Genomic DNA, 72089 nt, shown 5'->3' with positions numbered 1-72089 from the left:
AAGACAAAAGATAGGACAGTTACTTGAAACGGTCTTAAGTGCAAAAACTTTTTCTCCTAAAGTTGGTCATAAGTCCTAGGATTTAGGATTAACTTAAGACTCTCTATGAAACGCAGCCCAGAACTCTATCACTACCGCACAAAAAGTACTATCACTTTGTAAAAAATTTATCCATTCTTGTACATTATTATAATAAAGGCATTATTAGCTGTAACGTCTTAGTAGTCGTTACAGGAATGCTGTGGTGTTTCACAATATCCTTTTTTTATTTTAGAAGTGAAATACCATATTTTTTTTTCATTTTTTGTTCATAACAATGTCATCGGATAAGATTTTTGGATTTTACATTTTGGCCTACAACAAACGCATATAGTATAGTCGTTATTAGAATATTAAAAATCCATCTAAAGTTTTTTATTATACAAATGCATTGTGGACACAAAGCAAACAGCGTGACATCTGACAGACATTAACATAAAAAGCTAAAATGTGATTATTCTTTATTATTAATACTGTTATACTGTTACTTTTGAATGTGATTACACACTAGGTATTAAGAAGACTTGCAGCATCTGCTACATTTTTTCTGCAAGTGTTGCAGTTTAACAACAATGTCAATAGCACTTGGTCTTTTTGTCATATCATACATTAAACATTTCTTGACAACTTCAATAACTGCATCTGGAAATTCTTCCCCTCCTTGTAGATAACTCAGGCCATGGGGCTGCATCCCCTTTTTCATGTTTTCTTCCAGTATTTTAGTACCCTCACTATCAGAGTCATCATTATCATCATCCCCTCCATCATCAATATTCCAGATTTCTTTTCCAGTATCACCCAGTCCAGGTTCAACATTCCCTTTAAAATGTTTTTCAACTTCACTCTTGATATATGCATAAGTAAATTCATTCTTTTTCAGTCTAATTTCGTGTACTCCACCTTTTTCTTTATTTGATAGTCTGCGAGTGCCCGACATTGATCTCACTTTGCAGGCAATTTTTATTGTCATTTCTTTATCTTGCTCAGGCTGAAAAATTAAAATATCAATACAATGCATCGTATATGAACATATTGGGTATTTCAGGAGCACACTGATATTTATAAGACAGCATTGATGGCTCAATATTGTTAACCTGAGTCCATCTGCAATATCTGCAACAAACTATGATAAACTATCAGTCTTAAAGAAAATTACGATCAATTGTATATTTCATATTTTTACTATCTGAAATGGTGATTTAGTTTTCACTATAGCGATCATTTGACCAAGACTTGTGAAATCCTGATGACAATGGCAGACTTTATGATAAATATAAGGTTATTTCTAAAATTTGACCTTGTGTCCTAGTTTTGGGTCTGACATGACCATATTCAAATTAATCCATTAGGCATGAATGGTAAATCATTTTGACAAAGTTTCATTGACATAACATAGAATTTTAGTCTCTTGATTGTAAACAATAAGATAAACAAGATCAACAAGGAAAGGCGGCATTCAAGGAACGTAATCCCCACATGACCCAGCAACAAGAACCACTGGCAAGGAGCCCAGGCGGTCCCCGACAAAAACAGGACAGGGCACAAGGCGGAGCACGGACAGGCTCATCACCAAAACGACAAACAACCTGTCACCGACAAGGAACACAAAGAAAACAAGCAATTGAGCGAACAATAGAAAATAATAAGGTTTATGTAAGATTTATCTTGTGTTGTTTCATCATACATAAATTCAGACTATTCTTTTTTCCTAGATCAGTGATCACATGTGTCACCTGCCGATAGCAATTTAATTATGGGCCAACTTGCTTTTTTCATTTAAGAGCCATAAATCAGCTTAACTTATTCACCAATTTAATGGGTTAGACATGCTCTTGTACTTAAGGTATCAATGCCATACCCACTCGTTTTAATTCAAACCTGACCCTATAAGCTTCAGATCAAAGAAAAAGATGAATACATAGTTTAGATGTAGGCAACACATTCTTTTTATACTCAAGGTAAAAGCACAACATTGCATCGTCCTAGATGACCATGACCTCTGACCCAGTGAACTAGCTCATGTGCATGACAATTCATGACATATGAAATTCCTCCATGAACAAAGAAGTTATGGCACGAACAAACAAATACTGAATAGCCACTTTGACAACTATCTCGAGCTCAGTGGAAAAAATCCTTTGATCACTATGCATAATAACTTAAAGTATAAGCAAGATACAGTACCAATAAACACAATATTTTTTTGCGAAACCCTCCGCCTCACTATGGAAATTATTTGTCCCCAGTAATATTAAAATCCCTCTATGCATGTAGGATTTACACTTGGGTCATGGGTTTGCGCTGACTCCCAAGTGTGACCTTGGCCTTTGAGCAGCAGATCTGGGTGTTGTATAAGATATACCACCACCATGGTGAAATTTGATAACAAAATTGTTATCCTTTCAAGAAAGACAAAATATAGACGGGACAAAGCAGCTGCAGGACAGACGCCAAGATGGACTTTCTTAAATTTTGGTTTCATGTGAGTGACTAATCTTTTGTTCTGAAAAGACACACAAACACCACAGCAAGAGGGCCATGATGTCCCTATATCGCTCACTTGTTTCATAACCGCCTCTGTGGTCGACGGGTTAGAGTCGATGACTTTTAATCCAGTTACCTCTCTGGCGTGGGATCGATCCCCGGGAGATGCTTTGGTAGTTGAGCGCGGAGGAAGGTAGTCTAGTACTGGTGTTACTCAGCAGGAAAGATGGTTAGGGAGCTACCCGCCAATATGACTGAAATACTGTTGGGGAAAAGGCGTAAAATGAAACAAACAAACAAACAAACCTGTTTCATCTGACATTTGGCTTTTGTCATGGCCAACATCCTACCAAGTTTACGATTGTCAAGGTTAATTTGACCCCGGGGTCATGATTTGAACAATTTTGGTAGAGGTCCACAAGTCAATGCTACAGGCAAAATATCTAAGCCCTAGGCCTTGTGATTCTTAAGAAAAAGATTTTTTTAAGATTTCCCTACGTAACTCTATGTAAAAATCAAGTGGCCCCTGTGTCATGGTCAATTTGATCCCGGAAGTCATGATTTCGACAAACTGGGTAGAGGTCCACTAGTCAATGTTACATGCAAAACATCTAAGCTCTGGGCCTTGGGATTCTTAAGAAGAAGATTTTTCTAAGATTTCCCCATATAACTCTATGTAAAATCAAGTGGCCCCTGTGTCAAGGTCGATTTGACCCCGGGGCTCATGATTTGAACAATCTTGGTAGAGATCCACTAGTTCATAGGGTGAAAAGTAGGTTGGGATTCTGAAAAATATGAGTAAACCCCCATCCCCCCTCCTAGAATAGACACTGAGGATGCAAGTTCGAGACGTAGATCTAGCTCCGATTACATTTTTTTCTTTCTTTTGTAAACCCCACAGATAACCACCCCCTCTTTTTATCGACCCAAAATAAAATAATCCCTTTTAAGATTTTAGAATATTGGTGAAACCCAAAAAGTGCTGGACTAACATAAAAAATGAGGATTCTCTGTGCGGACAGATTCTAAAACTGTATCGATACCTGAAAAAGCTTATGTACATTTATGCATGATTATGAAAAATATAGTGTCAAATAAACTTAAATCTAAAGGAAGAGTACTTACTTTAAAAAAAAATGAATTGGAACTCCTGTAACTCTCGCCATCTTTACTCTAAACGGAAAAGGCCCTAAGCGCATGCTCAAGCGTCGTGTCAGACTTGACATCGTGACGTCACAACTCTGCAGATGAAATTGTGAATTCGTAAATTCATGAATTCACGAATTCATAATTTCACGATTTCACTTTAAAAAAATGAAATCGTGAATTCATGAATTCACGATTTCATTATTTCATTTATTCAGTTTTTTTAAGAGAAATCGTGAAATTATGAAATCGCGAATTCATGAAATCGCTATTGCATTATTTCACGATTTCACTTTAAAAATGAAATCGTGAATTCGTGAATTCATGATTTCACGATTTCATTATTTCATTTATTCAAGTTTTTAAAAGAAATCGTGAAATTATGAAATTATGAATTCATGAATTCACGATTTAAAAATTCAACATTTCACTCTAAAAGTAATGAAATTTAAAATCTTGAAATCATGAATTCGTGAACGTGAAATGTCACCACCGGTCTTTCGTAGGAAGGGCCAATTCTCTTATGTTGTTAAAACTTGTGGCGTGACCCTTTTGCTTTTTAAAAATAACTATAACATCCGTGTAATAACTGTAAAGGTATTCGTTACTGTTTTGTAGTATGTTTACATGTGACAATGTATCTGTTTTTGTATAAAATGTAAAAGCAATAAAATATGATTAAACAAAACGAAATTTCTTAAATTTGTGATATTATAAATGTGTTATCTAAGTCACCTAACTTTTATTTTTATCAGAATAGAGCCTGGTTTTAATAATAAAACAAATTGATTTGACTGAATTTATATGTGATAAATATAACAAAACATTCATAAGATGTTTGCAAGTTCCAATAGACAGTCATACTATGAGACGTACTACTTCAGTATGCTGCATCAAATGAGCGGCTGAAAATCAGTCTGTTTGCAAATTGCTTCAATAATAAATTTTGGAAGGATTACATTTTACTTGCAAAATTTATAAGAGTGAAATTACTCATTTTTTAACAAATTGAAGAAAAAAAACTCCGAAAATTAGTAATAGTGGTCATACCCAAAATTACTGTACCATTTGTTTTGTCTCATTCCTTTACGTTGCTTATCAGTGACCTTTCTATCATAAAACGTAAGACAATAAAAAATCTCCTTCGAATTTTCTGCCAGGTAGCTGTTAAAAAGCTATATTTTCTGGAATCTGAATAAAATTACATACATATTTGTGATTTAAATATTTAAAAATGTTTGAATTCAATAGAACAAAGCGTGTTTTTTTTTACCCATTTCATTTTCCTTCCACTCGTTCAATCATCTCTTGCACAAAATATATACAAAGACCATCATACCTTGAACATGAACTACTTTTTTTATATTCATTTGATCTAACAATTATAAAGGGTGTGGCAAAGTGATATCGTTTATATTTCTTTAAAACTCGTTCAATCACTAAATGTACAAAATATAATTATGAAAATCTATAGGTACGTATGACGCGTAGTTATATGCATTTTCAATTTTCAAAAATAAAGATTGTGTTCCTTTGTTTTGTGTACATTTTGTTTTAAAATATTCGTCATTAGATTTTATTTTCCTAAAAGTTGTTCAAAACAGCTCTAACCTCGGTGATATAGTATAACCTTTCTTAGTATGATTTAAAGTGAGATTCAATTTCAACTTTTTCATAGATCGTATCGATTTATTCAGGGAATAGACATATACACATACAATTTTATCACAGATATCAACTTGCATATATATAAAAAATCACACATAAATGCAACAAAAATAATTATAAGATTAATTAATGAGTATGTTCTATGTAACCCTAGGATTGCCCATTAAGCTAAAAGCTTATTTCCAATGGGGTCCATTATATGGATATGGCTCGCAGTATCTTTCAATCTTGAACATCTTTATAACAAATCATGAATATACATGTAAAATAAAATAATTCTATCACTTCTCTTGATGTATCAAAATTAAACGTTGCATCTAAATAATTATGTACATTAATTTAATGGAAAACGCATTATTAAAGTCATCAACGGCATATTTTTGTTTTGCAAGGTTCGTATAAATTTCCAAAAATACATGTGGAAATACAGGATGTCATTTTTTGGCCATAAAAATGTTTCCATGCGTTCACGAAAAAAAATGGAAACTCCAGTTTTACTGTCACATGTTCCTGAGCAGGTATTTTCGCAAAAATGTTATTTTTTAAATGTTAAATATTCAATGTAAAGAGGAGAATCAAAGTTAATCAAATTTATACACTTCTTTTGTTTTAAGACGTTTTCGCAAACATTAAAATAGCACCTAGCTGTTTATGAAGTACTCTGGCATTAATGTTACACACCACCAAATCCCATTATCATGATGCTGAAAATCCCCTATATAGTGCCCAGTCTGACTGAGACACTTGGAACTAGTACCTCACCTATTATAGGTTTGACAGCTCTGTACTCGTACTACGTACATAATTCAGTATTGTCACAATCACACATCACAGACCCGTGTTTCGAATCCCAGCTGCGTTTGCCCGAGTATTCAAGTGATATTTCTATGTATACGTTTCCGCTCTTTTCAATCCTATATTGATAATCTAGAAGTTTCATGTCTACATACTTTATTCCACATGTCTCAACATCTTCTTTAACAAAAAATAACAGCATTTTAATAAGGACAGACTGTGCACTTATGAAATATTTCAACTATTACTACTTTAAATGGGCCATAACAGTCTTTTAGTAAAGATTATTTGTACATTTACTAAAATTGGCCTTGGTAGTTTTGTGACATTTTTTATGGTTCTCTGTTCATTATTGGTTAGAATTCCTTTCATTCGTTATATCTATTTTGCGCCTATTTCATATACCGTTACACTCGATTTGCTTGGAGGCCCGTCTTTGAGCTCGCTTTTGTATCATTAGAATATTTACATACATGTTGAAATTAGATTCCTTTTTTTATTGTAGAGTAGCCTGACATAGAAATTTGGATGAAAACATCACCTCTCTTAAGTGATCATTAGTAAATAGATTAAGAGACCGACAGCTACATTGTTAAATATCTCTATCCATGCTGCCCAGTTACTATAATATAGCGGATATTTCAGTCTGCATAATCCTGTTTTCGTTTATGCAGATATATAATATTTATTTAAGCATTTGACGAGTGTAATTTATCACTTTTATGCATTCTATATTCCACTGACAGAAACGCTGCATTTAGGGGTCACCGGTATGATCCTCAGTTTGAGGCGGGCAAAATTTCTTTGAAAACTTATCTCGTTCATTGAGTCTAATGGTCATTTGTCTCTCACGGCTGAGCCATAATCATGTAGGATTAAAAGATTAAAAATCAGTCACTTTCGGAGAAGTTGATAATTACTGATTAGTTGTCCGGGATGTCCGGCCTCCCGGACAAGACAAAAATGCTTAAGAAATGCTGTTTTTTTTTTTACAAAAGCATTTTTTGTGTATTTTTATAATTTTCAAACAGTTACTCATTGGCCAAATACCCGAATCATCTTTTTCACCCTCGATTATATATTATAGTTCAAGCAATAATACAAAGCAAATTTATTTATATTTTCAGGTCTTATAATGTTTTCTTTTCATACAATACCGAAATAATATCTCAGATACACTAACGCCACATATTTGATCCATATCAGTTAATAAATATTTTTAGAAAACGGCGCCAATCCGTAAGCAGCGTAATGACGACATCCTAAACACAATACAATCCATTCTAAAACGTTAGTTTTTATTGTTGAAAAGTTGATAAAATAACGTTTTTTTCTTTATTATTTCTTTTGTTTAATAATTTCTATATCTTAACAACAGTAGGCTGCGAAAATCGAACAGCGCTTTACGAAAATCGGCACCGGAAGTTATTTCCTCTTGAAAAAATAACATTAGTGGTCTTCCTTATTTTATCGTGTTTGAATCGAAATAATATCGGTCTTAGGGGTGTTTATCGGCTATTTAACACCGGTTTTGTCGTTTTGATGCAAAAATAAAATAACCACTCGGGGCTACGGCCTTCGTGGTCAATTCCTACGCATCAAAACTCCAAACCGGTGTTAAATAGCCGATAAACACCGCTAAGACCGATATTATATACCACATATACTTTTTATTTCCAATTTCTATACCAGTCTTAAATGTCTTTATATAGTAACTTTTTTGCGAAAGCAGGAATTAAGATGACTAGCTTATAAATTACACAATGAATTTCAAAATACTTTATGATGGCGTATGTCATTCAGTTTGATGAATTCCTCTCACGTACGGAAACTAATAGTCATTAAGTTTGATGAATTCCTCTCACGTGCGGAAACTAATAGCAAAGTCATGCCTCCATTGATGTTCAAAGTGATCGCCTGCACACTTGATGGCGACTTTTGTGAAAGAAATTGTTCGGAGCCCTTTGTAATGCCCACTGAAATTAACTACTGTTAATCAACTGATAACAAACACATGAACAAAACGAAACAAAACAGAAGAAAAGGATTTGAAAAAAAGAAATACGCGGACCCAGAGAACGTGTGCTGGTTAGGAATGATCCATCCCATCGGCTTTGACTGGTATACAGGAAAAACTTGTGAGATTTAAATGTTGAGTTGCGTATTTAAAAAGTGAAAATCTCGTAACGACTATTGCAAATCAAAGTCAATGACCCTCTGCAAAATGCCTTATTGAAATTTTGCGACTCCTGTTTTAAAAATCCTGTATACGCACCTGTTTGCAATCTATACAAAGATTGACCTCCTATTTTTTAATATCCTAGTGTTCTCAAAAAATATAACATATACGCTGAGATCAGCTGCTGATAGAAACATAATACATGTAAGCCCTAATACAAAATATGTTTAAAAAAAACTTAAAGTTATGCAAATGGGGAATAATTTACATGTATATTTAAAAGTATCTTCGTCTCTATATGTTTTAAAAGAAATAAAAAAAAACAATATTTCCTTGATATACATTTATATATCATAGTTGCTTCACGAATCTGGTGAATACAAGTGTCTGTCGATTTAAACGTTTGTTGTTTAATGTTTTTATATGTGTGTGCATATATGTAGGTTGCTTTAATACTTGCTTAATTAAAGTAAGGTATATATTTCTTAATATGTTGCCTTCTTGAAATAAAGTGTTTATTATGATTATTTTGATTGTTATTAGTACATGTAGTATACTGAATCTGATAAAAAACCTTTTGATGTTTAACTAAAAAAAAGCGTATGACTATAGCACGATAGCTGCGCCGATACCACAAAGGAAAAAACACAGCTACACCAGTGTAAAGTTTACCTTTATGGAAAACGAAACAAGAAGTCAATTAATAGGAGGGAATTATGGGACGTATAGTAAAGTAAACATTTATTGATTTATTGTTACTTAACAAAATCAGAAATCATGACAGATTGATTAGTGTAATAGATAAAGAGTTACGGTGTATAACGTTTTTGGAGGAGACATTATAACAAGGTTAAGACAGTACGTGTAGGATAAGGTAAATTACATATCTATATGCAAGATATAACCCTTCACGGTGACCTTAATTTCAGAAATTTACTTGTTCTACTTTCTGTTTTGAAACTGTTCATTATTAGAGATTTTTTAAGTAGGGCAGTCATCAGTTGAACTTTATGGAGGCAGAATATTGTTCTAAGGATAGAAATTGACTAATGTTCTAGGGAAAGAAATTTACCTTAAATTCCCCTCTTTATGAAATAATTACAAATACATGTATTGACATGTTGTGCAATTTTATGAAGATGAATAACATTTCACAACCCAAAAATATTTATATGAATGAAATCATTTTAAAACACAAGGTTGCCTTGTGAAACACTTTTTCTATAATTGATGTTATTTTCAATATGACCGGCTCCTGTTTTGTACTTTTTTACTGTCACACAATTTTATATCTTTTCTTAAATTCCTCTCTAAGTATATAAAACATTATAAAAAGTAGATTAGATTGTAGTCTACAAAATATTAGTAGAGAGTTTCACTTTAAAACAATGAGTGGGTAGTGGCGAAGCTAAACAGACAAACTATAAACTGATCGATGATGGTATCGTCATACTTTAACATCCTTTTTATCCATTTATAAGATCATGTGACCCATATCCCATTACTCTTATCATACTGTCATACGCTAAGCAGTTTTCCACTTAAAAATACACTGTGTAACATCTTGTATAGCTTCGAACTGTAAGATTTCAAAATGATATATTCATTGTCACAATTTTCTTCTGACTGTTTGCCAAGAGCCAATTATTTGCTTGTATTTATAATATTGAAAACAAATCAAGTGTTATTTTGCCCAGATAGAAACACGAGTAATCTTATACAGAAATCACTTTGATAAAATAGTACATTTTTGTAGTACAGTATGGCGGCTGATTTGTGTCATTTTGTGTGTTCGGCCCTCCCAGCGAAAAGTCGAGAATTAACAAGTCAATATGGCGGTTGCGAGTTGAAAACAAACTAATGAGCGGGATGCAGGGCGAAAACTCGATATAATTTCTTGATATAGGGCGCTGATTTCCGTGCTGTTCGCGCCCCGCCAAAATTATTAACCCTTTACCCCATATATACGCGAAACAACGCACTTTCGACCCCCCCCCCTTTTTTAGGCCTCAAAGAGTGAAAAAATGTCCTATTTGGGCCCCAAACACATGTTTTCGTTTGAGAAATGTTGCTAAAAAAATTGAGCACTTTTTCGGCGCGGCCCCCCATCCAAAAGATACATCAGGGGGTTGCCAGAAGGGGGATGTGCCCCCTTCTGTTAGGGGGGTTTGAAGGGGGGGGGCGGAGTCCCCCTCATCGCCAAGAAAATTTTGGACTTGTGAGAGGCTAAAAATGACCCCACGTCGATCATAATGTAACGTGTAACCAACGCTGAAAAGCCTTTGACTCTATCTCAATCCCTTGAGAAGTTGCAGCACTTTGAAATAAATTTTGATGGAAAAAATCGAGGCAAAATAGTGATTTTGGGCAATTTTGAGATGCCCCCTCGTTGCCATGGTAACAGGAAATTTAAGACTGAGCATGTCGTTACAAAGGCAATGGTCCAGTCAACATTTGTGCCAAGTTTGATTAGTATTGAAGCATTTTTCATAGTTTCATAGCAGTTTGAACTTGTAACAGGAGGCTTTTCAGTGAAAACGGCCATTTTCCACAAAATGCTCATGGGGGAAAGGGTTAACTAAAAAAATTATAAATGTTACAAAACAACAATTTTTCACCAAAATTAGGTGAAAGACCACATGTTAACATGGAAAAACTAGTTTTTAGGTGATTTCAAAGTTTTTCATTATTTTTTGTTAACCCTTTACCCCATAAATACGCGAAACAACGCACTTTCGACCCCCCCCCCCTTTTTTTAGGCCTCAAAGAGTGAAAAAATGTCGTATTTGGGCCCCAAACACATGTTTTCGTTTGAGAAATGTTGCTAAAAAAATTGAGCACTTTTTCGGCGCGGCCCGCCATCCAAAAGATACATCAGGGGGTTGCCAGAAGGGGGATGTGCCCCCTTCTGTTAGGGGGGTTTGAAGGGGGGCGGAGTCCCCCTCATCGCCAAGAAAATTTTGGACTTGTGAGAGGCTAAAAATGACCCCATGTCGATCATAATGTAACGTGTAACCAACGCTGAAAAGCCTTTGACTCTATCTCAATCCCTTGAGAAGTTGCAGCACTTTGAAATAAATTTTGATGGAAAAAATCGAGGCAAAATAGTGATTTTGGGCAATTTTGAGATGCCCCCTCGTTGCCATGGTAACAGGAAATTTAAGACTGAGCATGTCGTTACAAAGGCAATGGTCCAGTCAACATTTGTGCCAAGTTTGATTAGTATTGAAGCATTTTTCATAGTTTCATAGCAGTTTGAACTTGTAACAGGAGGCTTTTCAGTGAAAACGGCCATTTTCCACAAAATGCTCATGGGGGGAAAGGGTTAACTAAAAAAATTATAAATGTTACAAAACAACAATTTTTCACCCAAATTAGGTGAAAGACCACATGTTAACATGGAAAAACTAGTTTTTAGGTGATTTCAAAGTTTTTCATTATTTTTTGTTAAAAAGTTCGACTTTTCACTCGTTTTCGCTCTACGCCCTCGCCGTTTTAGTAGTTAAAATCTCGACTTTTTTCCCCGTGCTAAAGCCAATTAGCGTGTTTTCAACCCGTGACCCCGCTAAGCGAAAAGTCGAGAATTAACAAGTTAAAATAGCGGAGGCGCTGAGCGAAAACACGCTGATTTTCGGGGTCGAAATGTCGCAAACAATTATTGTCAAATTTTCGAAAAAGTTATTGCATCAGGGGCGACGTACTAAATACGTTTCAAAGAGTGTTTCAATATTCCCTGTGTTTCACTTTGCTCCGGTCTCCCCTAATAAATATCATTTAAATATCACAGATGAATTAAAATTGGATCACTGATAATCCGTACAAAATACGATATATATTAAGTGACATTGTGTCCATCAGAGCCTAAATGGTCAGTTAATAGGTTAAAAATCAAGGTTAACTGCCATTTCCAAAAATATGTTCAAAAATTACCAATAATCAAGGCAACAATACGAAATTGTCATAAATGTAGCTCGGCATGTATGAGAAATGTTCAATAGGACAGTCATTTCATAATTTAAGTCGTAGTTTTAATATTTATATAATTATATATACTTTTTCTTAAAGATTAACACCTAAAAACTAGTAATATGTAACAATTCCATATAATAATTGTATATGGTATAACGTAAAATTAAATGATTTTGAAACGTATAAATGTTATTTTATAACAGACTGAGCTGGTACGATGGCTGAAGTAGACGGTCGTTCGACTATAACTGACATTGACATTGTTTGTACCCCTTGTTTTGAGGGTGATATTCGAGAACAAGCTGTGAAATATTGTCCTGAATGTCAGGAATTTTTGTGCACCGGATGCACGAGACACCATGGAAGACAGAGGATGAGCCGTTCTCATAAGCTATTAGACAAGAACGAAGCAAAACAAGGGTCACATGTGATCGTGGCAGCAAAATGTTTATATCACCCAGATCGTGAGATAGAGATGTACTGTAAAGAGCATGATATGGTTTATTGTACAAAGTGTATTGCTACATACCATAGGTTTGTATTACTTTAGATTAAGTTCTCATTGTTAAGTATCTTTAAATTTACAGTTATCAATAATTACTAATAAAATATGTAATAAGTCTTAAAATCAATCTACATTTGGTAATAATACCATTGATATCATTTACACCATGTGAGTTTGTAGTAAAAAAAAGTCTGTGACAAAAGGGTGACATAAAACAGACGGGCATCGAAAACAGTAAATTTCGGAAGGAAAGATAAATGTGTTGTAAATCAGTATTTTTTATAATAAGCAACTTGAAAGCAAGTGTCACAATCATCTTAAAACATTATAACAGATAAGATAATTAAAAAGGTCATATGTTACCTAAACAGTTTATGCGATAATATCTTTCAATGTGATTTTAGTGATGAGCATGATAATTGGACATTGTAACACAATAAGATCACATTAATCAATGTATGTAGTTATACGTAAAGTAGAATGATCATAAAAATAATGGAATACTGTCCTTAATTTTGTTATCTGAAAAGTTGAAATTTCGTTTTACTAGGTCCTGTAGGGGAGTGACATGTTTAGACGACTTATCAGTTTCTACTGATCAGAAAAGAGAAACAGAGCGTTTAAAAGCTGACATTATGATTATCCAAGAACGTTTAAAAAATACTGATAAGAAAACGAAAACAAACCTGAAAAGCATTGAGGAACAAAGAAATGACGTCATTTTGCAAATAAAAGGACTTGCGCTCGATTTGGTAGAACATATCCAGAAGTTGGAACGGGAAGCTTTGGAAGGTCTAGATGCGGAATATTCTTTGGTCAAAGAGGAACTGGAGACAGATATTTCTAACATAAGTAAAGCTAAACAAGAAATTGAGCAGGTAAGAAGTCAGCTACAAGACGTAGACAGTCTTGATAAAATACCACAATTTGTTCAGACAAAACTGACACAACAAACTTTAAACGTTGCAGTAAAAGTGTTTGAACACAATGAAGCTAAAGGCAGTCAATCATTATATTTGAAGGAAAATACAGAATTAAAGTCATTAGTCACTTCATCATCGTTTTTAGGGTCTGTACTAAGGATAACAGAAGGCAAACGTTTGATGACTGCAAGAACTTATAAAGTAAGTTCGCAGAAGGAGAAAAATATCCGCATGAAAAACGACAAGATCCAGCCCTACATTTGCGATGTATGTCAGCTTCCAGACGGTACAATCATACTGGCAGATGATAATAATAAGCGGATAAAGAGGCTTGATGTGAATTATAACAATAAAGATTGTTTTGATCTAGAAACACATCCTAGAGGTATATGTTGTACTGGCAATAATGAGGTCGCTGTAAAACTGTACAACAGCAAAGTTTGGTTTATATCAGTAGGCAGCTCATTATCTAAGGTGAGAGATATAACTGTTACACATGGAAATTACCATGGAATGACATATTTTGCTGGACAGTTGTGGGTATCTGATGTAAATTGTGTAAATGTATACAGTACGTCTGGTTCATTATTATATTCTATCGGTAGTGATGTCAATGGACAACGCATATTTACATCTATAGAACAAATGACCGTCAGCGGAGAAAATGTTTTTGTAGCAGACTCAAGTCATGGTCTTGTCTGCTTGACAAGAGATGGAACGGTGAAAAGAGAACTGAGCGATAAACTGCTTACTGACACACGCGGTGTATGTGTATCCAATGATGGGATTGTGTTTATTGCTGGGTGTAGCTCACACAACATCATGATGTTTGATAGCGATGGAAAATGCCTTGGAGAATTAGTTTCTAAAGATTCCGGCCTAGTACAACCATTATCTTTATTGTTCGATGACAAGAGAAAATGTTTAGTTGCTGCATGTTTTTCTGGCAATATGATAGTATATTATATCTGACATTTTACAATATAGTGTGTGCATTGTTGTTATATTGCACATAGATTTTAAATGCTACATGTGGAGAGAAAAAGTTACAGTTATATGATTAAACATATCATATTCAACAGTCAGCCTCTACATACATTTACCTTCCCTGTTAAATGTATGATGATAACTCGATACATAATGTGTTAAATTACTGATATTCAATCAAATCATATGTACAGCTTTGCTATGCTGTCTAACTGTGGGTTTTGTAGTTCAGTTTATGTTATTTATGTATAGGTTATAAAGACACGGATAGTGTGTTTCTCTACATACATGTATGTTACAAAAAGCATGGTAGCTAGGTTGATAGTGTGTCCACATTTTTTATGTTGAATAAATCTATTTATCTCTTTTTATCAATATTTAGATTTATTTGCTTAGTGAACAGTAGCTTGATTACATTATAAGGAAGTCGTGTATAAAATGGTGTCACTTCTTTCCCGTTTTTTTTTTTTTGTTTTTTTTTTTTTGATAAAAGGGAAATAATGCTTTTCAAACTTTTGTTCTCAGAAATATTTGACATTGTAAAATATAGTGTGTGCCTTGTTGTTATGTTGCACTTAGATATTAAATGCTACATGTGGAAAGAAAGAGTTACAGCAAGTCATATTCAACAGTCTGTCCAAATATACATTTACCTTCCCTGTTCATTGTATGATGATAACTCAATACTTAATGTGTTAAATTACTGATATTCAATCAATACCATATGTACGTACAGCTTTGCTATGCTGTCTAGCTGTTGGTTTTGTAGTTCAGTTTATGTTATGTATAGGTTATAAAGACATGGGCAGTGTGTTTCTGTCCATACATGTATACCATAAAATCATTGTAGATTGTCAGTATGTCCACATACCTTTTGTTAAATAAATCTATTTATCTCTGTCAATATTTAGAATTATTTGTTGAATGATGAGTAGCATGTTTACATATTAGAAAGTCATGTATAAAATGGTATCATTGCTTTCCTGTTTTAATTGATAATAACACACACTTTTGGCCCTTCCATGTTCAATAGGGAAAAGTGCTGATCGTGTTAGAATATGCAACAAGCAAATTCGTTGAATTTATATCCCCCGCCGAGTACTGGTTATTATTAACACAACAACTGAAGGCAAAAGGCTTTATTTATATATTAATCATGGCATAAACAGTTATATTCCTTGAACTTGATAAATATTCAGGGCAATAACAGAGCCATAACTTTGTGTTAATTAGTAAAATCTGGAAATGCCAATGAGCTGTATGCATACTACATAACTAATCAAGGGCCATAAATCTGAGTTATAAGTATCTGACCGGAACAAGGCGACTATATGCACGTCTCCTCTTAGTATCCCATAAAGTTTCGTTGAATTCCAGCCAGTAGTAGCAGAGAAGTAGCGAGGAAACAAATATTTTTCTATATGGATACTACATAACTAATCAAGGGTCATAACTCTGAGTTAAAGTTTCTGACCGGAACAAGCCGACGATATGCGCATCTCCTCTTGGTATTGAAGATTCCCATAAAGTTTCGTTGAATTCCAGCCAGTAGTTGCAGAGAAGTAGTGCGGAAACGATTTTTACTCTATATGCATACTACATAACTAATCAAGGGCCATAACTCTGAGTTAAAGTGTCTGACCGGAACAAGCCGACGATATGCGCATCTCCTCTTGGTATTGAAGATTCCCATAAAGTTTCGTTGAATTCCAGCCAGTAGTTGCAGAGAAGTAGTGCGGAAACGATTTTTACTCTATATTCATACTACATAACTAATCAAGGGCCATAACTCTGAGTTAAAGTGTCTGACCGGAACAAGCCGACGATATGCGCATCTCCTCTTGGTATTGAAGGTTCCCTTAAAGTTTCGTTGAATTCTAGCCAGTAGTTGCAGAGAAGTAGTGCGGAAACGATTTTTACTCTATATGCATACTACATAACTAATCAAGGGCCATAACTCTGAGTTAAAGTGTCTGACCGAAACAAGCCGACGATATGCGCATCTCCTCTTGATATTGATGATTCCCATAAAGTTTCGTTGAATTCCAGCCAGTAGTTGCAGAGAACTACTCCGGAAACTATTTTTACTCTATATGCATACTACATAACTAATCAAGGGCCATAACTCTGAGTTAAAGGGTCGGACCGGAACAAGCCGACGATATGCGCATCTCCTCTTGATATTGCTGATTCCCATAAAGTTTCGTTGAATTCCAGCCAGTAGTTGCAGAGAACTACTCCGGAAACGAAATTCGGACGGACGGATGGACGGACGGACGGACAACGCCAAAACTATATACCCCTCCCGATTCCATCGGCGGGGGATAATAATTCATACTTGTTATCTGAACGTCTTCTAGTTGTTTTTGTTGAAGAGTTTTCTATTATTATGTAAAAGTAAAGACAAAAAGAATTCGTAAAGAAAGCCCAACACTCAAAATTGAAAATTTTGCAGCCTCGGTTTGATTGAACCGGTTCATGGACGGTTCTGGAAAGTAAAGGTTACCGTCCACACATCCTAGCACCGGCTAAAGCAGAACACGAAAATGGTGAAATTTTGAATTTAGAAACAGACGCAGATGTGTTCATACGGCCGTAATCATAGAACCTTCAATTTGACACAGTAGTGCCATTCCATAAAAAGCGGCGTATGGTCCCCATGCAGGTAAAATAATGCGTGTGCCCTACACGAGAAAACAGTGAGCGGAACTAAATAAAATAGAATTTTAAAAGGGGATCTGTGGTTATGAAGCCTGCATATAACAGACAAGGCAACGTATCCTGTTGACGTTCTATATTTAGACATAAACACTAAAAATGCAACGGCTGAAAATAAGTACGGAAACAAATCAGACGCAATTTAGCTTAATATCGGGTATGACCGCATATAAAATGTGTTGATGTCGTGTTAGAATCATAATAATATACATGTATCCAAATCGGTGATTTTATCGCTTGAAAAATCACTGTCCTTCGGATGCGAATCATTATATCACTCGGACTGAGGTCTCGTGATATAATTCCTCGCATGGGAGCTCCAATCTGTAATTTTATTTAGCGGTAAAATCACTGTTTGGGATATAGATCTATTCTTTCACAATTTACGATTTTTCTAAATACATTTGTATTTGAACAACATGACATCGCTCAAGGAAACGTACACAAAATGTGGGGAAAGGTGATGCATCGGAACTATTAATCACAACAAAATTAAATGAAAATTGCAGTCTCTGTGTGATTGAGTATGATAATTGTAACACCAGCTTGAGGGGTATTCAATTTTCAACACTTAAAGTACTAAAATTAATGATCCCGAGGGGATGGAAAAATATAGCAACACTAAAGTAAAAAGTGAGGTACGGGGCAACTCTTTACAGCTGCCATACGGCACTTGTAACCTGCTTTAAAGAAGAAAAATATAAAAATCTGGAAATGGGTGATCTTTCGGAAGCATTATTCTCAACAAAGTCAAAAATTAATGAATTTTTAGAAGAAAAAAGCTTGTAAAACAGTTTACATTTATACGGAATGGCCATGGTCACTCGATCAGTAAATGCCCTTTTGGTTGCCATCTCGGAAAAAAAACTGTCGTTTTGAAATCTGAATGCTTTTTATGTTTGCCAGATATCAATTATATTATTTCAAGAAAGCACGGGTTTATATTACAAGTGTTAATTTAGATCCGTGATGAAAATAACTGCTGCTGTTAGAAAAATATAAAGTACATGTATTCTTAAATGTACATTAATGTGTCGAAAAAACCTACTATTGGACGCCATCTTCTTACTAACAAGAGCCACCGCCGGGCGAGGGCAACGCTCGACTTTTAACTTTATCTGAAAGTAAACAAACGATTTAAACAAATCGTAAAGAAAAAAGTAAAGTTTTCCGGGCTGTATAGTCATACTAGATTTGACCTAGAAATTCAGATGGAACTAAACCTAAAGATTTAATACAGATCAAATTGTATATCTTTTGTCCACTAACACTTAAGTTAACGTGCAACATTATCAGCTGATCTGGTCACAAAAACACTAACAATTAGCAAACAAAAATACTTATATCTGCTTTTCGTATATTCAGTCAATGTACTTTTCTAAGAAAAAAGAAGACAGGATTATGAAATGATAAAAAAATCTTAAACTGTCTAATCATACAGAAAAAAAGGATCAAAGACAGAAAAGGTCGGGTTGCATTTGTTATACCAAACATCATGAGGCTGTGCTGTTACTAAAATTTTCTACTAATGACCATTGATGTCGAAAATTTAACTAAGTTTGTAAACAGGAAGTGGATGAGCAACAGACCAAGTGTAAATGCTGTATATTAAATAACAAGAAGTTGTAATAAGATGTTGCTGAGAAAACTGTTACGAAAATGTTTCCCCGCCCGCCGCAAGACATTCACCATACTATAACCTGGGTTTGCACCAGTGCAACCCGGCCAAAAAAACAAGAACTGTTTGAACCGGTTGATGCTCACCGAGAAGGTTTGGGACACACGAAAGTATAAAAAAAATGAAAAAAGGGCAAAAACTTCAAAATTACGTAAGGCAGAGTTATGGTTTTCTTGCACTTCTATTCAATGAGATTTATCTATCTATAAAGTTTCGTGATGATATCTCTTATAGTTTCAGAGTTATGTCCCAGGTAAGATTCAAAGTGTAAAAATGAACAAAGGGCAATTACTCCAAAATTAGACAAGGCTGTGTTTAGGTTCTTTAGCATTGCATTTATATTCAATAAGATCTATCTACCTACAAAGTTTCATGTTGATATATTTAATAGTTTTAGAGTTATGTTCGGACAAAAGTCAAAAAGTAAAAATAAACAAAGGGCAATAACTTCAAAATAAGACAAGGCATAGTTATGGTTCTTTAGCACTGCACTTCTACCCAATGAGACTTATCTACCTACAAAGTTTCATGTTTATACAACTTATAAATTTTAGAGTAAGTCCCGGAAAAGTTCAAAGTGTCCAAACTATGTAGCAAGCAACATAAGGCCAAAATTACTCCCACAGAAATTAGAGCAAGACATTTAGTTATATCTCTTTAGCATCTGCACTTCATCTTACTATCAATTTGGAGATCTATCACCTACAAAGTTTCATGTTTGATAACTCGTTTAGCAGTTATGTCCCCGCGACACCAAAATGTGTTAAAAGTTGAAAGAAAAATAAAACAACCGACGGCCATAATAAGTAGTATAAAATATTAACAAAGGCAGAAGATTCTCGCCGTTCATTTGTGCACTCATGGCTACACTCACTCTCTCGAGGATGCGAACTATCTATATATCTATTCCCAAAGTTTCATTGCGATCGAAACCTCTTGTTTGGATTTTATCTCTTAGTGTTACGTGCATCTGGACATAGAAAAGCGCGAGAGAGGCACACGTGTACACACGAAAGAAGTGGCAAGCTTGTGCTCAATATGCATTTAAATGTGTGGGAATAATTTCTCGATGTCGTTTCGGCCCCAAAACGTATCGCCCATAAAACTACTCAACATATAGACGTTCGACCCCAACCACTGATTTACGAGTCCTCCTCTTTACTATCGAATCCACCAAATTATATATTATATGGTACAGTATAATAAGTTTTAAAAACCCATAATATAATTAGGTATTTCAACATCTGAATTAAAATGTATAATCAAAAGTGTAAAGTAGTTATAGATAAATTAATCAATTTGCTATAAAATAACTTAGTTAGATATTTATAATAGTTACGTCAGAGAGAAAAGGTTTTCAATAATAACGAGATAGCAGAAAATTAAGACCTTATATCATATACTTTATATATATATAAGGAAGAGCATACACAACGAAAAAAGTTATCTAACTTAGCGCAACAAATATAGAGCGTAAGTAATAAAACAGAGAACACAGACATATATATCTTATTCTGCGTGATCAAAAAAATAATAAAAACCACTAACAAACAATTTAGAGTGTTATTACAAAATGCATACAAGTGATAAGATTTATTTTAAATTAATATAAAAACAGAAACACGAACCACATACATCTATATTCAAAAAAATAATACACATAATAACCATTATTTACAAACATATGATGATAGATGAACTATATTCGACAAGATTAAGGAAGCAAGAAGCACAAATTAACCATGAGATAGAGAAAGATGAAATCTTAATCATCTCATTCTCTCAACTCTAGACTATATTAAACCATGTATGGAATCCTGAGTTAGAAATTAAGGTTTACACATAAAAGTACAAGTATCATCAACAGAGTGTTAATCATTCTTATGTATAAAAAACCAAAGTATGTCTAATAGAGCCTCACTATGGAGTTATTGTAACGACCATCTATAGGTTCATTTTATAAGAACTATTTGGCTTCACAAAATTCAAAAATAACTTGCTAAAAGAATGAAAAACCGTAAACTTGAAAAAAATATGTCGTAACCCTTCAGTAGAACTGTGTCTTGCGCAAAAGATGAGCTGTACACATCTTCTGATAAGATTTAATATATAATACTGACTATTCGTTTCCATTTACAAGAGAGAGAAACAAATATACGTAGCGTAGAGCACTGACAGTGGATCACTTCAGTAATATAAGTAATCATGACCACTCATTCTCTAGATATGTTTATTATAGAGATAGCACTCTGTGCGCTGTACAACACTTTAAAATTTATTAGAATGGTTGATTTGTACATAGATATTAAAGGTAACTATAGGTGATGTTGTAAGAAATATATATGGAAATGTATACACACTAACTATGAAAGAGAGGTGATGCCATTTACGCTAGCTGCTATTGTATATCTTCCAGTGACCGAGTACAGTTATTCGAGTGAATTAGCACCAGAGAACAATAATATAGCTGTAGCATTTTAACTCTGCTATTGAATGCTCTTGCATATCGAGCGGCCTAACCTATATACTGGCCCGCAAGTGCTTGATGACACTGACGTGTCATAGGATCGTGACACCACGAAAGATGAGAATCCCTGTTGAGGAAATCTATACTTAACAGAGCGAATTTGAGGTGTATCTCCTCACAATAAAAGTGAAACTGTCCCATATCGTGACATTAGTACGTTCCTTGTAATTTCAACTCCTATTATTTGCAATAGAACTCCGTTAAGAATTACCCTTTCAGGGACAAACCTTTATCAGAAGCGCTCTCTGCTGTAATGTGAGACATGGCGGTAAATGAGGTTTTTACCTGTAATATTACCGGGGGATCTACTAGAGTAGAAATTTAACCTGGTATGGAAAATAAAGTCTATTTTAATAATTAACCAGGTCCATATCATGTCTAAGTTACAGACATCCTTTGACCAGAGTACGTAAAAGTACCAACATGGACCGCGGTTACGCCAGGAAGTCACATGTATATCGCTTTAACACTAATGCGTGATCAGACTAAATACTAATGGATAGATCAATGAGTGCGGGTATATTATAGACCGGTGTATAGAGAGACTGAATACGAGTGAGAACCTCACACAGTAGCGCATGCGACACGCCTGCTGTCTCTCTATCGTATTGAATGTCTCTTGTGTGAATCTAGGTATAGCTCCTACCTGAGAGAATATATCTCGCATGACTAGAAGTTATATGACATGAGATAGTAATAGCCAACTGATTACTCACACAAGTGTTCACTCTTAGATCCTCCTCTAGATATCACCGCGCCGGTCATGTTTTTCGCACTCTCATAACAACGTTATCTCCACATCAATTAATTGTCATCGATTGCTTCGTCCGTTGTTCTATGCAAATGACCTTAACTCCAGGTAAACACCTCCGTCACCGTCTCGAGGTGTTACCTACACAATCTCTAGATCCGAGAATCTCTCTAAAACCCCAAAGTTATCGGTATTGAGCGTGGGTCGACATACTCAGTGTAAGTATTATTAAAACTTAATAAATACACTCCCTAGATCAGTCCCATCCATTATAAGTATTTAGCTTAGTGCCTCAATCAATCATATGCACCAAAAAAATGAGATATATCTTATCGTATATAAAAATAGGAACACTAAAATATTAGATTGAAATATAATCTAAAACATGTCAATCTCATTATGACCAGCCTCGTCTAAACATCCATTTTTAGACTTTAGTTATGTCACCTCCCACACTTGAGAGTTACTTTGCGTGTATAAAGGCCGAAAATTTTCCGTCCTGCTCTCGAGCCGCTTATAGTAGAGTTCAAATATACAGTTAATCATGTAAATTATATTTGCATCCCTCGAGTCTTGCGCGGTATACTATCGACTAGTGGCGCAACTCTGCCCTTGAACAAATACAATATGTGGCATACTAACCTTCGTTCTGGCACAGCAAGTCTATCCGTATGATAATAGCGCGAGGTAACATCCGAGCCAAATCTATACAGGCTTGATAGCTCTATTATGAGGCGTATACACTCTGGTCGAGCTCATGCTCTGAGATGTGGAAAAACCATGGGCACCCAATTGGAGCTAATTATCGAGAAACAATCCGTGGATGTATAAGTGAGGAAGTTTGGAAATCAAAACATACCGTAGTCAAGATCTTTGACTAGGAGAATTAAATACAGGTATGGTGAGACCGACAATCAGCAAAACATATTTCAGCTCACACTGAGTATTCAATACCGGTCTTAAGCTCGCAGTAACCATTACAATATCTTGAGAATTGGTTTGTGCTTGTACCTAGAACTCATAGCTAAGGAAGTTAGGAAAATATAGTGTTAAGCTCGACAGCCTCTTACCGTTATGACAAATAACTCCTCCAATGATTAGATCTGAGTTACTTTGTGTAAAGTAGAGATTAACATGACACGGTATGTAAGTAAGTGTGAGACCTTTAATAAACGTAGATGGGTATAACAGCTATTATTCTGATATTCGAGATAAGATTCAGTATACGCACCTCCTATGTGTCTATGTGATAACACCGATAAGATGGAAACTTCAGAGAAAATGACTCTGTCAGTGATATAAAAACAATTACTGAGGAGAATCTATCTGTAAGTATCATATATAATAGCACTACATAATTAATCAGACATGCGAGTTTTGCAATATATTAGCACATTTGAAATTCTAGCCATTGAATGCTGACATATAACAATTTAGTGAGCTTGCAAAGCACAAGCATCGAACAACTGTGTATCACTGATAATCTCCCTATAATGTGATTGGAGCATCATGAAATATGTATATACTACATCTAATCATTATTATATGTGATAGTACCTTAGCAGAATCAATACTGACAGTACGAATCAAAACTGTCACCCGTTAGATTTACCAGCTATTGCTCTCAGACTGTCTGTATGTTTATGGACAGAACATAATAGCGCTACTAAAAAAATAGTTATGGTATCGGGTAAAAAGTTCGATATTGAGCCATCTATTCATAAAAGTTCTCAAACTAACACTTAGAAGATGTTCAACGAGCTCTATATCGGGTAGCATTCTGTTGTATCAAATTAGAGCGTCGGATTTAGAACTTAACTCACTGTCTGGCTTCAGAGAAGACAATACGATACCATTAAGAAACTAGACTTAAAAATGTTTGATTAAATCTAAATGTGTTGAAGAACTTTTTATCTTCTTGCGTATAAATTATGTATTAGCAACCAACCAATGTAATACATGATTAGTAATTAGGTATGGAGCTATGATAAATTTTGTTTGTATTTATGCGCGCACAACACAACTATATATTTGCTGTTGCTGTTCTGTTTTGATAGCATTTATAGATCAAAGATAAATAGTGATCATAAAGTATTAATTGTTAGATTAACTTCCGTATCCAGAAGTTGTAGTGTGTTCGTTTTATTATTATGATTTAAAGCTAACTCAGCGCCCTTTATTGTTTTGTTACATATATTAAAAAACATTAACGCATACATCTAACTACTGATTCCACATGATGATCTCAAAATGATTAATAATATGAATCATTTTTAGAGAAGACTACTTAAAGTGTCATAATTGTTTAATTGTTATTAAATAAATGTTGTTACATCAATAAGCAATACTAATACGTAGAGGGGGCGCGAAACGTCTCATGGAAAAGGGACCGAAACTCCAGGGGCACCGATTTTTCGACTGGGCCGATTTGTTTGGGCCGGAGAGACGTCCTGTTCCAATGTGGGGTATGCCATAATTAACAATAAGTGTGTATACATAATTTTTAGGTTTGACCAAACCCCGAGTTATGTATTAATAGTTAATAAAAAAAATGTTGCAAGTAAACAGACTCCTATTAGTGATCAGGATGAGATGCACATAACAAGTTCTCGCTAACATAAGTTTAGTCATCTTGGCGCAATCCAAGCTCGTCGTGCACTTTTTGTTATTCATTGTTTCTACCCTTAAACCCAAAACAGTCCAGAATCTTAGTTGAAAACTGTTTGTATCAGGATCCAATTGCCCGTACTTAAGATCCCTTGTTTATTTTGCTTGTAAATGCACAATTTATGATATGATATTTATTTATTTCTATAGTGATATCTGAGGAGTATACCTAATAAAATGAAATGTTTCTATCTGAGTTATGGCTACAAATACCAGGTCCTTACAGACCTATTATGCAGTTATAAAGTCATTGATATTTCAAATTAAGTTTACGATTTTCAAACTTTCTTCAATATTCACAGGATGCTCATGCACATACCAGGTAAGGATACGTATCCAGTGAACACATTAATTACCAAAAATAAATACATATATATAGTCTAAGACATGTGGCTGCGATCAGAGAATGTGTCAATCCTACTACCTATAATATCTAATTAAAATATGCAAACCTACAAGGCCAACACACACTAAAATATACCTTAAACATACAGCCAAATGACTAGCAAAATGCAATTTTAAATTTGTGAGGTTTCCAAGCTCAGTATTATAATTGCGCTGTTCATCTGTTTTTATGACACCATTACTCTCACTATTTTTTATTATGATATACAGACTGCAGTGCATAACAGTGTCAGTTTTGCACAACTGCTAGGAGCTGTAGTGATAAGAGATGGGCGTATATCTTCTACACGAGTAGAAGACACTCCTATTAGAGCCGTGAACTAAGGACTCGTTGAACTTAATAATTAATCAAGCCTGGTTCAAACACCATAAATAGCCATGCTAGTATCAACGTGATGTCTAATATGATTACTATGCAATAGGTTGTTGTGTGAGAATGAGAAAGATTGAACAATTAGACTTTTAACTCACTACGGTGTATGAATAAATTTATCTTGAGTTTTGTACTATAACTGAAGAAGTAAATCATTCCCTTCGAGTATAATGAAAAACACTATGACGAAATAGCGAACATGTTATTAGTGTGCACTGCCCGAAATAGTTAATACAATACCATCCGACAGGAAATTACACAGACTCACAACAAGAGAGCTGTGTCTCTACCAGAAGAAGAACAGCGCTGCAAGCTCGCTACTATCAAATAACTGGATGCAGACATATAAAGAAAAATCAATTATGATATTAATTACTATGGATAGATAAACCTGTATTCAGATGTTATAATCAGAATTAAGAGCAGTGTCAAATAGATTCATGAATATATATTGACATACATCCACATAACATTATTTTCTTGTCCAATAAAAAAGCTAAATTTTAGTAATACGTTTAAGGTGAGATTAACGACAGTAACGATTAAAAATCTGTATATAAAGAAATACAATCTCCGTTCACGACGAGAACAAAATATAAATGATAAAAAGTCATACAATGCAGAAGTTATATAATGTAATAATTTAAATTATATGTTCAAAAAGTGGAAAACTAACTCTTGTAAAAAAATATATAAACCGAAAGAGTTTAATATTGAATAATAACGATCTGTGTCAATTGCATAAGATATGTTAATATTGAACATAAATGGGGACTATTAAGAATATACTTTCAATTAATCATTTATCTTAAGATCACAATGTACAGACGTCAGATTATACTTTCTTCAAGATTGCTTACTGCTATTTTGAATATAACAAACAAATATAATCTGTATTATAATATAATATGCAAAATGTGGTTCGTAAACAAATGTGATATATTTATTACTTAACAACAATAGAGGAAAAGCAAATAATTCATCAGTAAAGTATAATCTTCTCAAAATTGCTTTGAAATTACTAATGGCAGTGATTGGTTGTATATCATAAAACTATAATATTTAAATGTGTTTACAATACACCCGTTACAATTGACACTGGCGCTAAAAACAAGAGACGTGTGTGAAACATTTAACCCCCGCCCCCCCACCCGGCAGTAGACATTATGGGCAGTGTATTTATTTTTCAATTTAAAATCAATAGGGGTCATCTACCAGTGGTATCCGAGATGCATCAACCTGTATGAATCAAGTGTGATGTGTCTAAGCTTATAAGTTTTTTTAACTATAGGTTGCACAAACCTTGGTTGACATATAGACCATTAGAAAGTTTTTGACTTATTATCAAGTCTAATGATAGCTATAAACATGATCTAAACATGAGCCCTGGATATGCATCTTAATTATTGGAATTTTTCTAAATCCAAGGGGCATAACTCTGTCAAAAATTGCTCGATCATACCCAAGACATTCTGAAGATAAATCTGTATACCAAATTTCATTTCAGTATGTGTTACCTCTGCGAAGAAATTAAAGGAAACTGTTTGTGAACTGATAGACCTGATAGACAGACAGACTGACCGACAGATAGCAGCAAAGCAGTATGCCCTCTCTTTTTTCTTTAAAATGGGGACATAATAAAAAAAAACTTTGACTGAAAGACATATCTCAGCTTACACAACCAAAATCGACTTTCATATGCTCATTAAGGACTTACATGGTTTTAAATGTTATATCTGCTGAAACTTCCAATGAATAAAGATATAAGTTACTCTTCTGCATTTGGATAGTTCATTAGAAGTGATACAATGTTTTGATAATTTCACTTCTAACAATATCCTGATCTATTTCACTGTGATATTTCAAAAACATTAGGGAATTCATGTAATAAATTGTTTTATCACATACCTGTGCCACTTTACATACCTGTGCTCCATAAATATGATATTGCACAGCCGTGCATATATTATGAAATGACATCATTTGCGTTATACAACAAACATAATGCTGTAAAGACGCGCTAAAAGTGAGCCTTACACAAAAGGCACGTGATGGAAAAAGATTCTTTTCCACTTTATACAGTCTTTATTTCGGGTATGTGATAAATAGACTATTATTTTCGTGTAGGTTCATTACTGAATTTACTTAACTTGTTGAATAAAATAATATGCTATGAAGAGGCTCGCATAATACAATTTTATTCAACTTGTTCAATAAAGTCAGTATTGAACTTGCACTCATTTGATACCGTCTTTATTACCTACATTTTGTAGTGAAAAATACATTGTACCCACAGATTTAAAATAAAAGAACTCCTATTCCAAAATGAAAGTCCATTCTCATAGAAAAACTGTTAGTTTTATTATTGAAAGTTTTTCATGTGATAATTGTTCTAAGATTTATATATATTATAAATTGTAAAGAATATCAAATATTGTCTAATGCAATTGCCGTACCAATTTGCTGTATGCATTCTGACCTTTGATCAAATGGATTTTAAATCAATATGGCACTGCTCAAAGTCTGTAAGGCCACTTTACAAGCTTTACTCTTTACTGATTTAGAAAAACACAAAAGCCTCTTCATGAATTATTCACACACAAAATCTCTAATATAATCACAGAATTCACTTCAGCCAGCTGATAGCCTGAATTTAAGAAGATAAAAACAAAATCTTTGGCCTCAACAATTTTACACATTAATTCTCACACTTTCCCTGTTAATCATTTGACCTTCTCTTGTGGTGTAGAAGCAGCAACTCTTTGTTGGTAGTCTATAGCATTTTGTTGCTCTGATGTATTGACATATTGATTACCTATTTCTATATAGCCATATTTCTCTGCATAGTGAATACATTCAAATATAACCTGAAAATAACAAAAATATGAACAGTATTTGTTACATTTGATGTTGTTTTTTGTTGTTTCGTTTTTTGTTGTTGTTTTTTAATTTAAGTTAAACCTCATTCACCCTGAGTTTATTTTGTGCAATGGACTTATCATGTTATAAACTCAGACTTGACTATAAAAAAGATCTCTCTTCTGAAGTTGTTTTTTTTGGGGGGGTGGGGGGGGGGGTTACATAACTGGACTGGTGACATTTATTCCCATGATTTGTATACCCTTTGATGGCCAGAGTCCAGTCTGGCAGGTAGAACTCATAAAAGTGCATCTGCACATAAAGTTTGAAGTTCCCTGGTCAATGCTATTTGATAGCCACATGAACCTGCAGACTCAATGGCATTTTACTGCTTCACATAGGTAAGTAATGTTCACTTCCAACCAGTATATATTATGTTATGAGCAATTAAGTTATAGTATTTTGGTCATATGGTGGTGTCATATACCAAATCTTTGATCCTACTGATAGAACTGTTTTAATCAAACTGTCTGTTTTTGCACAAAGAATAATGTCTATTGTGAAATAATGTTTACCACCTTCTAGTCAGTATCTATTGCCAAGTATTGTCTTGATTTTCATTTTTTACTTTATCTATTTTTATCTATTTTATTTAATTTTTTTATTATTTTTTCATCTTTAAGGTCTCATGACATTTGTTATCGCATTGTGACACTTCCTATTTAATTTTTTTGTTGAACTAATTGTAACAGCGTGGTGTGGTTGCAATGTGGGGCTTCATGGGCCCCATGTTGTGGTAACACCATGTCGCTGCATCACTTCATTTGCGTTTTGGTCAGGAACTTTCATTGTGCGGTTGCATTATGTCTCATTCTAGTCACTCATTTGTAAAGTCATTCATAAGTATCTCTAGTGTTATTTTTGTTTTTTTTCATGCAAATTTTTTTGTCTCAAGCTTTATTTACACATCTGTATTATTTTGTTAATGCTCATTTGTTTGTGAAATTTTACTGTTTATAAAACTGATGCCCATATGGGCCTAGTTGAAATAAACAAGAGGGCCATGATGGCCCTGAAGTCGCTCACCTGTATATAGGCCCACGAAGTGGGGCAAGTTTAAACCCCAGGGCTTTTATTTGAACAAACTTGGTAGACACCCATTAGAAGATGTTTCATGCTAAACCTATTAGGTCTAGCTCGTTGGTTTTTTAAAAGAAGATTTTTTAAAGTTTTTTCTTTACACATATAGTTAAAAAAATAATGACACCCCTGGGGGCCGGGCCAGTTTTGACCCCAGGGCTTTTATTTGAACAATCTTTGTAGACACTTACTAGAGAATGTTTCATGCTTAATATCTAAACTCTAGCTATTTGAGTTTTTTGCAATACACATATAAGGAAAATCAATGTCCCCCTGGGGCGGGGCCAATTTTGACCCCAGGGCTCTTATTTGAACAAACTTGGTAGACATTCATTAGAAGATGTTTCATGCTAAATATCTTAGCTCTAGCTCTTTGGGTTCTATAAAAGAAGATTTCAAGTTTTTACTATATGCATATAGGAAAAATCAATGACCCCCTGGGGCGGGGCCAATTTTGACCCCAGGGCTTTTATTTGAACAAACTTGGTAGACACCCATTAGAAGATGTTTCATGCTAAATATCTTAGCTCTAGCTCTTTGGGTTCTTTAAAGAAGATTTTTTAAGTTTTTACTATATGTATATAGGGAAAATCAATGACCCCCTGGGGCGGGGCCAATTTTGACCCCAGGGCTTTTATTTGAACAAACTTGGTAGACACTCACTAGAAGTTTCATGCCAAATATCTAAACTCTAGCTCTTTGGGTTTTTTAGAAGAAGATATTTAAAGTTTTTTCTTTTGGTTGCCATGGCAACCAGAGTTCTGCATGGAATTAAATTCTTTGAACAATTTTCAAAGGTGACCACAAAAGGAACATTCCTGTGAAGTTTGGATGAAATTGGCTTAGTGGTTTATGAGGAGATGTCATTTAAAGTAAAAGTTTACGGACGAAGGACGGACGGACGGACGCCGGACGAAAAGCGATCACAAAAGCTCACCCTGTCACTTTGTGACAGGTGAGCTAAAAACTTGAAACTTGAATCTATACTGAATACTAGTGTCTGCATTGAGATTTTACACAAGAGAAAAATTTTCAGGAGCTAAGCTATCATCAAAATACTTATCAAACTAAATACACAACAAAATTGGAGGAAATGTTGTACTAACCTCAATAAGAATAAGTATTATAATGATCCACTCTAGTCTTATATGATGTTGATCATTTAACTGTTGCCCCAGTAACTGCAGAATTTCTGAACAGTAGTTCAAACGCTCATTTAATACCTACAAAATTAAAACTTTCTTTTAAGCAGTGCATTTATATAGATATGCATCAAAATACACAGGTGTGAAAGTTCTGTGCTTACAAATATTTATGAAAGTTTCATGGCTCTGGCAGTGCGTCTAGCAGTAATATTTGTGAAACTTTATGTTGCAAGTGTAAGGGACAAAGGCAAGAGGTTGGTGCATATAAATCTGTGCAAATTTTCAGATCATTCCCTCATCATTCTTCCAAAGGCAAGGTGGTGCGGGCATAAAAATATCTGTCTCCAAAAACAAACTTAAAACATTTTTTAAAAGACTAACAATACCTAAACAGTAGTACCACAAAACATTAAGTTTAAACCCTTCTTATGCATACAACATGAACAAATTTTGAGAATTTAAGATAACCATTGGGTTGGTAAGATACAACATATCAGAAATAAGCCCTAATCTTTTTCTTTTTCTTTTTTAGGAGACACAATGAATGTCCATGAAATTTTTTAAGCTTTTATTAATAGAGGTAACATTAGCTGCACCTTCTTGTATTATTTCAGGCATTACCAGGCATGTGGCCCCAACCCTTTTGCTACACATAAATCTAAAGTCAAGGGAATTTAAAAACCCTTTTATTGGGAAAAAGCTAGTGTTTAAGACCAAAACTTAAAGCAACACCCTCCAGTTCATGTAATTTTCATAAAAATTTGAAAATTTTTTAAACAGTAAAATTTTAAAGTTACCAAAAAAATGCAATTTAATTACAAGGGCATTAAAACGGGTTTTCCTTAAGGGAATTTGGGATCTTTACCCCTGTTTTGGTGTGATTTCCCCAAAATCTAATATTTTTTCCTTTTTTATATAAAATGTGACTTCCAAAATTTCAGGATTTTCATTCTGATTCCAAATTTTGGGAATTAGTGGAAGCCTTACAACCTTTTTTACTACTAAAAAGGGGAAATATGCAAAAATAACCCTTACTGTTTAGTAAAACAGAAAAAATTTTTTAAAAACTAAAAATTTGGCTAAACGTATTAAAAATGAAAAATTTTACTAAAATTTTGAATTTTAAAATTTTTCCTAAAATCAAAGACTTTTTTTCTCGGGGTTTGTTTTTATTAAATATTTTGCTCATCTGGGGGGTTTGCGTTTAAAGTTATAGACGAGGCCCCAATTTTTCTACCCATATCAATCCCAGCTTGAAAGGGCCTTTTAAGTTTTAATTTTCGGTAAGAACGTTTTCAAAAAGGGGTTTTTAAAAAAATTTTAATATTTTTTTTTAAAATGGTTTGCTATTTACCAAATACTTTTAGGAATTAAAAAAAAATTTACCCCTATTAGACCTTAAAATTTCCTCTCTCCCATAAAAATTTCAGGATGCCCAAATAAAAAATTTCTAGATGATTCAGTCGAAAATAAAATAACAGAATCAAAATTATATAAATAATCAAGAAAATTAAACATAAAAAACAAAAAGAAATGCATGAATGGTTTTAACAATCATCTGTTAAAAATAACCAGTTTTTACAAAAATTCAAATTTATAAAAGGGGGCATAACTAAAATAGTATAGCTTTCTGAGTTTTGCCCCTTGCCTAACAAATGCATCTTGTCACGATAAGATAGTATTCTAAAATTCATGTTGATAACTCTTAAAATGTTTGAATAATAGACTACATTAAAGTTTTGCACAACTACAACAACAACAACACTGCGACCGTGACAGCTAAAGTCATAATAACACCAAATACATAGCTAATACCCCTTGTCTGACAACTTTGCATCATGAATTTTATTGGAACATAATTTGTTGCAAATGCTGAAAGCATTGGTTATATTTTATTATGAGTGAAAAAAAATAAAATATCAAACAATTATCATCATTTCTTTCTACCAGTTTATAGTATTTCATAATATTGCACGTTTGTAACATTGTTTTTCAATTGATAATCATGAGGTTTATATACTTTTATTTACACTACTGCTGTAAACTAATGAAAAATCTGAATTTATCTTCTCTCAAAACGGGAATTTGTTTAAAAAAAACTTTTATAAATTAAAAATTTTTTCCGAAGGTTTAGGCCATTTCAAAACATTGTTACAATTAACCCTCCGTTTTCCTTATATGAAAAAAAGGGTAAAACCCCGACTAAATTTAAGGGTTAAAAACATTTTTGACACAGATCCAAAATTTTTGTATTCAAATCTTTACAAAAATAGTATTTTTTATTCTTTTTGTAAACATTGTTAGTGAGTTACCTTAATGTGAAGACTCCCTAATTCAATTTTATATCTTTCTTCTGTTATTTTTTCCCTCTTTAACTTCTTAATACAAAAAATGAAAAATTTCATTAAACCCATTTCAATAAATTCAAATTATATTTTACCAAGCCGGAAGATAAAAAAATAACGTAAACCCCCCGGGTTTTTCCTGACGTTGCTGTTCTTCAACCGCCTTCCCCTTGATTAATTAGTTACATACTATATTGGTTGGAAGATTAAGAAATATCTTTGTTAAGTTCGCACAGATGACTTGTCTTGAGAAAAAAAAACACATCGAGCTTTTAACAATGAACAGACATTTAAATCTTACTTTAATATATAAGGTTGACTGAGGTAGGATAAAAGGTAGGATTTTGAAACAATTGAGGGTAAGTCATGGTAAAGAGGTGACAAGCCTAAATCTATGACACTGAACCATTAGGACATCTTTCAATTACCACATTTATTAGCAGTACCTAAATATGATATTTGCATGGGAAACTACCTGTGTTTTTGGTTCCAGCTGATTATAAATTTTTCCAGTTTGATTCTTATTACAAATTCACTGAAATCAAATAATGTAATAAACAGTTTTGATTAAAGGATAATCAGATGTTTTAACAACCAAATGTTAGGCAACTGACAACAAAAAAAACAGCTCAACCTTCTACTTCACGAGTTAAAAGCCAAAAAAGCCTATACATTAAACATTACCTTAAAAAAAAATAATCTTTACTATATTTAATTGCTATCAATAGTACTTTTCACAGAAAATTCATCTTGAATTCATTCCTGATGTTTATTGTTTTGTTTATGGAAACATATGGAAAATCAAAGTTAGTAGAAAAAATTTTGCATAATTGCAAAAATTTGATTTTTTTAATGTTTCTGTTACTAGAAATTCTTCTTTCAAAAAATGGGTCAAAAAATTCCCATTGACAAAATAGTTTATCCTTTAGTCGGTGGTCAGATGTCAACACTTTTTCTTTATTTATGGAGAAAACCTTTAGATGACCTCTGTCATTACAATATAGGCACAACAGCACCTGAGTAGACCCCCCCCACCCCCCCTGAGCTTACTGCAGCTTGATAGGGGATTCTAAATTCAAACCCACAATGGTGAGGGGCAAGTGGTTTTAAGTCAGTAACTTGAACTACATTGCTAAAGAAGCCCCCTATTTCATGTAATAGTAAAATCACAGACCTGAATAGCTCACAAACTAGAAAGAATTCAATGTCCTTAGCAACATTTGACACTAATATAGTGATCTAAAACCCATACAATGAACACAAAACAACCAACACTTATAAAATAGATAAAACTAGGATCTTAAAGAATGCCCGACTCCGCCAAATTGAAAATACTGCAAGCTCAATTTGATTGAACCCGTTTATGAATGGTGGTAGTAAGTGCTGTGCACTGTCCACAAACCTAGCACTTCAGAATTCAACATTTTTACACAACGTGGTAAAATTTAAAATCTAGACAAATGTGCAAAACACATATAACTAACACAAAAACTTGACTCAGTTTTTATTAATACAAACAACCCACATACATAAAGTCATACCTGACTGTGATAATGCATTAGAGATGGTGTATTTATGTAACGCTAATTCTTCATCAAGATCTTCATTCTCTGCTGGTTTTTTCAACTGTAATGTGTTGCCCTTCAGCTTTGTAACACTGCAAAATTATTATTTAATAAAAATATATGATATTTAAATTCAGTGAGTAGAGAGACATAAAATTCTCCAACATACAAATTCTACATGGCAGTTGTTTGGACAGCTTGAACCATTGGAAAAAGTCCAACTTGTTTAAATTAACGCATAAGTTCTGTTGATGTTGCCAGAGTTTGACTCTTATCTTCACATAAAAATCAAAGCACAGAAGGCGCTGAATTTGTTTGGGTCTCAGAATGTCAGAAAGGTGAAGGTTGTGAGATTATAAACCAATTTGTTTTTGTATAGTGCCACCAATGCTTTCCAGTGTTTAACTGTAGTAAATTAGCTATAAGACTAATTGCAACACTGATAGTCAATTGAATGTTTAATTGACTTAAAATTTTTTTAAAAAATGAGTTGCCTCAACTGGGATTTGAGCTCCAGACCTCTTGATTCATAAGCAAGCGTGCAAACCTCTCGGCCACGGTGAAGTTATATGTTAACGGCCTGAAGAAAACCTTATTATTCTAAATTAGGGTTTGTAACTCTAACTCTCTAACTATTATTTCGACGCTTAACCTGTTGTTTAACACAGATGTAAATAATCATGGAGCTTACTGTAAGCATGTATATCTATAAAGAATGAAACAATATTAGAAATCTTCGACCATTCAGGAACTACTTTGCTTGAAAATTAATGCGCCTGTCGTTTGACAATCTTTACGCATTGATCTCCCCTGAATTTTTCGGCATTAGTGTACATATAAAGGGAAGTAACCGCTTCAAAAAGTGGACTAATTTAGGCATTTGCAATTAACAGCATTAGGCTCCAAAATTTCGCTACCATTACTTGTTTGGTCTGACGACCCAAACAAATAATGTTTGGTCTGAAGACCCAAACAAATAACAAGAGGGCCATGCTGGCCCTGAGGTCGCTCACCTATATATAGCCCCCCCCCCCCCACACCCATAAGAAGATGTTTCATGCTAAACATCTAAGCTTTAGCTCATTGGGCTTTTTAAAAGAAGATTTTTTTAAGTATTTACTATAAACATATAGTTAAAAACAATGACACCCCTGGGGCGCGGCCAGTTTTGACCCCAGGGCTTTTATTTGAACAAACTTTGTAGACACTTACTAGAAGATGTTTCATGCTTAATATCTAAACTCTAGCTATTTGGGTTTTTTCAAAGAAGATTTTAAGTTTTTGCTATACACATTTAAGGAAAATCAATGACCCCCTGGGCAGGGCCAATTTTGACCCCAGGGCTTTTATTTGAACAAACTTTGTAGACACTCACTAGAAGATGTTTCATGCTTAATATCTAAACTCTAGCTATTTGGGTTTTTTCAAAGAAGATTTCTTTAAGTTTTTGCTATACACATATAAGGAAAATCAATGACCCCCGGGGCGGGCCAATTTTGACCCCAGGGCTTTTATTTGAAGAAACTTGGTAGACACCTAGTAGAACATGTTTGATGCTAAATATCTTAGCTCTAGCTTTTTGAGTTCTTTAAAAGAAGATTTTTTAAAATTTTACTATATGCATATAGGGAAAATCAATGACCCCCTGGGGCGGGGCCAATTTTGACCCCAGGGCTTTTATTTGAACAAACTTGGTAGACACCCATTAGAAGATGTTTCATGCTAAACATCTAAGCTCTAGCTCATTGGGCTTTTTAAAAGAAGATTTTTATTAAGTTTTTACTATTCACATATAATTAAAAACAATGACACCCCTGGGGGGCCAGTTTTGACCCCAGGGCTTTTATTTGAACAAACTTTGTAGACACTTACTATGCTAAATATCTTAGCTCTAGCTCTTTGAGTTCTTTAAAAGAAGATTTTTTAAGTTTTTACTATATGCATATAGGGAAAATCAATGACCCCCTGGGGCGGGGTCAATTTTGACCCCAGGGCTTTTATTTGAACAAACTTGGTAGACACTCACTAGAAGATGTTTCATGCCAAATATCTAAGCTCTAGCTCTTAGGGTTTTTTAAAAGAAGATATTTAAAGTTTTTTCTTTCGGTTGCCATGGCAACCAGAGTTCTGCATGGAATTAAATTCTTTGAACAATTTTTAAAGGTGACCACCAAAGGAACATTCCTGTGAAGTTTGGATGAAATTGGCCTTGTGGTTTATGAGGAGATGTCATTTAAAGTAAAAGTTTACGGACGACGGACGGACGCCAGACGAAAAGCGATCACAAAAGCTCACCCTGTCACTTTGTGACAGGTGAGCTAAAAAAACAAAAGTGATTAGCCGTTGCCACCATTATAGAATCAAGCAAGCCTGCAGACCTGTGCAGTCTGACCTGGTTTGATAATATTGGCTGCTTCAATTTTAATTTTCATCTTGATATCCCTGAAATTGATAATGAACATTCCATAATTTTAAGCGAAAAAGCCATGTAAAAATTTTAAAGTTAAAATTTTAAATACCCGCCGTGATATTATGTTGAAAAATTTTAAAATCTTTAAACCCAACCCAAAAAAGAAGTACCTGTTTTTTATTTTTAAAAATATTTTAGTCAATAGAAAAAACAATTCATTTTAATTAAAAACCCCCAAAAATTACCTGAGTGGTAATTAGCAATGTATCACGACTCCCTAGGCTCTAAAAAAAAATCCCTTCAACGGGGCAATTCTACCCTTACCCAACCTTTCCTGTTACACTATATAAATTTTAGATTTCATTAAAAAAATTTTTTTCATAAAACCACAGGGAGCTACCTTCATCACAAGAATATGATAAAAATTGATAATAAAATTGCATTTCCTAGATATGCTCTTGGAACATATATACAACAAAATATTACATAATGCAAAGTTAGTCCAAAAAGACAACTCTGAATTTTTATTTACACACCCAAACACAAAAAAATGGGTCAAAGACAGAAAAGGCTGGGTTGCATATGTATACAAAATATCACGAGGCTGTGATGTTACGAAAAAAAATTTCCATTGACCCATTAATGTCGAAAATTTAATTCAGTAGGTAAACAGGAAGTGGATTAGCTACACACCTAAAATCGAATCCCACAGTATGGGACCATGTGTCAATGCTGTATGCCAAATATCAAGAGGCTGTGATTAGAAGTTTCTGAGAAAAATGTTACGAAAATTTCCTACCATTGACCATTAATTCGAACAGGAAGTGGATGAGCTGCAGACTTGAAATCAAATCCCACAGTATATATCAAGAGGCTGTGATAAGTAGTTACTGAGAAAACTGTTACGAAAATTTCCTACCATTGACCATTAATGTAAAAAAATCTAACTAATTTAACTAAGTGGATAAACAGGAAGTGGATGAGCGACAGACCTGAAATCAAATCCCACGGTATGGGACAATGTGTCAATGCTGTATGCCAAATATCAAGAGGCTGTGATAAGTAGTTGCTGAGAAAACTGTTACGAAAATTTCCTACCATTGACCATTTATGTCAAAAAATCTAACTAATTTAACTAAGTGGATAAACAGGAAGTGGATGATCGACAGACCTGAAATCAAATCCCACGGTATGGGACAATGTGTCAATGCTGTATGCCAAATATCAAGAGACTGTGATAAGTAGTTGCTGAGAAAACTGTTACGAAAATTTCCTACCATTGACTATTAATGTCAAAAAATCTAACTAATTTAACTAAGTGGATAAACAGGAAGTGGATAAGCGACAGACCTGAAATCAAATCCCACAGTATGGGATCATGTGTCAATGCTGTATGCCAAATATCAAGAGGCTGTGATAAGTAGTTGCTGAGAAAACTGTTACGAAAATTTCCTACCATTGACCATTAATGTCAAAAAATCTAACTAATTTAACTAAGTGGATAAACAGGAAGTGGATGAGCGACAGACCTGAAATCAAATCCCACGGTATGGGACAATGTGTCAATGCTGTATGCCAAATATCAAGACACTGTGATAAGTAGTTGATGAGAAAACTGTTACGAAAATTTCCTACCATTGACCATTAATGTCAAAAAATCTAACTAATTTAACTAAGTGGATAAACAGGAAGTGGATGAGCGACAAACCTGAAATCAAATCCCACAGTATGGGACCATGTGTCAATGCTGTATGCCAAATATCAAGAGGCTGTGATAAGTAATTGCTGAGAAAACTGTTACGAAAATTTCCTACCATTGACCATTAATGTCGAAAAATCTAACTAATTTAACTAAGTGGATAAACAGGAAGTGGATGAGCGACAGACCTGAAATCAAATCCCACAGTATGGGACCATGTGTCAATGCTGTATGCCAAATATCAAGAGGCTGTGATAAGTAGTTGCTGAGAAAACTGTTACGAAAATTACCTACCATTGACCATTAATGTCGAAAAATCTAACTAATTTAACTAAGTGGATTAACAGGAAGTGGATGAGCGACAGACCTGAAATCAAATCCCACAGTATGGGACCATGTGTCAATGCTGTATGCCAAATATCAAGAGGCTGTGATAAGTAGTTGCTGAGAAAACTGTTACGAAAATTTCCTACCATTGACCATTAATGTCGAAAAATCTAACTAATTTAACTAAGTGGATAAACAGGAAGTGGATGAGCGACAGACCTGAAATCAAATCCCACAGTATGGGACCATGTGTCAATGCTGTATGCCAAATATCAAGAGGCTGTGATAAGTAGTTGCTGAGAAAACTGTTACGAAAATTTCCTACCATTGACCATTAATGTCAAAAAATCTAACTAATTTAACTAAGTGGATAAACAGGAAGTGGATGAGCGACAGATCTGAAATCAAATCCCACAGTATGGGACCATGTGTCAATGCTGTATGCCAAATATCAAGAGGCTGTGATAAGTAGTTGCTGAGAAAACTGTTACGAAAGTTTTTTTCCCCGCCCGCCCGCCGCCGGACGCCCGCCCGCCCGCCGCCCAACATTCACCATACTATAACCCGGATTTGCACCAGTGCAACCCGGCCAACAATTAAGTTGACCCATCTGTGTCTAAATTTCTACTCCAGATTCTGAAATTTCTTATTCAGTGTACTGGCTTTCAGGGGAAAGGTATAAATTTAGGTATAAATTTAGTCAATGATTAGTCAGCATTAATGTTTTGTATCTTGGTGTGAAAGGTTTATGGACAACATAAACCATATGTTTGACACCTTCCCATCTACCTAAACCCAGCCCAGCCATTTGCCAATCATATAACATATCCAGGATTTTCAAAATTGAAAAAACTGTTTAAAAATGGTAAACATTTTAATTTAAAATTTTCACATCTGTACCCTATTTAATTAATGCAAATGGTATTTTAATCAATACATTTATCTTTAAGAAACATTTTGAAATATGGTCAATTATGAGGAAAATGTTTTTTCCAACATTTTCTCTCATGTTACCTAAAATATTCATCATATAAGCTTAACCATATGGCTTACCTCAGATTCTGACATGTGCCAAAGTGCAACACCGCCATCCCTGATAAAACAACATACAAGGTATTAATTTGTCATGCCTTTCTTTTTAAATTTTGTTTAGCAAAATTAAAGAATAGAACCAAATAGGCTACACGTATATGACAAACTTGAGTAAACAGAAATTTAGATCACAGTTTACCTAATGGTAAGGCTATTTTTGACTCAAGTCAAGTGTCTTGATTAATAAAACATTTTGATTCATTTTTGACATAATTCGAGCCTTATTTTACCTGAAGGGTATACAACAATCAATGCTCAATACATGTATTAGTTATCTGTGTTAACATTTATATTCAAAACAAGGGAACCCAATAGCTGGTCAATTTTGACGCCCTAGGCATAAAACTTTAGTAGAAGACATCTAGAATATATCAAAATCACATAGTATTTTAGTTATCAAGACAGAAAATTTTAAAGTGTTCTTCATATATGCAAACATAGGGCCATATAACCTGTCAAAATATTTATAATAATATCCTGTAGTTACAACGTATTCATGTATACTTTCAGACTGGCAGTTAAAGGGCTAATGCCTTGCCCAGTTATAGCATATATTATTTCCTGAACTATAACATTTCAGGTTCCAAAAAGGTGTACAAAATCATATAAGCTAATTGCAGATATTTAGAGATACCTCACCTGAAGAAGAAAGCTTCTCTTGGTTGGCCGTTGACCTGGTATTTAGCTGTTATCATTATCCCTTCTATTATATCTGAAAGTCACATTTCAAAAACAATTACTTCTTTACTTGAGCAAAGGTATTAACATATGTTCATTTCTTATGTTTGACCAATAATTAAGAACATTTTGTCTCGCATTTTATATAATTATATATGAAAGAAAGTCATAAACGGGAAAATATCCATAGAAATATGACATGAAAAATCAGCATGCCACAGTCGGGACTTGAACCCATGTCTCTGGATTGCCGGTCCAATATGCTTACCACTACACTACAGTGGCAGTTGCCTTTAGCAGAGAGCTATTTATAGCTTACTTTTACTGCAGTTGGCTGAATCAGTAACTGTTTCATATTATTTTTTGATGGCAAACACATATATAAAGGAGACTGTTTTTAAAATACTTCTCATTCAAAATATTTAAGTACATGTAAATATAATATTGTTTTAAAATTACTCTTACACAGTATGGTCAGCAGGAAAAGTATCTTATATTCTTAGTATTCATTGTAGCAAACATTTTACAGTATTGTTGTATCAGAATTGTTTTAAGCAGCTGATGTCAATTAAGATAGGCAATAGTTGTATTGTGGCCATTAAGTGGTTAAGATATCTGCATGACTACAGTCAAGTTTGTTAAACTACGACAGTGTTTTATTGAACTGGTCAACTTTCTATACGATACCTCTAGGAAGGTGTACAATATCATACACTCCTCCCGAAATTATCTCATTCCTCAGAGCCGTCAAGTTCAGTTCATCCCCCACTGCATAACACATTACATTCATATGATGAAAACCATCCTGAAATATTGAAAAACCAGCCTGAAATATTTCAACAATAATCTAAGATTTTATTCATTTTCCAACATCCTCCTATATAATGTAATATGTTTGCTTAGCAAAAGGCCCTGTCATTATTCACCTTATGCTGAAAAAACATGTGCATACGTACAGGCCTAGCTCTATACTGGTGACAAAAGCTTTTCACTTAAGGTTACAGATAGTTAAGTGTTAAATCAAAGGAAGTGAGTGAGGTATTATATATATATACATGTAATTATAAAAATAAAATGATAAATTGCTTAACTATTTACATCAACAGTCTGTTTCTTCCTAGCAACACGTCTTGATGGTATTGGCTTTGACACTGATACTTTTGTTGTTATGTCTGCCTGTGTTGCATAACCTCTTGCGTGATAGCCCATCATTTGCATACTTCGGTAAAGTCTATTCAAAGAATTTTTTGATAATGCATTATCTTTTATACTGCTTGATAGAAGGAGATGATTCCTTGTATTTCTCAACATCTGTGGGATAAACTGCCCATGATTGTGTTTACACCAAGAACAAACATTCAACGCTTGTTTAGACTTGGGAATGGAATATTGTCTCTTTAACAATGTGGTAACTGGCTGCTCTTGTGTCAATGTCTTGAAATATCTATTTGCTGTGTAACGTTTCTGTAGGTCTTTCATCCGCATCAATCTATTTTTAGGAAACATCACTGCTCCTCTCAATGATTTTGTTGCAAACATCTTGATAATTTAACCTTTACCCACTGTGTTCTTCGGAATAAATTCCTGCAATTAAAAATGGCTGCTTTAGCAGTACACGAAACATTTTTATTGGAAATCAGGAGCTTGTCTAATAGGAAGAGATTATCTATATATTATATACAGAATACAAAGATTATCTATATATTACATACAGAATACAAAGATTATCTATATATTGTATACAGAATACAAAGATTATCTATATATTGTATACAGAATACAAAGATTATCTATATATTATATGCAGAATACAAAGATTATCTATATATTACATACAGAATACAAAGATTATCTATATATTGTATACAGAATACACAGATTATCTATATATTACATACAGAATACACAGATTATCTATATATTATATACAGAATACAAAGATTATCTATATATAATAATTATGCAGAATACAAAGATTATCTATATATTACATACAGAATACAAAGATTATCTATATATTATATACAGAATACAAAGATTATCTATATATTATATACAGACAACAAAGACTATCTATATATCATATACAGACAACAAAGATTATACAGAATACAAAGATTATACAGAATACAAAGATTATCTATATATTATATACAGAATACAAAGATTATCTATATATTATATGCAGAATACAAATATTATCTATATATTATATACAGACAACAAAGACTATCTATATATCATATACAGACAACAAAGATTATACAGAATACAAAGATTATACAGAATACAAAGATTATCTATATATTATATACAGAATACAAAGATTATCTATATATTGTATACAGAATACAAAGATTATCTATATATTGTATACAGAAAACAAAGATTATCTATATATCATATACAGACAACAAAGATTATACAGAATACAAAGATTATACAGAATACAATTCAATTCAATATTTTATTTGGCATTAAACTATATATAGCATATAGCCATTATTACATAATATAGGTAAAGTGTAAGACATGTTACAATAAATTGTTCATAAAACAGTACAAAATGTTTTCAGAGAAGTTACATACCTTCATGAGAATTAGCTATTAACAATATGAGATATATACTTAACATTGAAATAAATTGTTATTGTTGTCCATATGAATATATATGTATACAAATACAGTCATACAATATGTTTTCAGATATGTTATTTACGGTATGTCTTTATTTAGATCTAACAATATAAAAGTTAATCAGAATTTCTTATTTTAAGTGAAAAATATAAATATCTTGACAAATTATTAAGTTCTTTTTCATTTTTAGATGACATTAAAGTTTCCATTTTTTGAAGTGTAGGCCAACGGCAAAAATATGGTTTTAAAAATTTCTTACGAAGGTTATAATATTTTGGACAAACGAGTAAAAAATGGAATTCGTTTTCAATGACATGCATATTGCACTGTTGACATAGTCTATTTCCTCTTGGAACTCCGTTGTGCCTACCAATTTCAATTTCTAGATTATGTGATGATAGCCGAAATTGCGTCAGTTGTACTCTGTATTTATTTATATTTACACAATTTAAGTATTTTTCAAATTCCAGTTCGTACTTATACATACTGTATGATTGTAATTTACTTGAATTATTTATTTCTGAATACCAAGTTTGTTTATATATATCTAATATTCTATTCTTTATTATTTGAAATGATATATTAATTTCGTTTTGCTGTAGCCATAGGAAAGAAAAACCTATTTCGTCAAGTATTTTTTTTATTTGATATGCCCAATTTTTCCCCGTTATATGATATGTTATTATTGACATCTTCTTTCATGACATTATACATTTTTCTTATTAATGAATTATTTTCTGAGCTCAAAATTTTTAACCAATATTTAATCATAATAATTTTACAGTGTATTCTCATCGGATACCGTCCCAGTTCTCCGTAAAGACCAGCTAGATTCGTTGATTAACGCTAAGTGTCTTTCGTAAAAATTTACAATGTATACGCTCAATATCTTTACCCTCGTAATTGCCTATTATTTCGGCGCCATAATTTAGGATTGATCCCACCAAAGAATCAAATAGTTTACATTTTTCTTGTGTAGATAGGTCTATTTGATTAAAAACAATAAATAAATTATGTAAAGCAAATAACGAATGTTGAGCAAGCTTCTTTTGTGTACGATGCATGTGACCGTTTTTGAATAAAGTAATTCCTAGATATTTGAATGATGTCACTACTTCGAGTGGGATATTATTAAAAAGAAAAGTGTATGCAGTATGACGACCTTGTTCGAAAATCATGAATTTTGTTTTGTTAGTGTTAACATTAAATTCCAACTATTGCAATAATTTTGAAGATCATTAAGTAATGACTGTAGCGCTTCCGGCGAATGTGCAAATAGTAAGGCATCAGTGGCAAAAAGAAGTATGAACAGCTTTAATTCATCGAGAGTAAAAATGTCGCCAATATTATCGTCGAAACTGTTTAATATATCATTTACAAAGAATAAAAATAATAGACTGGAGCTGGGATCTCCCTGTTTTGCGCCGATGTTTGATTCAAAAAAGGGTGAAACGCATTTATTATATCTTACAGCTGCTTTAACAGTATTATACATACATTGGATAGCTTAAATGAATTTAGAACCTGCCCTTTCGTTAACAAGTTTTTGAAATATAAATGATCTTTCTAATTTGTCAAAGCATTTTTCAAAATCTATGAATGCACAGTATAGTTTTTTACGAGAGCATAATGTTTTATTAATAATAGCTTGTAGAAGAAAAATACAGTCGACTGTTGATTTTCCCTTCTGAAATCCATATTGATTATCGATGATTTTGTTATATTTGGTAGACCATTTTGTAAGACGATTTAGTAAGACTTGAGAATATATTTTTGCAATGATATTTATAAGTGTTATCCCTCTGTAATTTTTTGCTTCATTAATGTCCCCTCCCTTAAAAATTGGTACTATGATTCCTGACCCCCAGGATGTTGGGTATTCTCCAGATTCAAAAATTCTGTTAAATAATTCTAGTATTATCTGTGAAATAAAAGGAAATGAGTGTTTGTATATTTCCGCGATTAGTGTATCAGGACCACTACTTTTATTATCATTTTGTGAATAGATCGCTTCTTTTATTTCTGACATAGTTATTTTACAATCAAGGTCTTCATCATAATTACCACTGAGTTCCTCATCTATCAAATGTGTATTATCTGAATAATATAAACTTTTGAAAAAATTATACAACTCGTCAATATCAAGATTTTCTGCTGTTGGCTGAGATTTAGAGTATTGTTCTTTAATTTTTTTCCAAAATTGACGAGGCTGAGATTTGCTTAAAATATTAAGATTGTTTTTTTCTTTTAAATTATACTTATACTTTTGTATGCGTTTGATCTTGTTATAATTGTTTTTTGCATTCACAAACTCTTGTCTATAGTTTATATTAGATTTGTTTTTAACAAAAACATTCCTTGCTTTTTTAAATTCTTTTCTTGCGGTGAAACAGTCCGAGTTGAACCATGGTTTTTTATTATAATTGTTTGTTTTAGTTTTATATGTACTTCCAAAAACTTTGTGAGAACAGTCATTCAATACCTGAGTGAAAGAATACAAAAATTATCTATATATTATATACAGAATACAAAGATTATCTATATATTATATGCAGAATACAAAGATTATCTATATATTACATACAGAATACAAAGATTATCTATATATTATATACAGAATACAAAGATTATCTATATATTATATACAGAATACAAAGATTATCTATATATTATATACAGAATACAAAGATTATCTATATATTATATACAGAATACAAAGATTATCAATATATTATATACAGAATACAAAGATTATCTATATATTATATACAGAATACAAAGATTATCTATATATTACATACAGAATACAAAGATTATCAATATATCATATACAGAATACAAAGATTATCTATATATTACATACAGAATACAAAGATTATCAATATATCATATACAGAATACAAAGATTATCTATATATTATATACAGAATACACAGATTATCTATATATTATATACAGAATACAAAGATTATCAATATATTATATACAGAATACAAAGATTATCTATATATTATATACAGAATACAAAGATTATCTATATATTGTATACAGAATACAAAGATTATCTATATATTGTATACAGAATACAAAGATTATCTATATATTGTATACAGAATACAAAGATTATCAATATATTATATACAGAATACAAAGATTATCTATATATTATATACAGAATACAAAGATTATCAATATATTATATACAGAATACAAAGATTATCTATATATTACATACAGAATACACAGATTATCTATATATTATATGCAGAATACAAAGATTATCAATATATTATATAGAATACAAAGATTATCTATATATTATATACAGAATACAAAGATTATCTATATATTGTATACAGAATACAAAGATTATCTATATATTATATGCAGAATACAAAGATTATCTATATATTATATACAGAATACAAAGATTATCTATATATTACATACAGAATACAAAGATTATCTATATATTATATACAGAATACACAGATTATCTATATATTATATGCAGAATACAAAGATTATCTATATATTATATACAGAATACAAAGATTATCAATATACTATATACAGAATACAAAGATTATCTATATATTATATGCAGAATACAAAGATTATCTATATATTATATACAGAATACAAAGATTATCAATATACTATATACAGAATACAAAGATTATCTATATATTATATACAGAATACAAAGATTATCAATATATCATATACAGAATACAAAGATTATCTATATATTACATACAGAATACAAAGATTATCTATATATTATATACAGAATACAAAGATTATCTATATATTGTATACAGAATACAAAGATTATCTATATATTACATACAGAATACAAAGATTATCTATATATTATATACAGAATACAAAGATTATCTATAGAATACAAAGATTATCTATATATTATATACAGAATACAAAGATTATCTATATATTATATACAGAAAACAAAGATTATCTATATATTATATGCAGAATACAAAGATTATCTATATATTATATACAGACAATAGAGCTGTCATTGATTCAGTGCAAAGCATATCAACGATATATCAATATCAAGTAACTAAAATCAACGATACACCGATATATCGATAATATCCTATACTCACTTGTCTGTCATTCATTTTCATACCTGTTTCAATGATTTCAGTCAAAAACATGTTCTGTACAGTGTCTTGTCCACTGCATGATTTTTTCTAGACAATATTTTTTGTCACCATTGCTATGAAATAATTCCACTATATAACAAAAGCATCACATTTGATATAAATAATTGTTTCTGCATATATTTTGGGTGAATTGTATAATTTCTAGACATTTAATTAATAAGTCAAAAGTATCGATTTTTTAAAATTTGTATTGATTATTGATCGACAAAAAAATATCAACGATACATCGATATTGATGACAGCTCTAACAGACAACAAAGATTATCTATATATTATATGCAGAATACAAAGATTATCTATATATTATATACAGAATACAAAGATTATCTATATATTATATGCAGAATACAAAGATTATCTATATAGTATATGCAGGAAACAAAGATTATCTATATATTACATATAGAGTACAAATTTTAAACAATGTGATTATCTTGGCAGCTGTGTGAAATACTGTATAAAAAGTTGTTTTGAATAATATGCAGCCAGAGCAACTCTACCACCAAAACTTTGGTGGTTCTAGTGGTGTACAGGGGGTATGCTCCCCCAGAAATTTTTTGTTTAAGGATGCCCTTTGGGGTGTTTCCCTGGCACGTATTTGGCACAGTTTACAGTCTGCCGCTAGTACATGTTATTTTGGCATATATCAATGATTGTTTTTACAAAGATCTGTGCATTGTAAGTTTAAAGAATAAAAGGTTGACTACATTTTGCATAACAGACTTACAGTTGTACACAAAATATGAATAATCAATATTTGACAAATGAAAAATAAACAATAACTGATGTTGTTACAATTCTTCAGTTTTATTTTTATCTGAAAATTATACATAAACAAATACAAGAAGTATTATATACAAGAACAGTAGTATGGAGATTGTGTTCACAATGGTATGCCGGTATGCTTAATTATCAATTGATCAGAGTCTCATGTTATGTGAATTTTCCAAAAACACAATGCCATTGTACATTTTGGAAATGAAAAAGAGTTTGGTTGATTTTGTTACAATGGAACTGTGTTACACATCCTGATATTTTAATATTTTAAACTATTTGTACCAAAATATTTGTATGTGAACAGCTGTAAAATTAAAAAAAATGTGATGTTCTATTTTGTATATACACATAATTATATATAAACAGTAAAGTGTCCAAAGCCATGCCTATGTCATTTAATGCCAATTAAGATAACTTCACACTTAACTTTTAGTAACCCTACATGTACCTGGTCAATTAACAGCATCCTGTTGTTTAGCATCATGTTTATATATTAATAATGGTGCATAAGGGGCAAGTTGAATATCAAATTGCTAAACATTGACACATGTCTTTTTTTGTTATTTTGTTGTTGTTTTTCCCCCGCTAAGGACCATACATTTGTGGCCAAAATATTCCAACCGTCAATGACGGGAAACGGACAAAAGCCCTCCCAGACAAAAGCCCTCCTGTCAAAAAATGACAAGGCAGACAAAAGCCCTCCCGTGAAAATGACAGGGCAGACAAAAGCCCTCCCGTTAAAATAACAGGGCGGACAAAAGCCCTCCCATGAAAATGACAGGGCAGACAAAAGCCCTCCCGTAACAAAAATAAATATGTATGTTGAATACCTGTATTTTTTTCAATGCACTCAACATATCAAAATTGTTACATATATTATTTGTTGTTTTCAATTGGCCTAAGTATGTGTATGAGCTAGAACCACATTTTACTCTGAATATACCTTCCTGAAATGTTCCAACAAGGTAACTTTTTACACAAATGTCGTTAAAAACAAAGTCACTTTTAAAAGTAATTGACTCAATTTACATGGCACATTATAAAATGTCTTTAACTTTTTTTAATTTATATAATTTTAACTTGTTTTCATCATTTATTACTCTACTAATATTAACTTCACATAGGAGTAATCCGTCATAACTACGTGAATAAATATGCACTTACAGATTTTAGCATGCCTCTCAGGAATGTGCTCAAGCTCATACAAACACGCTTATGCCAATGGAAAACAAAAATATTCATGATTACAATTTTAATATGTTGAGTGCATTGAAAAGAAAATATAAACTATTCAACGTACATATATGTATTTGCTGCGGGAGGGCTTTTGTCTGCCCTGTTATTTTCACGGGAGGGCTTTTGTCCGCTAAGTCATTTTTACGGGAGGGCTTTTGTCTGCCCTGTCATTTTCACGGGAGGGCTTTTGTCTGCCTTGTCAATTTCACGGGAGGGCTTTTTTCAGCCTTGTCACTTTTTGACGGGAGGGATTTTGTCCGGGAGGGCTTTTGTACTACACTCGTCAACGACGGCCTTGTAAATGTAAATATTTTATCAAAAATTACTAAAAATAAAACAAATAATAAGGGAAGGGGTAAAGTGTCTAACTGATTTGTGGGTGTGAAGTGTTCTCAAAATTTGAGGCTCAAAGTGCCAAGGGGGTAGTGTCTTGTTCCCTTGAGAATAGGGTTGATATAAACTGATATAAAAAACAGAACTGCAAACTAATCTAATTATCTATTGATAATCAAAGTATGCCTAGCAACACACAACTGAAAGTTTAAAGCTGAAATCCTGGATCTGCTTCTTGATAATACACCCCATTCACTATTGATTTATTAGGACTATCTGTCAGCGACAGGACTAATTGCACGGGAGAAGCTAAAGTGATCACCAATATGGGACAAATTGCATCATTTTAACTGTTTCAAACGTTTGATTGTTATATACAGTGAACTTTCCGGATGAATACTTGCATGACAATTATCACAACGAAATAGACTGTGAGTGCAATATTTTTGTCAATTAAAACTAAAAGCAAATGCCACAGAAAGTGCAAATCTATCGATAAAAATAATCTAGTTAGAAATAAATATCCGGCTACCATACAAGTACAACATAAATGCAATTACAATTCATTAACAGCTGGATATTTGAGAACAATGTCTTGCAAAAAAATCTTACTTTCAGCAAAAGTGTTCTTTTATCAATTTTATTTAATTAATTAAAACAAAACGCTAAAATGTTAAATTTTAGTAGGATTTTTACCTTTACACCGTTAAAGATGAACGCAACTAAATATTTTACCTTGACAGGTCGTACATTACTAAATAATTTCCTTCCATTTTGGCATTGATCAGTGTGTTACACCAATGTGACTAAAGTTCTACTTATTTCTTACATGTATATCTGTCACGGGTCGTTTTATTTATTATGTTAATTGTTCATTTTGCCGTGCACTGTTCGTCATTTAGTCGCGGGAAATGTATTCTTAATGTCCGCGCATGCGTCGATTATCGTTTGTCTCCGTGGCGTCTGTTATCGTCTGCTATTGTATTGTATCGGATGGTTCCGTAACTACGCTTATGAGCGGAAATTCACGGAAACGGCCGAAACAATTCAACTATGTCTTTTTCTCGTGCAATTTTGTGAACTGTTTTTGTATGTCCAATCGTTTTGTACGTTGTATGAAAGAGTTTTGAGAGAAAGTTTTAGATTGGTTTTTAACATTTCCTTTCTTCCAAATTCCCGCGAACTTTCCTTCTTCACTTCACTTCGTCTTTATTCTCTTACGAGTTAAGATATACTATTCTACTTAGTACATAAATTCTTTAAGTTTATTTAATAGAATTTTTGGAAATAACTTATTATTAAGTTATTTATTGAGACGCTGTGGTAAGATTATTTTCATTTGATTCATTTACTTGAAATAATTCTTATTTACATCGTTCAATTGTTGTATTGTTGTATTTTATGTATGTTTTAATTAACTTGTATTATAATCATGTATTTATGTTTTTAGGCTTTATCTTCGTATTATATATTAAATTGACGAACCTACGCCAGGAGTGTATTATTAATTCTACCCTGTGACATTGGTGGCCAGTGTGGGGGTGACATATCTGATAACCACCTTTTATGTTTCGCCTTCATTATGATTCAGATTTCTCGAAAAAGCTATTTTTAGTCATGCAATCAAACTGGTTCAACATCACTAATTCCGCGTCATCACTTATTTCACAGTAATGGCATATTTTTTATGTGACCAGTGTTAAAATTGGTCAGAATTGACATATTTTATTCAAACACATAAACAACAAAGTTTTTGTGCAAAATATTTTAAATCTATAGATTTTTACTTAAAACAGAACAACATTTTACAAACTTCTGCAAAAATTTGTGCATACGTCTGAAACAATCATCATTTTCTAAATGTTCTTATTTGTTGAAAAAATGAATTTTGAGTTACAATGTAAAGATACTTTAAATATTTAAAATTATGCAAAATAACATGTAGAAATTTAAACTGAAACATGAAAAAAAAACACACAAAAAAAAAAACACCATTACCGCGATTTAAATGACAATTGACATACGTACTGTTTTCAAAATGGCCGAAATATGGTCTACGTCTGGCTCATTTAAACTGATTTTGACTAAATATATTGTTGTTTCCTTGTGCCATACAGCAGAAAATACCTATATGTTACAGCTTAATATGACAATTTTTGTACCAAAAACCTGTAAATGATGTCAAGCTGTAAAAATCGAAATATTGTATAGAATTCACAAAAGTTTATTATTCCTGTGGTCATATATACTGCGTTTCAGCACTTGAAGTGTATACATGTCTGATATCTAGAACGCACATTAATTATTTGAAATATTCACTAAATACATTCAGTGTTCTACTACGTAGTGTGTATAGCAATGTTTTGGCGTGATTTATTAAAACATTAGTTGCAAATATTTTCTTCTTTTCCTTTTAGGAACTTTTGTATGATATGTTTATTCTATGTACATATGTATATGTATTTTATACAGCTAAGCTCAGTAAGGAACGCATGGAATTTGTATTAAAGATGTTGCTGGTTCGATTCTCAGACAAGGCGAATTTCTCTGCGAGACTTGATTTCGGGCGTTGGCTTTAATATCTTATTGTCTCTGACCGCTGATTCAGAAATCACGTGTGATTAGTTTGTCTTTTAGAAATAAGAATAATGATAACTGGTTAGTTATCCCAGAAAACCGGTTAGGTGGACATACCACCAAGATATGATCAAATTTTGTTTAACAGAAACTCCTGTATTGCTTTATTCTCCTTAAATGACACTGTGCTGAACATGATAAATTCTTATTAAATAAAGTGCCTGTCTTACGGAAATCATTTACTGATTATCATGTGTTATCTTTATGAGTTTTCATTTAATGATAAACTGCATGTTCTTAACACCAAACGTGACTTTTATTGATATACTGATAAACTTCAATATATATTTTTTGCAGGTATCTTTTTGGGAGATTCATGTATGTGTGAATGAACGCCGAAGAAGCTTTTTCCAAAATCAGTCAGAACTACATAAACACGATTTTTCTAACGTTTCTTTTATTGAAAATTAAAGTTACCTATCAACAAGTAAAACTGATATTCTTCCTGGATCTAGTTATGACGTCACTGATATCATATCTATTGTCATTGTTTGTGAAGACAAATTCTAATATTCGGCAGAACAAGCATAATATACCATTACCTACTATCTGTCACCTGGAAATCCCTGATTCACTTATAAGAGATCGAGCAGTTTTTGTAATGGGCGACATACATGGCTGTCACGAGGAAATGTGTGAAATGATAGACAACGCTAAACGCATAGAAAATGATCCGATTTTCGTATTTGTAGGGGATCTAGTTAACAAAGGCCCAGACAGCGTCGAGGTTGTGCGTGCAATAAGAGAAATGTCCCTCAGTTGTAATGCTTTTGCCGTCCGTGGAAATCATGATGAAAGTGCTCTTAGCCAACACAGACATTTCAAACTTGACCCTGAGTATGAACTTCCAGATAAGTATCAATGGATAAAGGGATTAAACGACGATGATATTGATTTTTTAAATGCTCTACCTTATACCATATCAATACCGTGTCTCAATGCCTTGGTTGTACACGGCGGATTAGTTCCAGGAAAGCCACTAGATAGACAGAAATTGAATGACTTAACCAACATGAGAAATGTGATAGATGCCGGTGACCCTTTTGAAAGTGAAGGACTTATTGGATATAATAAATGTGACAAGGGAGTTGCTTGGGCTAACATGTGGCCCGGTCCTGAACACGTTTATTTTGGTCACGATGCCAGAAGAAAATTGCAGCTTGCACAATATGCGACAGGTCTCGATACGGGTTGTTGCTATGGAGAATTCTTAACGGGTGTGTTCGTAAATAAATCTCGCCAGCGCCTTACAGTAAATTCCAAACAAACATTTTCGTTTGATGAAGAATAAACAAAGATATTGTTTGAGTGAACATTTGTAAAAACATCAAACAACTCATTCCTTGTCTATTTACAGTTGACATATCATTTCTATGTATATTTTATTTTCGTTTACATGTGTTTACTTTAGGTATTGAAATTGGGTATGGATGATTGCTAAAACAGAATTTACATTCCAAAGTTTTCTACTGACACATTATTTCTTTGATTAGTTTTTGTGTCGCCTCTACGGAGTAGTGGCGACATATAGGGATCACTTCTCCGTCGTCTGTCTGTCCGTCCGTCTGCCCGTCCGTCACAAAACTTGTCCGGACTACTCCTCATAAACTACTGGTGCAATTTCATCCAATCTTTACAGGAATGATCAGTACCAAGTCTAGTTGTGCATATTGTCAGCATTTTCCGGTTCAATGATTTTTTGTCAGAGTTATGGCCCTTTAATAATTTTTATTTTTAAAGTTTGTCCGGACTACTTCTCTTATACCACTAATGCAATTTCAATGAAACTTTACAGGATTGATCTGTAGCTCAAGTCCTTGCGCATATTGCACGGGTTTTCCGGTTGAATGATTTTTGGCCGAGTTATGGCCCTTTGATAAAAAGGTGTTTTTTTCTGTGTGTTGCCAGATACAAAAAAGCTTGTCCGGACTACTCCTCATAAACTACTGGTGCAATTTTATCCAAACTTTACAGGAATGATCAGTACCAAGTCTACTTGTGCACTGTACGTCTGTCTGTCCGTCTGTCATAAAACTTGTCCCAACAAGAAATTGGCCATCATGAGGCGACACATATGTGATCACTGATCGCTCTTGCATTTGTTTGAATTTTTTGGGACTTTTTATGTTATCGTGTTGTACATGTGTGTCCGTCTGTCTGTCTGTTCGTCCGACCTTACGAAAAGATACTTATGTGGCTACAGAAAAAATAGGTAACTGTATTTTTTCATCGATGCTATTTATTCCTTAAGCTGTTATACAGATATTTCCCTTAATGTAACTTAAAGGTAAAACGGAGTAGCAAAGTACTGTCCCGTCTGTCCGACCGTTTGTCCGTTAACTAATGGTTTACGCAAAATACTTTTAATGGATTTCAATGATTGTGTTTATTATAGCAATATACAGGTAAAGTCCAATTTTTGCTATAATCAGTTTATTAAGTTTTATGCCCCTTTGAAGCAAATTGTCCGTGAAATTAATAGTCAGCAGGATAACGTTTGAGGAAGATTTCAATGATTGTGTTTATAGTTGACATGCATGTACGTTATAAATGTTATAAATGTCAAAATATGGATCAAGTTTGATTTTTTGTGCAATCAATTTATCATTGACAAAGTTATGCTCCTTTATATGCAAACAAGTAAATTCAATTATCTTCTATGGCTAATGTGCAATTTACTCAAAATATTGTTTTGCCAATTCAACGGAAAAGGGCATCATTAATTTAATAAGCTATATATCTATCTTAAAAGCATATTTTTGTCTCTGATACCTTCTTAAAATTTGCCCTCGGGCTTATGTTGCCCGATTCAGTGGAGCTCTCGTTTTAAATGATTTATGAAAAAGTATTTAGCACTGTACTAAAACAAAACAAGATTGCATTTGTAAAAAATGCCATGCCACCGCATAAATACAACACTAAATAGTAATGTAGGAACACATTTTTTTTGTTTCTATACAGATTGCCATAATGCATAGATCACTTATCTATCTGTTATTATAAGATTAGTACCTTTAGACAATAAGATTTTTATTTTTTTACTTTATGACATAGTGACTGAAAATCAATGATCCCCAGGGGCGGGGCCAATTTTGACCCCAGGGCTTTAATTTGAATAATCTTGCTAAAGGTTCACTACACAATGTTTACTGCAAAATGTCTCACCTCTAACCTTTGTCAATCGAGAAGATGATTTTTTAAAAAATTTACTATATACATGTAAGGAAAACCTATGACCCCGGGGCAGGGCTAGTTTTGACACTTGAGGCAAAATTTGAACAACTTTGGTAGAGTACCTATAGATGATATCATATACCAAATATCAAAGCTCTAAGCCTTGTACCTTCAGACAATAAGACTTTTTAATTTTTTACTATATGTACATAGTGAAAATCAATGACCCCCGGGAGTGAGGCCAATTTTGACCCCAGGGCTATAATTTGTTCAATCTTGCTAGAGGTTCACTACACAATGTTTCATGCAAAATATCTAACCTCTAGCCTTTGTCAATTAAGAGAAGATGATTTTTTAAGTTTTTACTATATACATATGAGGAAAACCTATGACCCTCGGGGCAGGGCTAATTTTGACACTATAGGCAAAATTTGAACAACTTTGGTAGAGTACCTATAGATAATAACACATACCAAATATCAAACCTCTAAGCCTTGTATCTTCAGACAATACGATTTTTTTATTTTTTTACTATATGAAAATCAATGACCCCCCAGGGCGGGGCCAATTTTGACCCCAGGGCTATAATTTGTACAATCTTGCTAAAGGTTCACTACACAATGTTTCATGCAAAATATCTAACCTCTGGCCTTTTTGAATTTAGAGAAGATGATTTTTTTAAGTTTTTACTATATACATATATGAAAAACCTATGACCCCCGGGTCGGGGCTCATTTTGACACAAGAGTCAAAATTTGAACTACTTTGGTAGAGTACCTATAGATAATAACACATGCTAAATATCAAACCTCTAAGCCTGGTACCTTCAGACAAGAAGGTATTTTAAGTTTTTACTATATGTACATATAGTGAAAATCAATGACCCCCAGGGCGGGGCCGATTTGGACCCCAGGGCTATAATTTGAACAATCTTGGTAGAGGTTTACCAGACAATGCCTTATGCAAAATATCAAAGCTCTAGGCCTTTTGGGTCTTTACAAGAAGATTTTTATAAATTTATTCTTATAATTCCTTTTGGTTGCCATGGCAACCAGAATTCTGCATGGAATGAAATTCTTTGAACAACTTTGGAAGCCCTTCACCCAAAGATCAATCCTGCCAAGTTTGGTTGAAATTGGACTAGTGGTTTTTCACAAGAAGATTTTTTAAGTTCACTATATAATCTATATAACACACACACACACAAACACACACACACAAACACACACACAGGTGAATCGCTAAATGCCACCGCATCGCAGATGCTGCGGTGGCATAAAAAATACTGTGAAGATAGTGAATCCCCTCAAACATAAATAATAAATTTGATAATGATAACGCGTTGCATGATCAAACTTTTCCAACGCTTGCAAATGGAACGTGCATATCTCTTCGTTTCAATGGCAATCGGAACATATTCGGCTATTATCTGTCCTTATCCGAAGACTGACGGGAAGGGCCGAAAAGTTGCGAATGTATTCAATGGTTCATTATCCCGCCAAAAGAAAAATTAAAAAAAGAATAAGAAAAACAAATACAGAACAAAGTTTAATTGCTCACTGCATATAATTGTTAATAAAACAAAGTGGTTTTCGTGCCTTATAAGTACGACATAAATCTTCTTTATCTCAAAGATTTAAATATTATACATATTACAATATAGAAAAGCTTTATAAGTTTATACACGTATATACATAATGTTGGCTAGAAGTCAGTTCGACTGTATTTATTGTCATAAATAAGTACACACAAGTGGCTTATACAAATTTACAAATCCTTTAAAGGATTTGTAAATTTGTATAAGCCACATGAATGAGAATAAGACTAAAACAGTAAACACCAGTTAAAAATCGTGAAACAAACATTAAATAAAGATTGTAATAAAATTGTTAAACAATCTGTTGATAAAAATAAATTACTACTACGATGGTTTATCATTGAATTGAAACATGTCTAATAAAAAGAAGTTCTGTGTTGTACAATAAATGATAATCTTGTGCAAACGTCATCATGCTCTTTGTTTGCTGTTTGAAAGTTGATAAGATAACAAGTGTTTCTGGTAATGTTTATAATTATGATTGCGTAAAGACAAAGCCCTCCACTTAGCCATATTACATGTATGTAATATAGACATATAGCACACGAAAGGGTATAAAATGTATACAGGTGTCTATTTCAATAATTCTCTTGCAAGATTTTTAAAGACTTATCTAAAACTCTGATCATTGATCAAATATGAGAATAAATTATTATGAAAACATTTGGGACGATTTAGGGGTCGAGTTTGTGACGAGACGAGTTGACCAAAAATGGTTAATAGCTGTCCACGGGACGACTTAACCAAGAAAACTCGTTTTGATTATCTGTGCTCGTTAAAAAAACATGTAGTCAATTGTTTTAAGAGTGATAAAGTAATTGTAGTTTCGATGTACTCCAGGTATATGAAAAATTGGTATATACCTTCCCGATAATAATGCAGCAAAGGGAATCCCCATGTAAAGTAGAAAAAGTGAAAGGGGCAATCCCCTTGTACAAGTTTATCTACAAAGGTTTAATATTATCTGATAACATTGTTAACCGATAGGTAATAGGCAATTAAATCTCAAATCAAAAGAGGACATATGTTCAATATACATGTCGGTCAATCTTTGTGTCTTTTACTCTTGGTATATTGCATTTTTGAAGGATATCTACTTGTTTTGAACAAAGTGAGTAAAATTTGAATATTTCTTTCTTTTTATACGCTTTGTCGCCGCTTTGTCCGTCCGCATTACACTATTGTCGAAAACTATTGAAGGAATTTGACTTAAACTCCACAAAGTTATAGAGATCAGTGATAGGAAGTACATGTACAGTGTACAAATTCTACCTTGCTTAGTTTTTATATTTTTTCCTTTGTGTTATTTGATTTTTTTAATAATGCTTGTCCGGATTAATACTTCTCCTCAACTGTCAATGATATCTTTATGAAACTTCATACAGTTTTCGAGACTAAGAAGAGGAAGTTCAATGTCAAAGAATATTAGCTCTATATAACTTAGTTTTTGAATAATCTCTCTATAATTTAAAGAAATTATCTACAGTTTTATGAAAATTTAATCCTTTCATAGAATTTTCTAAATTTTTTGTATGATTAGTAAACTTTAATAGCGAATTCAGAAATAAAAAGAAGCTGTCACCCAAGTGAAGAATGCCCCCGAAAAGGTTTCTTAGGCATGCAGGTATTATGAAAAGAAAAGAGAATGAAAGTAACTAATTGCTTAATATTGTACTTTGTATTATTGAACGTGTAATTCTAATTGTGATAGCGTGAACCTTCAAAATATAAGTGTGACTTTGACCTCTGATGAAGGGACGTGGTTCTTGGACGCGACAGAATGTTGTTTTGAGATAGACATCTGTGCCAAGTTATTTCAAAATCCCTCAATGCATGAACAAGTTACAGTCTGGACATGATTGTTGTGTAAGTTGGGGACACACGGACGGACAGACGGACATGAGCCTTAGCCGCGACACATTGTCTTGATGTGGTAGACATTTGTGCCAAGTTATTTTAAAATCCTTCCATGCATGACAAAGTTACAGTCCGGACATGAATGTGTATCTTCAAACTCTTCTCGAGAGAATGAGTACCTTCAAACTATAAGTGTGACCTTGACCTTGAAGGTAGGGACATGGGTCTTAGTCGCGACATGTCGTCTTGATGTGGTAGACATTTATGCCTAGTTATTTTAAAATCCTTCGATGCATGACAAAGTTACAGTCCGGACACAAATGTGTGTACCTATAAACTCTTATTGTGATAAAGTGAAACTTCAAAATGTTAGTGTGACCTTGACCTTTGAGGTAGGGACGTGATTATTGGACGCGACACATCGTCTCTATGTGGTAGACATTTATGCCAAGTTATTCTAAAATCCTTCGATGCATGACAAAGTTACAGCCCGGACACGATTGTGTGTACCTATTTATTCTAATTGTGATAATGTGAAACTTCAAAATGTTAGTGTGACCTTGACCTTTGAGGTAGGAACGGAATTCTTGGTCGCGGCACATCGTCTTGATGTGGTAGACACCTATGCCTTGTTATTCTAAAATCATTCGATGCATGATATAAAGTTACAGTCCGGACACAAATGTGTGTACCTATTTACTCTACTTTGAGGTAGGGACGTGTTTCTTGGACGCGACACATCGTCTTGTATGGTAGACATTTGTGCCAAGTTATTTCAAAATCCCTCAATGTATGACAAAGTTACAGTCCGGACAAGAACGAAGTGGGGACGGACAGACAGACAGATGGACGAACGGACGGTGCGATTTTAATATGCCTCCCTTCGGCGGCATAAAAGTATATGTTGACGTGTTGGATTTCTTGTAAAATGGCAGTTTCCATGGTAAATGTGTGACGATTGTTCTATTCTGCCTAGATTCTATAATGATTTAGTGGTTTTGTACCTAAATTGTCGGTGAATTAAATTGTAAACAAATATGTTATCCTGTGTTTAAATGTATAGTTTGATCTTTTATAAATAAGTAAATAATACATAAAAACTAAATGAATAGAATTAACAACTTATTCGTAGCAATTATTTGATATAACGGGCATATTTTTGTTATTAGTAAAATATCAGAACAATTCGTACTTAAAATCATTCGAACTCAATGCCATTCGTACCAATATTCGAACCATTATCAATATCTCTTGGATGCTTGATTTCCTCAACTTCAGTAAACGATCATTAAATATAACTACATAATTGGGTATAAATAGAGCTCAAAGCTGTGGACGATTAGTCTCTGTCCAGCTGCCGAAGTGTCAACACCACAGAAATAATTAATTAATATTTTAGTTTAATTACTTGTGTTCTTGCACTATTTACGAAGTATTTCAATTGCATCAATTTAACATTGCGTTAGGTGTAATTGTTTTTACTAAAGTATTGAAAACTCGATATCCGAGTGGTTTTTCTATATATATTAAATAGCCTAAAAAGTGTCACCCCAATTTTATATCAAGTTCAAGGACCACTTATTATCTTTCAAGCATATTACTGTTATAATATTAGTTAATTTAACTTGATTCCAAAGTTTAAACAAATTATTGTATAATCATTTGTAACCAATCAACTGGCAAAGTAGCCATAAGAAAAATTATATATAACAGCTAGCCCGTGCACGTTACAAATGCATATCTCAAAATAGCAAAACTGTGTTATAATAAATAGAACATGTATAACATATCTTAATACACACAAAAAGCATAATTCTATGCAAAGATAACCTTATCTAATGATTCTGTATGAAACAAATGATAATCTGAACATATTTCTTTAAAAAATGAGTTTTTCATGCTTCTTAACTGAACAAAAAATGAGAAAAATGAACACGAATTCTGTAAATGATTAAAGATATCGAAAAAATTTCTTTCATAGGATTTTCTAAATTTTGTGTGTGTTGTGTTAAATTAATTGGCGAATTTAAAAAGAAAAAGAAAAATATATGTTGACGTGTTGCAAAATTTCTTGCAAAATGGCAGTTTCATGGTACCCGTTTACATTGTATCTCAAAACTGTCAAAATAGAAAAAAAATGTTTAAGACAGCTTAATACACGCACGCATTATTTCATACAAAACTGTAAAAGAATTTTAATAGAGTTATGGTTGTCGGCAATTAAAGATAGTTGTGGTTCTTGTACGTTGCATTTCCTTTCACTGTGGTTGACCATTGATGAAGTTTTATTGCATTACCCTGTAATAGGTCCAGATATAGTTACGGTTCTTGAGCACTGCACTTCCACTCATTGCGCTTGACAATTGTATGAAGTTGCATTGAATTCCAAACATTACTTTTTAAGTTATGCATCAGACAAGGTAAATGAACAAAATGCAATAACTCTGCAAATACTGAAGATGGAGTTATGATTATTGCAAACTGTACGCACTTCCTCTCATTGTGCTTGACCATTGTATGAAGTTGTATTGAATTACAACTACTAGTTTTCAAGTTATGCACTGGACAAAAAAAGTAACAAAGGGCAATAACTATGTTATTAATCCAAATAGAATTATGGTTCTTGAGGACTGCACTTCATTTAACAACGCTTGACCATTGTATGAAGTTTCATTGAATTCAAACCATTAATTATCAAGTTATGCACTGGACAGTAAAAAGTTTTAAAGGGCAATAACTCTAAAATTAGTCAAGAGAGAGTTATGGTTCCTGTATACTGTGCTTCCTCTCAATATACTTGACTATTGGACAAATTTGTATTCAATTCCAACCAGTAGATTTCATGTTATACTCTGCGACAAGGAAAAGTAACAAAGGGAAATCACTCTATAATTACTCTGGATAGAGTTATGATTCTTGTACACTGCACTTCCACTTATTGTGCTTAAACATTGTATGAAGTTGCATTGAATTCCAACCATTAGTTTTCAAGTTATTGCAGTGGACAAGAAAAGTAATGAAGGGCATAGACTCTGTGATTAGTCAGGATGGAGTTATAGTTCTTGTGCACTGCTCTTTCTCTCAACGTGCTAGGCCATTGTATGATGTTTTATTGAATTCCAACAAGTGGTTTGCAAGTTATGCTCCGGACAAGGAAAATGCAACGGAAAAGTAACAAAGGGCAATAACTCTATTACTACTTTACATGGGGTTTTGTGCACTGAATTTACTTTTATTGTGCTTGACCATTGTATGAAGTTGTTTTGAATTCCAACCAGTACTTTTCAAGTTATGCTTCGGACAAGGAAAAAAAAACAAAGGGCAGTAACTCTGTAAGTAGTTAAAATGGAGTTATGGTTCTTGTGCACTGCACTTCCTCTAAATGTGATTGACCATTGTATGAAGTTGTATTGAATTCCAACTAGTGGTTTTCAAGTTAAAACAAGTTAAAACAATGGAAAAGTGACAAAGGGTCATTACTCTGAAATTACTTTAGATACAGTTATGGTTCTTGTGCACTGCACTTCCTCTAAATGTGCTTGACCATTGTATGCAATTGTATTGAATTCCAACTAGTGGTTTCAAGTTATGCTCGGGATAAGATAAAAACAATGGAAAAGTAACAAAGGGCAATAACTATGTAATTACTTTATATAGAGTTATGATTTTTGTGCACTGCAAGTCCTCTTATTGTGCTTGACAATTGTATAAAGTTTTTTTTGAATTCCAACCAGTAGTTTTCAAGTTATGCTCCGGACAAGAAAAAGTAACAAAGGGCAATAACTCTGTAATTAGACAAGGTGGAGTTATGGTTCTTGTGCACTGCACTTTATCTCAATGTGCTTGATCATTGTATGAAGTTGTATTGAATTCCAACCATTAGTCTTGAAGTTATGCTCCGGACAATGAAATGGACCGCTGGACCGACGACCAACCGACCGACCACCGTGTTACTTCGTTTCGGGGTATAAAAATGAGAAAAATTAACACGAATTCTGTAAATAATTAAAGTTATCGAAAAATTTAATTCATAGAATTTTCTACAGTTTTGATATATCAAGTAAAGTTTTATGGTGGATTAAAAAAAAAGAAATAGAAATATAGGTTGACGTGTTAGTTATTTTGTAAACGGGCAGTTTCCAACCAGCTCCGAGGTTTGGCTTGCCCGGCTATAGACTACACGTGTATATTTAAAAAGAAAATAAAGTTTCCTTTTAAAAGGAAAGGCTTGCACAGTTGTGCCTTCATCCAAACCCTTTAAAATTGTTTTTTTTTTGTTTCAATTTATTATCACATTTTTTTTGAATTACGGTATTTGTATATCATACAGGGTTTATTCAGTTGTTTTTATTTTTGTAAAAAAGAATATTTTTTGTCAAAACGATTTGAAATCTATTCTCTATTGTATAACACTAAAAAGAAAATAATCAATCCTAAAAATACTAACGTGGATATCTATCTATCCAGGTACGTATATTAACGTTAATATACGTACCTGATCTATCATACAGAACGGAAACAAGTGTGCACATTTCATTTCCACTTTTTTGCAGAGAAATCATTCGTTTTGGCAGTATATAGCAGCTTTATAGACAAGTAAATGCGCTAAAATACTTCGTTTCGTGGTACCAATTAATAAGCATGTTCACAGATACGACGCGCTATCTATAGATCAGCACGTGGTAAGGTTAATGATATGCATGGGCTATTTTTAGATTACCTCACCAAGTTCAGTAGATCTAAATATAACTCGATCATGCACTAATATTCTGTGTGATTTGGACCACTCTTTGAAGACGGAATACTACTACAGTCAACATCCTCTATTGTATAAAACTTATACAGACAAAAAACAATTATAAAAGAAACTTACTTTTGCGTCTTGAAAAACAATTGAAAATAATGTTTATAATTTATTACGGTTTAAACCGATAAATCAAGTAAAAATAGAAATCCTATTTATATAAACAAACTGCGATTACCGGAGTAACTAAAATAGCTTAGATTTCCGTAATATTACTTCGTCTGATTCCGCAGGATGACGGAATCGCCCGAATTGTCACGATTGCAATCGGAACTACATCGGCTATTATCATTAATCCGAAGAGTGACGGAAAAGGCCGAAAAGTTGCGATTGGCACGATTGCAGCTGGTTTCCCGTTCAATCATGCACCAACAGATGTAAGCAGGAAACCTCCTAACCGGAACAAGTTTTCCAAATGAGCTGCAAGCCAAAAAAAGAAGAAAATATTTATAGAATTCTATACCTATCAGCGAACATTTCAGTAAAATTTACGCAATGATAAACGGCGTTGTATTCCAAATATAGCCAGTCGCAACTTTTCGACTAACAAGATAAGCATAAAAGCCGAGACATTCTGATTGAAAACGGATGCGTAGACTGGTTCTCTGTGTCCTTCTAAGGGGACCACAAGAAAAGCATTGATGCAAAGCATCAAAGGGCGTCCAAGCAAGAAATGCAGCAGGTGTAGATGAACTAGTAGATATATGATGACAAGATATTCTTAAAAACAGTTAAAACTGTTCAATGGTTCATTGGTATATCACTTATGAATGAACGAACGAAAGACATTGTTCATTATCTATAACTTTGATTGGCATGCTAGAAATTAAAGTATTACTTGTTTTTTCTTTATGATCGTGGTTATTAATAGCAACGGATATACATGTATACAATCATTTATAATCCATATGAGTAACGCATGATCAACACCACACTTGTGTAATTGTCCCTTATTATGTTATCGCTATTAGCGAAGACCCCCTCTTAAGGTATCTGTTCACACTTAGTAACAATATGACACTTGTTATATTACCATGTTGATCATGTTGAGCATAAATGTTTATTATACACTAATTGTAATATCTTTTTTTAATAAAAAATACAGATTTTATGAATATTGTTTTCTTTTCTTTTTAGTGTTTGATGCACTATTTTAATATTGAGTTTTTACGTTTACTACTCTTTTTTTTATTAAAATTGTAAAATAAATTTTAAGAATTCAATTGTCATAATGACCGACGATTATAGGTCAAAACTTAACTGGAAAAAGTCAGTAAAATATTGTTAATCTTTCAATATATAATATTGTTTATTCTTAAACCATATACATGTACATTTGTATTTTTCTTTATCATTTTTTAAATTATCAATCAATTGAATAATTCATAAAATCTGATTTGTAGCTTTGAATAATTCCTCGGCATCTTTACTTAACACGAATAACAAATTAAATAAAATGTTTCAAAGTTGATAGTGTCATATTAATGCCATAAAAATGTACATTTTTCTCAATTATTGTAAATATTTATTGTTTTTATCTCATATAGATAAATTAAAACATGCGATTTGTGTTTTTTTTCTTCCGAATTGTACGTTTAAGTATAATAATAATCAATAAATTTGAGAGTTGATCTGTGTTTATTAATAATTGTAATCAAACTAAGTGACAAACATTCATTTTGAAAAAAAAGTTAATTTATCTGTAAAATATGTGTTCTGTTCTGTAACGATATCAAACATCTACTCCAAAACCGGGAGATACCGGACAATAAACGTGTGGTACTATTCGCCGGTCGTCAAAATAGACCAGGAGAGACCGGGAATTACCTACAGGAGTACATCCCTCTATAAATAGATTTTCGGAATATTTAGGTCATCAACTCATCATTCTATTTACAGCTTTCGGAATAACATACCATAATAACCCACTGTGTACTACAAAATGATAGATATAAATATCCCGAAGAGCGCGATTTATTGACGGAAAAGGTTATTTAATTTGAAAATGTTTGCATTGCGAAATTCTCCAGTTCGCTATTCATTGTACATATCGCGACTAGTTAATAATCAAGCACCCTCATACCGATCGGAATGATCGTATGTATGTAAGTTAAAGCTTAATGAGGGTCCATCCGCCCTTTCGGGCACAAAATGCAGCTTGCGCTGTCGAGTACGGACCCCGGACATGTCACCAGTCATGTCCTTAAAGAGTTAATTTTGAAGCACAAAATGGTGATAATTTACCTCCATGGAAATTTCAATAAATATTTGGTAAAAAGTCGGAATGATCGGCTTTTATTATGAACAACTATAAAAGGCTCGAGAAGTTGCTGTCGCCCTTTCACAAAATCTGATTTCATTACATAAAAGGCGCCGCGCTTCGGCGCGGACGCCAATAATGGGACAGGAGACCAGAATAAACGGGAGCAGTGTATATAATACCGAATGGCACTTTTAAAACGGAAAATGTAAAATAAAACTGAATGATTATTTTAACCGACTTCCCCGTTCTTAAGCTTTGCCTAATTTCATATTACTAAATTCATTGTTATATATACAACAAAACATATTGAACTATAAATTTCTATTCCTTTTGATGTTATATGAAGTTATTGATACTGAATATGTTTTTAAAACAAGTTATAAAAGGCCATATTATTTCTTCACTGGACTAACATACGAGAACAGTGAGCAAGTATTCAGTAATTAAAAAAATGAAAATTGGAACATTTCTTAGATTTTATTTTTTTTTTTTCAACATTTTTAAAATATATCATTTTAAACTTCTTTGCCCACTTGTCTTCCAGTAATCAAGTGGCCACGCACTTTCGTCACTATCACAAGTGGGTGGGGTAACGTAAGCGTAATCCAATCGCAACTTTTCGGCCCTTTCCGTAAGTCTTCGGATAAGGACCTCGAACACAATAGTATGGATACACAGAACGAATGCGGTATTTCGGTCTAACTTACGATCTACCCTGGTTAAATCAACGCATCATTGGCCGAATAAGGAAAAGTGATCGACTGTATTCAAAAATTAAGCAGTCTAATACCCCTTCCCTGGACCTTCTTAGCAAATTAAAAAAGCTTAGGGGTAAAATACAAAAAGAAATAAGGAACTCATACTGGTTGTATTTAGACAAGGTCATTTTCTCTGATGATTCACAACCAGGAAAGAGTAAGAAGTTCTACTCTTTCATCAAATCAAACAAAACAGAAAACTGTGGAGTAGCACCTTTAAAGAGTGATCCTAAAATGAAGGCAGACATACTAAATAAACAATTTGAGTCTGTCTTCTCCCGCCCCCAACCATTAAGTCTAAACCAGTCATGTAAACAATTGCTTACTCCACAAAACCATCCAAAAATGCCAAACTCCAGAGGAAGGAGTAAAGAAACTCCTCAAAGGTTTAAGCCCAAGCAAAAGCCTCTGGTCCCGACCAACTGTCCCAAGGTTATTGAAAGAACTTTATACTGAAATTGCCCCAGTTCGCTCACACATCTTCCAAATTTTCTTAAAATCTGGTACTGTCCCTCTAGTCCAACTAATTAGACTTGTCAAAGAGACACCGAGATAATTTTGGACGGGCGCTGTCTTTTTTCCAAAATGGATTTATGGTTGTTATATTATTAGATCTATATTATAATCCCCTCGCACATAGATCGCCTGTAATTATGATTACATGCAGCATTACGGAATGTATAATATCACATTTCTGGAACATGTCATAATCTGTATAATCTTTGTAATTACATAAATAGCAGAATTTAAAAGAAACGTTTAAAAAAACAAAAAAACACAAGTTCTATTTAACAGACGCGAACTTCAACATTACCGGTTAAACACCCTGAATTATACTACCAATTTTCACGATATCAAATTTTTACGAGTGACGTCATCCGCCATTTGTATTGGGAAATGTTTTGGTAACAATTGAGAAATAAATTGCATAATAATTGATACAAAGGTATTTCACAGTTATTTTTATATTGTGTGAAAGTGTGTTTACTGTGTATATGTAGCAAAAATTAGAACAATTATTGCTATTTTAAATGGAAAAATCTAATAAAACTACCGATGGTGTTGCCGGTAAATTTTCCGTGCATAAAAATGACAGTTAAAATTAGGCGTAACGGTTTGACAGTAAGAAAAAAAAAGTCTGTAAAATGGGTCAAACCGTTCACGCAGAATTAATTAGGCTACTGTCCCTCATGACTGGAAGCACGCAGTCATTGCCCCTGTTTATAAGAAAGGCCCAAAATGTAAGCCTAGTTACTACAGGCCTATATCATTAACCTGTATTGGAGCATATATTTGTCTCCAATATCATGTTTCTACGACAAGCATAATATTATCAGCAATTTCCAACATGGTTTCAGGTCAAAACTTAGCTGTGATCACTGTGTACACCGGTCTTACTGACGATTTTTCGATATTTGAGACCGGTGCGTATACAATGGGAAGGGCTTTACGATGCGCACAAAAAAAACTACCGAAAACGTCTTTAAAGTACATAAAGGATATTCAAGATAAATACTTTGGATGGTCCTAGATATCTTTTGATTATACTGTCTTTATATATTGATTTATTTTTGTCCTTATTCAGTAGGTAAATATCTTTACTGGTGTTATAACTTTGGTTGGACAAGAATTGGTCACTTGGGACAAGGTCAAGGTTATGTGACTGAGAAAAAAAAAGATTTTAACAATTTTGCTCATATAGCCTTTATCGACTGATGATTTGATATTTGATAAGTAGATATCCTGAGTTGTCCTCTCATTTTGAGTTTAGTCCCGTCTGTCACTCCTGGGTATTTGTGCTAAAAATAGATATTTAACACTTTTATATGTATAGAATACATTTACAAGATTTGTGCAGGTTCGGGGAGCATCCATTGCTTTCGAAGGATCTGCCAAATTTAAAATTATCATTGATGTATAGATCACACATGACGGGTAATCCGGACTCTAAACGCCGTAGATGCCTTCTGTAGTCAATTAAATGAAAATGGAAAGGGGTCACTACCGGCAGAAAAGCAACAAAATTACATGAAATTGTAGATCCAGTTTGTTTGATTAAATCTGTTCAAGAGAAAAAAAAACAGTACTGGAAAAGTGGAACACATCTCACGTCCGCCAGCGCAGGTTTAAGCAGTATTCAATTGATCTCGAAGGGTCAGAAAAATATAAAAGTACTTAGGTAAAGTACGGGGCAACTTTTTACAGCTGACACCTGGTGCTAGGACCGTGAGATATGATCCATTTCATTGCGTCCAATTTTCAATTGAATTTATGATTTTCACTTTTTCTCTTTCCAATCAAAACTTATTTTGTTGTATTGTAGTATGGAAGAGGAAGAATTCAGTTTCTACAAAATTATAAGAAGTGAGAAAACAGTTGTTCTGCCGTGTCTGAAAAAATATTTCGAAACCAAATTGGACCTGAAATACCCCTATACTCCATGGACAGGAAATGCAGAAAGCGTCGAGTTGTTTCGAAGTAAAGAAGAAGAATTTTTCAAAAATAGTTTGAGAGAATTGTCAAAAAGTGCACGGGGAAGGAAAAGAGACAAGAGAAATCGAATACTTAACACATATCATGATGACCAGTGGGTTAATTACCACTGGGACATAAGTAAGTTTAAGTACGCTTTAGTTGACTCAAAAATGTTTAAGTTAGATGAAACAGATGATACCGGAATTCCAGTTAGTGAACGAATTGTAAAACTCAAAGAAATACGTAATGATACGGCTCATTCCACAAAAGCTGCATGTGAAAGAGAACATTGCGATAAGATTCTGACAGAAATAAGTGACCATATTAAGGGAATGAAGGAGCCAGGATTTGATACATCTACCTACATAGAGGATTTAGAGCGAATCAAATCAGAGGAAAAACCGATTTCTTGTAAAGAACGTTGTGAAATGAGATTACAGTATGAAAAACTGAGATACGAAAATCAGATATATAAAGAACGGGAAAAGACATTTGAAGAAAAGGAGAAAAACACCCAATTGCTACAAGAGCTGAATGAAGTAAAGGGACAGTATATAGATGCACTCCAAAAAATAAATTTAGCAGAAATGGAGAACAATAAAAAATTTGAAATGCTCGAATTACAAGTAGAAAAAGTGATTACAGCCAACAATTTGCTCACTGTAGAAGTCAATAAACTCAAATATGAGAAAAAGGTCTTTGGGCGTGATATTTATTATCAACTTAATCCAGAAATGAAAACAACTAGTGAGGATAAGTTCGTATTGGAATAAAACAGTTAACTTTTATTTATACGATTAGGGAAAATTTGTAACAGTACAGAGGCTTTACTGATCAAAAATAAACATCTGTAAACCATTACCTTTGTAAATTAAAGCACTGCAAATTATTGCTTGACAAAATGGTCTTATTTTTGTCACCAGGACCATGTTGATTTTAACCTACTGACCTCAAAATTAATAGGGGTCGTCTTCTGGCAACGTTCAATGTCCCTTACAAGTTACACAAACCTATGCTTATTTCTTCTCGAGTTATTGATGGGAAAAGGAAGAATTGACGTTCCTTCACACTAGAGCTATATTTTGCCAGGCAACATGCTAGACTAAATGCTTTGCGAAAATGGAAAACAATAGAGAAATCAGTTTTCGAAACACCTGTTTCTTGACTACAGTATACTCTATTGAAACAGTAATATAGAGGCTTCAATGTTGCTATTTATCACTATAAACGATATGACATGTTGGTTAAAAGCTATATAAATAGCTTATGTTTTTGTGAGATGTTTTATATGCACACCGACAAGGAATAAATTTTGATTTGATTTGATTTGACACTGCGAAAAAGACACTAATATACGGGAATATACGGTACCGTATTTTCAACATATACGGGCGTGTACGGGACGTATAAGCCTAATATACGGACCAAATATACGAGTCCGTATAGGGAACATAGAGTATACGGGAAGTCCGTATATTGACCAAGCATGTACGGAATTCCGTATATGCTCCATATACATGTTTGGATATGAACCCTTACACGTGCAGTATACAGGGAGTGAAAACCTGTATATGTATTTTTTCAAGGTTTTTTTCTTTTGTAAAATAGTGGTAATGGTCGAATACAAGAAATACCTGGTATGTATATTTATAGAATACGGGAATGTACGGGATTGTATATTTATAGAATACGGAAATGTACGGGATTGTATATTTCTTGAATACAGGAATGTACGGGATTGTATATTTATAAAATACGGAATTGTACGGGATTGTATATTTTTAGAATACAGGAATGTACGGGATTGTATATTAATAGAATACGGGAATATTTGACCTCGTATATGTTAAGAATACATGCAAGTACGGGCTTTGTATACGTCAGATATACATACAATATACGGAGTCGTATACGTTTAGTATACGGGATTTTTTTTAAATTTAGTATATGCCACATATACATACAAATACGGACATAGTATACTACAGATATACGGACTGGTATATTCAAAGAATACGGGATTTTTTTAGTTCGTATATGACTAGTATACATACATATACAGACTTAGTATACTAGCTATATACAGGAAATATACGGAAATGTATTCTTGCAGAATACGGGATTTTTCAAGTCTGTATATGACTCATATACTTGGGAAATACGGACCTAGTATGCTACAAATATAAAGGAAATATACAGAATTTTTTGTTTGTTTTGGGTTTTACGTCACACCGACACAGTATATGTCATTTAGCGATGTTCCAGGAAGAC

General features: G+C 33.2%; 4 protein-coding genes and 1 non-coding gene across 9 annotated transcripts in view; 3 read left to right on the top strand and 2 right to left on the bottom strand.

Annotated features, from left to right (window-relative positions):
- The window catches only part of LOC132747176 (uncharacterized), a 41857-nt gene extending 26206 nt beyond the window's left edge, over positions 1–15651 (top strand). Inside the window, exons 1-3 of one of the 2 annotated variants that reach the window (XM_060736505.1) lie at positions 9002–9185; positions 12484–12814; positions 13336–15651. In XM_060736505.1, the coding sequence (XP_060592488.1) occupies positions 12498–12814; positions 13336–14680 (1662 nt within the window). In that variant the 5' untranslated portion in view covers positions 9002–9185; positions 12484–12497 and the 3' untranslated portion in view covers positions 14681–15651. Of the gene's footprint in view, positions 1–9001; positions 9186–12483; positions 12815–13335 lie in introns of those variants that run through there. The other variant, XM_060736506.1, reaches the window with a different exon arrangement.
- A 24661-nt stretch (positions 15652–40312) lies between these two features.
- On the bottom strand, positions 40313–51007 carry LOC132747185 (uncharacterized). Of its 3 annotated transcripts, none has more exons than XM_060736516.1 (5): positions 50950–51007; positions 42173–42658; positions 41762–41879; positions 41036–41108; positions 40313–40397 (listed from the first exon to the last, which is right to left on the bottom strand). In XM_060736516.1, the coding sequence occupies exons 2-5, from the start codon at positions 42611–42613 to the stop codon at positions 40331–40333; spliced, it is 699 nt and encodes a 232-aa protein (XP_060592499.1). In that variant the 5' UTR covers positions 42614–42658; positions 50950–51007; the 3' UTR covers positions 40313–40330. The 3 variants fall into 3 exon arrangements, with proteins under 3 accessions (XP_060592499.1, XP_060592500.1, XP_060592501.1); XM_060736517.1 differs by lacking the exon at positions 50950–51007 and adding an exon at positions 50814–50942; XM_060736518.1 differs by lacking the exon at positions 50950–51007 and adding an exon at positions 50452–50549.
- Trnaa-ggc (transfer RNA alanine (anticodon GGC)) lies at positions 41288–41359 on the bottom strand. The gene has a single exon. It is a non-coding gene; the product is annotated as a tRNA-Ala (tRNA).
- LOC132747183 (bis(5'-nucleosyl)-tetraphosphatase PrpE [asymmetrical]-like) lies at positions 50557–55763 on the top strand. The gene is made up of 2 exons (XM_060736512.1): positions 50557–50684; positions 53188–55763. The coding sequence occupies exon 2, from the start codon at positions 53219–53221 to the stop codon at positions 54179–54181; it is 963 nt and encodes a 320-aa protein (XP_060592495.1). The 5' UTR covers positions 50557–50684; positions 53188–53218; the 3' UTR covers positions 54182–55763.
- Positions 55764–57344: 1581 nt separating this feature from the next.
- LOC132747184 (uncharacterized) lies at positions 57345–71533 on the top strand. Of its 2 annotated transcripts, none has more exons than XM_060736514.1 (2): positions 57345–58772; positions 69667–71533. In XM_060736514.1, exon 2 carries the CDS (start codon positions 69668–69670, stop codon positions 70589–70591), a length of 924 nt encoding a protein of 307 aa, XP_060592497.1. In that variant the 5' UTR covers positions 57345–58772; position 69667; the 3' UTR covers positions 70592–71533. The 2 variants fall into 2 exon arrangements, with proteins under 2 accessions (XP_060592497.1, XP_060592496.1); XM_060736513.1 differs by lacking the exon at positions 57345–58772 and adding an exon at positions 68184–68289.
- The last annotated feature ends 556 nt before the right edge of the window (positions 71534–72089 follow it).

This window comes from Ruditapes philippinarum, unplaced genomic scaffold (assembly GCF_026571515.1).
Source record: "Ruditapes philippinarum isolate M1 unplaced genomic scaffold, ASM2657151v2 ctg4079_1_1_1_1, whole genome shotgun sequence".
NCBI classification, from domain to species: domain Eukaryota; kingdom Metazoa; phylum Mollusca; class Bivalvia; order Venerida; family Veneridae; genus Ruditapes; species Ruditapes philippinarum.
This window is presented reverse-complemented; position numbering and strand designations above follow the sequence as displayed.

Excerpts from the sequence above, each read along its gene's own strand:
- LOC132747183 (XM_060736512.1), top strand. The coding sequence starts at position 53,219 with ATGAACGCCGAAGAAGCTTTTTCCAAAATCAGTCAGAACTACATAAAC.
- LOC132747184 (XM_060736514.1), top strand. The coding sequence starts at position 69,668 with ATGGAAGAGGAAGAATTCAGTTTCTACAAAATTATAAGAAGTGAGAAA.
- LOC132747185 (XM_060736516.1), bottom strand. The coding sequence starts at position 42,613 with ATGTTTGCAACAAAATCATTGAGAGGAGCAGTGATGTTTCCTAAAAAT. Across the intron at positions 41,880-42,172 it reads GGAAGAAACAGACTGTTGAT|GATGGTTTTCATCATATGAA; the intron begins GTAAATAGTTAA and ends TCAATATTTCAG. Across the intron at positions 40,398-41,035 it reads AGAGAAGCTTTCTTCTTCAG|GGATGGCGGTGTTGCACTTT; the intron begins GTGAGGTATCTC and ends TTGTTTTATCAG.